Genomic DNA, 72,089 nt, shown 5'->3' on the forward strand with positions numbered 1-72,089 from the left:
TTCCCTCTAAAATAAATAAATAAGTATTTAAAAACATTAAATAAGTGAAATAATTCAAAGAACATTCTCTAAAGAAAAAAAGTAAATTAGAAATCAACAACAGAAAGAAATATGGAAATTTTTCAGTTTGGAAAGTGATATACTTCTGAAAATTTACAATTCAAAGATGAAACTTTTGAAAATACTTTGTACTGGAAGATATAAATTACCTTGTACTGGAATGATATTAATGATTATTAATGATTATTTATATCAGATATTAAACTGAGAATATATCAAAAAATTTAGGCTGGAACTAAAATAGTGTTTAGAGATAATTTCATAGCTTTATCACTTATACTCAACATAAAGAATGTTATGAAATGAATGATCTGAGGACCTCACCTCTCAGGAAGCTAGAAGAACAATTTAATTGAAGCTATAGAAGGAAAAAATGATAAACACATATTTTAGCTGGTGCTGAAATATGTATAGTAAAATATAATTCATGGTAGCCTCAAATGGGACAATACTCAAATATCCAGTGATATCATCATCAGAATGGATTTTACATTGTAGTACAATCAGATAATGGAACAAGGAGCTATGGACAATTTCATGCAACTGTATGGATGAATCACACAAGTTTAGCTTTACCTGAGAAAGCCAAAAATAAAGTATACATACTATAATATTCCATGTAATTGAAGTGCTTTTTATCAGAAAAGAACATGACAGGGACATTTTGCAATTCATGTCCTCATTCTGTGCCATGGTGATACTTGAACATTCAGTCACCTGTTGGCATGTTAGCATGTGCTTTCATCTGTATGCATATTATACTTCAGTAAAATTACCAAAATATAATATTTTGAAAATATGCAAATACCTTTAAAAATAGATATAAAAGAGAAAAAAATTCCTAAAAACTACAACTTGTAAAAATCCAAACAAAAAGAAATAAAAATACCAGAAACGTTTTATAATTTCTAACAAGATTATATATGCAAGTCAAAACCTTTCCACAAGGTTATAAAGCATTTAGATGTTTCTGTAAAAGAAATATATAATTTAAATTTTTTTAAAAAGAAAGTTTTTGTGAGGTAGGAAAAATATGTAGTTTTGAAGGGTTTTTTTAAAAAAGGAAACTACATGTCCGTGGCAATTATAGATAGATTTTAACAATATATAAAAAATAATTGACCATGACATATGTAGATTTACTGAAGCAATACCATGCTAAACATACATTTGAAATCCCATAAAATTAATCCATCACATTAGCATAGTAAAGAAGATAAAATGATATGACTTCTAGGGGGGTAGGAACTAAGGTGATGGTATAGTAAAATGACCCTAGGCTTGCCTCATCCCTTGAAGACAGCTATATGACTAGCAAAAGATCTGCATATCCAAGAAATTGTCCTGAAGACTGATCGAACAAACTGCACAGCTAGAGGGAGTGTAGAGAACACATAGAGAAAGATATCAAGTGTAGAGATGTGGTTTGGGGGAGAAACAGGTCATAGGTGCTGCAGAGAGGTGGGAGTCCTGGTCATTGAGAAATGTGATAGAGAGAGGAATGCACAGGGGAGTGAACAAGGAGAATACTTCCCTAAAGCTATTGACTGAGAAAACAAGAGGGGTTGATTTTCATGAGTTTTTGCCATCAGTGCAGCTCGAAGACTGTTATTTTAACAGTCAGTAGGCTCTGCTTGAATAGAGACCTAAGCGTAGTGCCCTACTCTTGGAGAAAAGGCAGGCAAGCAACCCTGGGACAGATGGCATGATCTGAGTATCTCCTAAGGTGCATAGGGAGAATCCGTTCTCACTTCTATTAGCATATCTGTGAGAGGTGTCATGGTACATCTGGAGACAAAAGAGATGGCAGGATCCATTTCCCTCCTCTACCCCTCAGCATAGGCACAGAGACACCTACCGAGGGCAACTAACGTGGACACTGGCTGTTTAGCCTGCTTTGCTCCAAATCCCATGCCCCTGTGCTCAGGCATGACTGCCATGATGGGTCAAACCTGCATCAGTTCCAGCATGCCAAGAACATCCCCCAGAAGACCAGCCAGGTCCCTGCTACACCAGGCCCCCCAAAATTGGAGTTTTAAAGATCAGAGGGCTTGGCTGAGGTAAAGTCCAAAGTGCATGTGGTACTCCAGGCAGGCAAACAACCTGGAGACAGACAATGTGAAAACAGCAATTGGAAAAATGCCTGAGATGTGCAAGAGGGAATTTTTCATTGTTTTGGAAGGGCTTCCATGAGAACAGGCTTAGACTCCCCTCTCTGGAGATGAAGAAGCTAGCTGGCACCATTTCCTTTCCCTCCCCTCCCCCTCAGCATAAACCAACCTCAGTAAATAGCACAGCTACAACCTAAGCTGCATGCACCAAGTCTCACCTCACTGTGCCTTGCTGGTACTCCTCTTGGGCAAGTGTGCCTAAGGACCAGGAGCCATGGGCCCTTTCCCCAGAAGATCAACACAAATCCCCACATGCACCATGTCTATTGATCGATCATCGGGTTCTGCCATCCTTCAGTTCTAGAAGAAATAGCATCAGGTCTCATTTAACAAGCAGATGAAACCACACCTAGTTAATACTTGCCGCCCTGGCCAAAGCCCAAACACTGCCCACTGCAGGCAAAAAGAAACTCTGTAGATGTCTGACCTGAGGGATAGAGCAGCCAAAACACAGCAGCAGAGCACAACCAGTACACACCACAGACACGTCCTGAAGTGCCAGGCTCTGGACATTATATGGCTTCTTCTTCAAAAGCCATTACTTTCAGGAGGAAGAAACAACAGGATTTTATAAGACAGAGAAGAACAGAGACTGAGGCAAAATGCCAAGACAGAGAAATTCAACCAAAAAGAAAGAATAAGAAATGATCAGAGCCAGATATCTAATCTACAAAGATACAAGTAACCTACTTGACACAGAATTTAAAGCAACAATCATATAGATACTCACTGGGCTTGGGAAAAGCATGGAAGACCTCAGGGAGACACCTGCCACAGAGAAATGAGAGCTAAAAAAAAAATCAGTCAGAAATTAAGAATGCAATAACTGAGTTATGAAAATCAACTAGATGTAATAACTTCAAGGATGGAAGAACCAGAGAAATGTATAAGTGATATAGAAGATAGAATTATGGAAAGTAATGAAGCTGAACAAAAGAGAGAAAAAAGAATAGTGGATCATGAGAGTAAACTTGGAGAAAATGTGACTCCATCAAATATAATAACATTAATATCACAGGACTCCCACAAGAAGAGAAAAAACTGGGAGAAGGCATGTTTGAGGAAGTAATACTGAAAACTTTCCTAATCTAAGGAAGGAGACAGACATTCAAAGCCAAAAAGCACAGAGAACTCCCAATGAAAGCAACAAAAGCAACCAAGACTTATTGTAGTTAAATTTACAAAATATAATGATAAAAAATCTAAAAGCTGCAAGACAAAAGAAGACCCGAATTTACAATGGAAGAGAAATAAAGTTAGCAGCTCTCTCCACAAAAACTTGGTAAAGCAGAACCAATTGTAATGATATATTCAACTTGCTGAATAGGAAAAATCTGCAGCCAAGAATACCGTATCCAGAAAAGCTATCATTCCAAATAGGAAAGATGAAGCATTTCCCAGGCAAATGAAGACGAATGAAGTTCATGACCTTTAAACAGACCTGCATGAACTATTTTTTTTTTGCATGAAGTATTAAAGGGGTTCTTTTGAGTAGTAAAAAAAAAGACCAAAAGTGGCAGAAACTAGAGAGGAACAGAGAAATCCCCAGAAACAATAACAAAACAAGCAATAAAGTGGCACTACATACATACCTATCAATAATTAATGCTGAATGTAAATGAACTACATGCTCCAATCAAAATATATATGATGTCAGAAAGAATTTTTAAAAATTCATCTATATACTGCCTACAAGGGACTCATTTTTACAATTAAAACCCTGAAAATTTAAAGTAAGGGGATAGAGAAATAGCTATCATACAAATCAACATCAAAAGAAAGTCACACAAATTATACCTGTATCAGACAAATTAGATTTTAAAGGAAGTACTATAATAAGAAATGAAGAGTAGTACAGAGTAACAAAGAGTGCGATCCAACAATAATATTTAAAAATTGTAAATATTTATGTCCCCAACTTGAGAGCAATGAGATATATAAAACAATTAGTAACAAACATAAATTATCTCATTAATAATGCAATAATAGTAAGGATCTTTAACATCCCACTTACACTAATGAATGATCATCTAAGCAGAAAATGAACTAAGAAACAGTGGCTTTGAATGACACACTGGACCAGATGGACTTAACAGATATATTCAGAACATTTCATCCCAAAGCAGCCGGGTACACTTTCTTTTCTATTGCACATGGGATATTCTCCAGAATACGTCACATAAACGGGCACAAAATAAGCCTCAGCAAGTAGAGGAAGATTGAGATCATTCAATGCATATTTTCTGAATACAACACTATGAAACTTGAAAAAAACTTGGAAAGAAAACAAATGCACCAAGTTTAAATGAAATGATACTAAATAATGAATTAGTCAAGCAGGAATTGAAAATCGAAAAAAAATGCATAGAAATAAATAAAAAGGAAAACATGATGGTCCAAAAGGAGGTATATGGCAATATAGGCCTAACTCAAAAAGCAAAAAATCATCTCCAGTAAAAAAAATAATCTTACACCTAAAGGAGCTAGAAAAGGAACAACAAATGGAGCATAAAGTCAGCAGAAGAAGGGAAGCAATAAAAATTAGGGAAGGCAAAAGAAACAAAAGTAAAAATGAACTATTGGGACTTCATCAAGATAAGAAGCTTTTGCACAGCAAAGGATACAGTCAACAAAACTCAGAGACAACCTACAGAATGGGAGAAGATTTTTGCAAATGACGTATCAGATAAAGGGCTAGTTTCGAGGATCCATAAAGAACTTCTTAAACTCAACAGCAAAGAAACAAATAATCCAATCATGAAATGGGCAAAAGACATGAACAGAAATCTCACAGAGGAAGACATAGACATGGCCAAGAAGCACATGAGAAAATGCTCCGCATCACTTGCCATCAGGGAAATACAAATCAAAACCACAATGAGATACCACCTCACACCAGTGAGAATGGGGAAAATTAACAAGGCAGGAAACAACAAATGTTGGAGAGGATGCGGAGAAAAGGGAACCCTCTTACACTGTTGGTGGGAATGTGAACTGGTGCAGCCACTCTGGAATACTGTGTGGAGGTTCCTCAAAGAGTTAAAAATAGACCTGCCCTATGACCCAGCAATTGCACTGTTGGGGATTTACCCCAAAGATACAGATGCAATGAAACGCCGGGACACCTGTACCCCAATGTTTATAGCAACAATGGCCTCAATAGCCAAACTGTGGAAGGAGCCTTGGTGTCCACCGAAAGATGAATGGATAAAGAAGATGTGGTTTATGTATACAATGGAATATTGCTCAGCCATTAGAAACGACAAATACCCACCATTTGCTTCAACGTGGATGGAACTGGAGGGTATTATGCTGAGTGAAGTAAGTCAATCGGAGAAGGACAAACACTGTATGTTCTCATTCATTTGGGGAATATGAATAATAGTGAAAGGGAATATAAGGGAAGGGAGAAGAAATGTGTGGGAAATATCAGAAATGGAGACAGAACATAAAGACTCCTAACTCTGGGAAACAATCTAGGGGTGGTGGAAGGGGAGGAGGGCGGGGGTTGGGGATGATGGGTGACAGGCACTGAGGGGGGCACTTGATGGGATGAGCACTGGGTGTTATTCTTTATGTTGGTAAATTGAACACCAATAAAAAATAAATTTATTAAAAAAATTAGAGTAGACATAAATGATAGAGAAAAAATAACAATAAAACAGGGCAAAGAAACTAGGATATAGTTCTCTAAAAAAAGTCATAAAATTGATAAATCCCTAGTCAGGCTTATCAAAAAGAGAAAAGACCTGAATAAATAAAATCACCTTGAGAGAGGGGAAATTAAAAGCAATATCACAGACACACAATCAGTTATAAGAGAATATTACAAAAAAGTATATGCCGACAAATTGGACAATCTGGAAGAAAGGGTTAAATCCCTAGAAGCATACTCACTACTAAAACTGAAATTGAAAATCCAAACAGAACGGGTAACCAGCAAAGAAATTGAATCAATTATCAAAAATCTCCCAAGAAACAAAAGTCCTGGGTGAGTTGGCTTCCCAGGGGAATTCTACCACACATACAAGGAAGAAGAAGTAATATCTGTTCTTTTTAAAATACACCCAAAAATAGAAATGGAAGGAAAACTTTCGAGCTTATTCTATGAAACCAGCATTATCCTGATTCCAAAACCAGACAAAGGCTTCACTGCAAAAGAGAACTACAAACCAATATCTCTAATGAACATGAATACAAAAATTCTCAACAAAATTCGAACCTATCTAATCCAACAGTACATTAAAAGAATCATTCGCTTTGATCAAATGAAGTTTATTCCTGGGCTACAAGGGTGGTTCAATATTTGCAAATCAGTCAAATTGGTAAATGACATTAGTAAAAGAAATGAGAACCATATGATCTCAACAGATGCAGGAAAGGCTTTGACAAAGGAAAACATCCAGTCATGGTAAAAACCATCAAAAGTCCTGATATAAGGAACATACTCTACTCTTGAAGGCCATAAGTAAAAACTCTACAGCTAATATCATCCTCAATGGGGGGAAAACTGAGAGCTCTTCCTCTATGGTCAGGAACAAGATAGAGATGTCCACTTCACCTGAACATAGTCCTGAAAGGCCTAGTTACAGTAATCAGAAAACCAAAAGAGATAAAAGGCATCCAAATTGACAAGGAAGAAGTGAAACTTTCATTATTTGTAGATGACATGATACTCTATAGATAAAACCCAAAAGACTCCACCAAAAAACTGCTGGAACTGAAAAACAAATTCAGTAAAGTCACAGGATACAAAACCAATGTACAGAAATCTGTCACATTTCTACACACTAATAATAAAGCAGCAGAAAGAGAAATCAAGGAATCAATACCGATTACAATTACACCAAAACCCAGACACGTAGGAATAAATCTAAACAAAGAGGTTAAGGATCTGTACTCTGAAAACTATGTAATACTGATAAAAGAATTTGAAGATGAAAGAAAGAAATGAAATAACCATAACACCAGGGTTCCTCAATTGGTTAAGCATTTGACTTGATTCTGGCTCAGGTCATAATCCCAGGTTGTAAGATCAAGCCCCACATCAGGCTTCACACTCAGAACGGAGTCTGCTTGGGATTCTCTCTCTCCCCTCTGTCCCCACCCCCCCATCCACCGCTCACATTCTATAAAAATAAATAAATAAATATCTTTTTTTTAAAAAAAGGAAACAACAAAAAATATTCCATGGTCATGAGTTGGAAGAACAAATATTTTTAAAATGTCCATACTACCCAAGGCAATCTATACATTCAATGCAATCCCTATCAAGGTGCCAATAGCATTTTTCACTGAGCTAGAACAAATATTCTTAAAATTTGTATGGAACTGCAAACGACCCTGAATAGTCAAAGTAAACTTGAAAAAGAAAAGCAAAGCTGGAGGCATCACAATTTCAAACTTTAAGATATATTATAAAGAACCTGTGATTAAGACACAATGGTACCAGCACAAAATAGACACAGATCAGTGGAACAGAATAGAAAACCCAGAAATGGACCCACATTTAACTGTATGTCAACCAATATTTGATGAAGCAGGAAAAGAGAAGACAGGCAGTAACCTCTTTGACATTGAATATTGCAATTTCTTACTTGATATGTGTCCTGAGGCAAGGAAAATAAAAGAAAAGATAAACTATTAGAACTTCATCAAGATAAAAAAAAAACAAAAGAAACATTCAAAACTAAAATGTAACCTTTGGAATGAGAGAAATATTCACAAATGACGTAACTGAAAAATGCTTAGTATCCAAAATCTATAGAGAACATATAAAACTGAACACCCAAAAAATAAACAATCCAGTTAAAAATGGGTGTAAGATGTGAAGACATATTTTCAAAGACGTGCAAATGGCTAACAGACACATGAAAAGATGCTCAACATCACTCATCAGGGAAATATAAATCAAAACTATAATGAGATATCACCTCACACCAGACAAAATGGCTAAAATGAACAAAACAGGAAGCAACAGGTTCTCGTGTAGATGTGGAGAAACAGAACTAGGAATCCTCTTCACTGTTGGTGGGAATGACAACTGGTGCAGCCACGGTATAAAACAATTTGGAGGCTCATTGGAAAGTTAAAAATAGTGCTGCCTTATGATCCAGCAATTACACTACTAGATATTTACCCAAAGGACACAAAAATACTGATTCAAAAGGATACATGCTCCCCAATATATATAGCAGCCTTATCAATAATAGCCAAATTATGGAAAGTGCCCAAATGTCCCTGATGAATGGATAAGAATATATATATATATAATATAATATATATTTTATATATATAATATAATATATAATATATATATCCTATATATAATGAATATAGAATTATATGTATAATGAAATATGACCCCAAAATTGAAATTTTGCCATTTGCAATGACAGAGAGCTAGAGAGAATTATGCAAAGTGAAAAAAGTCAGTCAGATAAAGACAAAGACCATATGATTTCACTCCTATGTGGAAATTAAGAAATAAAACAGATGACAATAGGGGAAAAAAATAAGAGAGGCAAACCAGAAAACATACTCTTACCTATAGAGAACAAACTAGACTGCCTGGAGGGGAGGAGGGCAGCGGGATGTGTTAAATTGGTGATGAGTATTAAGGAACTGGGGGTTGTATGTAAGTGATTAGTCACTAAATTCTACACTTGAAACTAATATTAATGGTAAGTAAAATAACTGGTTTTAAATAAAAACTTGAAAAAATAAATTATATGATTTCTCTGATGCAGAATGCATTTGATAAAACTATATTCTTATTTTGAAAAATATCTTTGAGAAAGAAAATAGAGGAAATGTTCATGAAAAGATCTAGAAAACACAAGATGACTGTGAAATAGAATAAATACATATATATGTATTGTAACAAAAGGATATTTTTTAAAAAGGAAAAGGAAATAAAATACATAACTAGATTAATGAAACAATTTAGAAGGTGCAAAATTTTTACTCACGTGCATTTAGTGAATAAATTTCAACAATGATGCAAAGTCATTCAGTGGAAAAAGTATAGACTCTCAACAAATGTTGTGTAATAACTGGCTATCTATCGTATAATATTAATAATTACATACCCTACATTACATGCAAAAATGCTCTGAATTGATCATAAACCTAAGTGTAAACTATAAAATTCCAAGTGAGTGCAGGAAAAGATGCTCAACACTATTACTCTTGGAAAAATCCAAATTAAAACCATTACAATTCAGACTTCCCCCTCTGGAAAGATAGAGAGGATATACTTATCCCTAGTCCTCCCACCAAATAGAGCGGAAACAACTATATATATATATATATATACATATATATATATATATATATATAATCAACATAAGAGGATTTAGACAGATGATGAGAAACTTGACAGAACCAGGCACTCCAGATCTCCAGATCCAGGGAATGACATGGCAGCAAATGCCATGGAATTTCTCTTTACCTCACATATCCCAGACTGAGCAAATGACAGACACTAACATATACAGACAAAAGTCTCAAAAATATTTTTTCTCTCCAATCAAAATAATGACAAATAAAAAGTCATGCTAGAAAGACAAAGATATTTTAGACACTGTCCATTATTCCATTGAAATCCTTTGACTATGAAGTAAAATTATACAATAATCTAGAAAATGTTGGAATAATGTAATAAATTGAAATATGCACATATCTATGACCATGTAATTTCATTCTCATGCTTGGAAGAAATTGTATTATAATTATATATAATTACAATTATGATGTTATATTTCTAGATCATTATTCTATTATGATAAATATAATATTTATATGCCTAAATATACATATACTATGTAGTTACGCATCATATATATATAAATATTTATATAAATATATCATTATAAATATAATATGTGAAAAAAGACATAGAAAATGCTTTTCATAAAATAATTCTTTGTAATACCCACATACTAAAAAGGAACTAAATTTCTAACAATAGATTTAAAATATCATAATCATATCAGATAGCAGTAAAAATTCACAAACTATAGACAAATGTCATAATATAGATGGATTACAAATATCATATGAAAGTGAAAGGAGATACACATAAAAATATGTACTGAATGATTCCATTCATATAAAGTCTGAAATTACGTGAAGATATTTCATAATATTGAAGTTGACAGGACTGATAGAGGCTCTAAACTTTTATTTCAGGATTCAATTTGTAGTTACATGATTCTAACTATTTTGTGATCAATTTGCACAATCATATGTTTAGTTTCCTTGTTGTATGGTAAAATTAATTAGTAAATTTTATTTCAGGCAAAAGAGCATTTATAGAAGGATGGTATTCTATGAAAAGCAATACTGAAAATTATCAAATGTACATTAAAGGAATAAAAATATAAATAAAATATAGAGTCAAGCTATGGAATATTAACAGACTTTAAAATAAACTACAAATACATATAAAAATATTGATGAGCTCGAGAAAGACATTAATTGATAAGCTTTAATAAAATCTGGGAACATTGAAATCTTACCAGTTCTTCTTCATCATCTATGTAGAGCAGATTAGAGTTGTTAGAAGCGCAGGATGCCAAACTCTCATTCCATGGTTTTTTTTCAGTGCTAATGTAATAGCAATGGTTGGAATATGTAAACCACTCTTTTGGACAATGACCACAGTGATAAGCTAAAGAGAGATTATGAGATATTATACAAAATATATTTGAATATTAACAAATTCAAATTAATGTACATGCTTGCATAGGTATATACATAGGTATACATATCTAGGAACACTCACAGGATGATATAAATAAAATATGCTCAGAGAATAGTTAGCTTGTCATTCCCTAATTTATGTCCCTATATAAAGTAAACATGTAAAAATATCAATCTCTACATGTCCTAAGAACACTGAATAAAACGACTTCTGTAGAATAGTAAAATGATTTCTTATCATGTTTTAGCAGGAGGAAATTTGAGGCAAATAGAAACAACAATAATATCAGAATTTTGAAAATCATTTTATACCTTTCTGATTGTTCGTTTTCAGGGATGAATTGTTCTGCTCCAGTATTTCAGTAACTGAAAAAACTAAATAAATCATCATAAAAACTTAAACTGAAATAAATATATTATGATTTCAGTTTCGTAACTTAGAACTTGGGATATTGTTTAGAATTACAAAATTCTGTAATAAAATGTATTTAACCAAGCAATATTGACAAAGAAATGAAGATTTGGGAGAAAATATTTCAAAAGCCTATTAAAAACCAAACCTCTCCATTTCTTACACTATTGGGTTTAACCAGTCTTAAGAATTAGTTTGTATTTATTTCTCATTGTGTCTCCTAGAACACCTCTTTGAGTAATGAAACTGAATATATGTGTAATACTCTCTACAACTATTCTGTTATTTATACTTTTGACAAGTTGAGAATAATTGTTCCATTTTTATAGCATTCACGCATTAAAATGAAAGATCTATTCCATAACAGTATGAGATACTTTGAGGCAGTGACAATCATTAAAGTGAAATTTCCCAGATAGTCATTCAAACACTTACTTACAGGGAATAAGAACTATTGTTATCACAGTGGACATCAAGACAAAGCAGATGATTCCCAGCATCCTAGCAAGGATCTTTCCTGGAAATAGTAGTAAATATTAGGAACAGAAATGAAAACACTGACAAAGGATGGATGGAAATTATCATTTAGGAAATTTATGTACAAGAGAACCAACGATGCACACGAAGTCCACATATAGAAATTTGGACCCCAAACTGTATCTACCATTGAAATCTTTTCTCAGAATATACCATCACATTTCCAGTAAAGGTACTATTCCATGAGTTATCAAAGACTATGAATTACAACAGTGCTTGAGTAAAATTAGTCTATTAGTCTACAATACTATTTACCAACTCCAAGCTCTGATCCTTACAAATGAAAAATATAGGACATCATTCCCTACTCATTCTCTCCACCAATGTGCCCCAGAGCACATTCTAGAACAGTTACACTGTGTGTGTATTAAATGTTTTACCTTTGCAGTGGTAGTTCTTGCGTTCCCCTGGATGATCCTGAGTAGTATTTTGAAGATTTAATTCTGCATAGGTTATTTCTTGCTCAGTTACTGAAATGGAATTTTTAGTGCCCTTAGCTTTCATCTGGTGTCTATTTGAGTTATTCACCCGATTAAGTTCTGCATAGGTAACCCCTTGGTTATTCATCTCTGTAGCTGTGTAGTGGCAAGCACAGTGTCAAGTGGAACTGAACTGAAGGACTTGACAAAGACTGTATGTAATGACAAAACTGCCAGGACAGTCACACTGGGTGGAGCGTGAGGTGGGTGATAGTGCTCATTTGCAGTTGATAATGTAAAATCTGGTACTAATTCCCTTAGAGCTTTAAATCTTGTCATGGTTAAACATTGAGAAGTCTGATTGGGAAATGGTTTTAGTACATAGAAGAAATTCCTGTAATAAACTCCTTTAATTTGGTGACATTTATTTATTGGAAGGTGATGTGTTCTTATCAATGATCTTTTATTTTGAATAATTGTAGTTCTGTGAAATTAAATTTTAAAAGAAAAATTATATATGTTCAAATGTCATGCGATACACTAAACTTATCCCAAACCTTAACAATATTGAAACAAACTAACAAAAACCATGTTTTGAAAACTACTCACTTAACACCAGAAATTGGTATTAATGGCAAAATATGAAACTATAAAATGATAAATAAAAATGTAGATCATTTATGGAAGAACACTGTTGTTACAAACTTTCAGAAAGATCCTATGACTGTCCCTGGTTGTGAGGGTAGCTTTGGTTGTGTAAGCAATTTTAACAAATCAAATAAGTGTAAGTTAATAATTCCACCAATGAGTTTTGAAGTCAGTGAGATCTAGAATTACTTCTGGCTCTCAAATTTACAAAATGTGATCTTTAAAAACTTACTTTATGTCTAGCAATTTAGTTTATTAATCTAAAATTGGAGTAAAAAGGTGTAATTTATAATCTATATACATCACTTACTATTCAATCTGGCTTTCATAAACTCAACTATATATAGGTTATTTTAATTTTAACATAATAGCCACATTATAATTACTGATTCATATTCGTTAGACGAGGCAACATAACTCATTATACAGTAGTACCTTTCAGTATGGACTTTTGTTGGCCAAGTTTTCCTCAGTTTTTAAAAAAGTTTTTGACCATTTATAGTTAAATTTAAAGTAGCATTTTACAGAAGGAACTTCTTCCTGCTTTTTATAGAAAACCAAACTGCTTTCATTTACATAAGTAAGTGTATGAAGAATAATGTTTTACCTCACTCTTTGATGAATTCATTTTAAGAGTTCATTTTTAAAGCCTGGGCTAAATATCAAATCTTACATGTAATTATATCTAGACTGATGACAAATCCAAAGTTAACTGTTTCTTATCATGATGCTTATGCGATTTCACTTGACATTATATTGATTTATGACCCAACTATGTGTGTTTGTATACACTTGATTACTTCACCATAGGTAATATTTTAAATACTTTAATAAATTTTCTAAGATATTTCATATTTATTCTTATTTTTCACCCTGAATTGTTGGAATAAAAATACCAACGTTCTTTGTGATTTGATTGTATATTAACTATACCTCGAGTACATCCCATCTAGCATTTGAAATCTCCCACTAAAAGCTGGCTATTAGAGAGACAGGGCAGTAGAGCTACTTACTTACCTTCTGTTGGCCAGGAAGTCATGCATCTTCCAGTAGGAGACCTTGTTACTCTTGTAAACAGGTAATATCTGTGGTCTTCACAGACTGCTGACCCTGTGAGAGCTCAGAGTGAGGTAATAGTGGAAAAAGTTGATTTCTTATCAATGTGTCACTTAAAATTTGAACAGGAAATTCTTACACTTGGGCTATTTTGAAGACACTTTATCTCATCACACACCTCCAGAATGTAGCACTTTTCAGCTTGTATTGTGTCTTTTAATTGGCATGTGTCTCTGAGAAATTTATATATTCCAGATGATATTGGGATCAGAGACTTGACCACCCAGGCTTTTCACTTACTTTCATCTGTATCACAAACACTGAGAATCTAGACCGTGTGAGAAATGTCTTTGATGTTTAAGTTTTAATTTGAGGTAGGATTGCTAAATTATCATCACATACTTCTTTCTTGTGCCCTTGCTATGTCACTTCTATTATACTGAAAATACTCTAAAATCATTGTCCCGGTAACAAGTATGTACTGGTATTTGGCACTAATTCCGAAGACTTACATTTTCAACTTTATTGTCACTGTCGCAATGACATCAGTTTCCAAACTTCTCTATTTTTCTGCCTTAGTTTTTAATACGCCTGCGTTCAATTATATTACCTGTAAATAAGTTATTTAGATTTCTGCTGAATAGAATACATTTCTGCGAAGGAAATAAAAAAATATTGAACAATAAATCATGGCAGAGATTTAAATATTGTCATTACTCAAATATTCATTGATTCATCCTCCCATGATAACTAGTTGTATAGTAATAGAAATATTTCTTCTAAATGACAAAAGCCTAACGACATAAGGGAAGAGGAAGGCAATTTTTTAAAATGTTATTTTATTTAAATTCAGTTAATTAACATTTAGTGTACCATTAGTTTCAGAAGTAGAGTTCAGTTATAAAGATGAAGGAATTGTTAGATTTTTAGAAAAATTGAGGAGCAGAAAAAGTACTTTTAAAATGCAATTATTTTTTTTGCATCTATGTTTCTAATGATCTGTATGTTTCTCTTTTCTTTGCAACACTGGGTGACGATTTTATTTTTTAATGATGCATAATTCACATACAATATTATATTAGTTCCAGCGTACAACATACTGAGTCAAACTTTATATACATTATGAAATATTCACCACTGTATAGCTTGCTACCATTTGTCACCATGCAAAGTTATAACAATATTATTGACTATGTTTCTGATGCTATAATTAATATCCCTTATTTATTTTTAAGTGTTCATTTAAATTCTGGTTAGTAAACATACAATATAATATTAATTTCAGGTGTAAAGTATAGTGATTCAACACTTCCATACAACACTACTGTAAGAAGTCCACTCCTAATTCCATCATGTATTTAACCCAGCCTCACACCATCAGTTTGTTCTCCACAGTTAAGACTCTGTTTCTTGCTTTCCCTCCCTCTTTTTTACCCTTTGCTCCTTTATTTTGCTTCTTAAATTCCACATAAGAGTGAAATCATACAGTATTTGTCTTTCTCTAGCTGACTTATTTTGCTTAGAATCATAATACTCTTTAGCTCCGTCCATAGTATTGCAAGTGGCAATATTTTCTTTACTGGCTGAGTAATATTCACGTATATCATATGAATATATATTATATGAATCTATATTCTAAGAATATATGTTACATATATATAATCTCACAGCCTTTTTATCCATTCATCAGTCAATCAATCAGTGGACATGGGCTGCTCCATAGTTTGGCTATCGTAGAAAATGTTGCTATAACATCGGGACATATATCCCTTTGAATCAGTGTTTTTGTTTCCTTTGTGTAAATACCTAGTAGTGCAATTACAGGGTCATAGGGTAGTTCTATTTTTAATTTTTTGAGGAACCCCCATACTGTTTTCCAGAGTGGCTGCACTAATTATCATTCCCACCAACAATTCAAGAAGGTTCCCCTTAGTCTACACCCATGCGAACATCTGCTGTTACCTGCGTTGTTCATTTTAGCCATTCTGATGGTGTGAGGTGATATCTCATTGTAGTTTTAATTTGTATTTCCCTGATAATGAGTGAGGTTGAGCCTCTTTTCACGTGTCTGTTAGCTTTGTAATATAACTTGAAGTCCAGAATTATGATGCTTCCAGCTTCACTTTCCTTTTTCAAGATTACTTTGGCTATTCAGAGTCTTTTGTGGTTCATACAAATTTAGGATTATTTGTTCTGGCTCTGTGAGAAGTGCTATTATTATTTTGTATTTTGATTGGGGTTGCATTAAATCTGTATATTGGTTCAGGTAGTATAGATATTTTGACAATATTTGTACCTCGAATCCATGAGTATGTAATATCTTTCCATTTCTTTGTGTCATTCTATTTCTTTCATCAGTATTTTATAATTGTCAGAGTATAAGTCTTTCTCCTTTTTGACTAGGTTTGTTCTCAGGTATTTTATCATTTTTGGTGTAATTATAAATAGGATTGATTCCTTAATTTCTTTTCTGCTGCTTCATAATTGGTGTATAGAAATACAACACACTTTTGTATATTGGCTTTGTATCCCAAGACTACAAAATTTGTTAATGGGTTTCTAGCCATTTTTTGGTATAGTCTTTTTGGTTTTCTATAGGGAGTATCATGTCATCTGAAAATAGTGAAAGTTTTCTTTTTTTTTTTTTTGCTGATTTGAATGCCTTTTATTTCCTTTTGTTGTATAATTTTGCTAATTGCTATAAGACTTCTAGTAATACGTTAAATAACAGTTGTAAGAGTAAACATCCCTGTCTTGTTCCTGATGATAGAGGAAAAGCTCTCAGTTTTTCCCCATTGATGATGATATTAGCTGTGGGTTTTTCACATATGGCCTTTATGATATTGAGATATGTTTCCTCTATCCTTATGTTACTGAGGATTTTTATGAATGGATGTTGTAGTTTGTCAAATGCTTTTTCTGCATGTATTGAAAGGATTGCATGATTCTTATCCCTTCTTTTATTATGTGATGTCACCTTGATTCCTTGGCAAATATTGAACCACCCTTCCAACTGAGGATATTTACCATGGCGAATGATTCCTTTAATGTATTGATGGATATGGTTTGCTAGCACTGTATTGAGAAAATCTGTATCCATGTTCATCAGGAATACTGGAGTATAGTCCTCTTTCTTTAGTGGAATCTTTAGCAGGTTTGGAGTATCAGGGTAATACTGGCCTCATAGAATGAATTTGGTCATTTTTCTTTCTTTTCTATTTTTTGATGCCTGGCTGGGTCAATCTGCAGAGCATGTGACCCTTGATCTTGGTATTGTGAGTTCAAACTCCACATTGGAGGAATGGTAAGAAAGAAGAAGGAAAAGAAAGAAAGAAAGAAAGAAAGAAAGAAAGAAAGAAAGAAAGAAAGAAAGAGAAAGAGAAAGAAAGAAAGAAAGAAAGAAAGAAAGAAAGAAAGAAGAAAGGAAAGAAAGAAAGAAAGAAAGAAGAAAGAGAGAGAGAAAGAGAGAGAGAGAGAAAGAGAGAGAGAGAGAGAAAGAAGGAGGAAATGCCTTACAGTTTGAGAAGTATATGGATTAATTATTTTTAGTGGTTTTGTAGAATTCACCTATAAACCTGTTTGTTTTGATTACTGATGAAATTTCATTACTGATTATTGGTCTATTCAAGTTTTCTATTTCTTCCTGTTTCAGTTTTAGTAGTTAATATGTTTCTAGGAATTTTTCTATTTCTTACGTATTGTCCAGTTTGTTGTCTTATATTTTTTCATGATATTCTCATAATTGTTTGTATTTCTGTGATGTTGATTGTGATCTCTCCTCTCTCATTTGTGATTTTATTTATTTAGGTCCTTCTCTTTCCTTTCTGGTGAGTTTGGCTAGAGATTTATCAAGTTTATTAATCTTTCATAGAACCAGCTCCTGATTTCGTTGATCTGTTCTATCGTTTTTTAGTTTTTATATCATTTATTTCTGCTGTGATTTTTACTATCTCCTTCTTTCTGCTGGCTTTACACTCTGTTTGTTGTTCTTTTCTAGCTCCTTTGGGTGTAAGATTAGGTTGTCTATTTGAGACTATTCTTGCTTCTTAAAGTAGACCTGTATTACTATATAATTCCCTCTTATGACTGGTTTTGGTGCATCCCAAAGTTTAGAAGCATGTGTTTTCATTTTTGCTTCTTTCCATTTTTTTTATTATTATTTCGTCTTTGATTTCCTGGTTAACCCATTTTATTCTTTGGTAGCATGTTGTTTAATCTCCATATATTTGTGGCCTTTCCAAATTTTTTCCTCCAGTTGACTTCTAGTTTCATAGAATTGTGATCAGAAAAGGTACATGGTAGGATTTAATCTTTCTGTATATGTTGAGGCCTGTTTTGTGACCTACTATGTGATCTATTCTAGAAAATGTTTCACGTGCGCTTGAAGAAATGTGTATTCTTCTGTTTTACAATAAAAAGTTCTGCATATATTTGCTAAGTCCATCTGTTCCACTGTGTCATTCAATGCCATTATTTCCTTATTTTTCCTCTGTTCAGATGATCTGTTCATTGATGTAAGTGGGGTGTTAAAGTCCCCTACTCTTATTGTGCTATCAATTATTTCCTTTATGTTAGTTATGAATAGTTTTACATATTTGAGTGCCCCCATGTTGGGTGTATAGCTATTTACAATTGTTCTATCTTCTTGTTGGATTATCCCCTTTATGGTTATATAATGCCCTTCTTTATAACTTGTTACAGTCTTAAAGTCTAGTTTATCCAATAAAAGTATAACTACTCTGGCCTTCTTTTGACATCCATGGGCATGATAAGAGAGTGCCTCTCTATCCCTTCACCTTCAATCTGCAGGTGTCTTTAGGTCTAAAATGAGCTCTTGTAGGGAGTATATAAATGAGTCTTGCAATTTTTTTATCCATTCTGACAACCTATGTCTTTTGATTGGAGCATTTTTCCATTTATGTTCAACATAATCATCAATAGATACATATTTATTGTCTTTTTCTTACTTTTTAAATCATTGTTTCCTGCTATTTTCTCTGATCCCTTCTTGTCTTTGTTACTCTTGGTCTCTCCTTTCTACTCAAAGAGTCCACTTTAATATTTCTTGCAGGGCTAGTTTAGGGGACATGAACTCCTTTAGCTCTTGTTTGTCTGAGAAACTGAATATATATCATTCTATATTCTGAATGATAGCCTTGCTGGATAGAGTATTCTTGGCTGCAGATTTTTCCCATTCAGCAGTCTGAATATATCATGACACTCTCTTCCAACTTGCCAAGTTTATGTTGTGAAATCTCCAGCCAGCCTTAAAGGTCTTCCCTTTTAAGTGAATGACTTATTTTGTCTTGCTTCTTTTTTTTTTTTTTCAAATTCCAAAAATGCTGACATTTATTCATTTTAAGGGGTAGGTACATAGGAGTTTAACAATATAATTTATATTAATTGCACACATATATAAAAATATATATTTATAATAACCCCAAATACTTTTAAAATTAATTAGTGATTTCTCACCATGCTATTTATTAGCGTCCTGTATGAGACATAGTCATCTCTTTGTGAGTAGATTCTTCTTTTTTTAATTATTTTTTATTGGAGTCCAATTTGCCAACATATAGCATAACACCCAGTGCTCAATCTGCCAGCCAAGTGCCCCCCTCAGTGGCCATCACGCAGTCATCCCAACCCCCCATCCACCTCCTGTTCCAATATCCCTTGTTCATTTCCCAGAGTTAGGTGTCTCTCATGTTTTGTCACCCTCACTGAAATTTTCACTCATTTTCTCTCCTTACCCTTTATTCTCTTTCACTAATGTTTATATTCCCCAAAAGAATGAGTCCATATAATGTTTGCCCTTTTCTGATTAACTTATTTCACTCAGCACAATACCCTCCAGGTCCCTCCACGTTGAAGCAAATAGTGGGTATTTGTCATTTCCAAAGGCTGAGTAATATTCCATTGTATACATAGACACAGCTTCTTTATCCATTCATCTTTCATAGGACACTGAGGCTCCTTCCACAGTTTGGCTCTTGTAGACATTGCTGCTATAAACATTGGGGTGCAGGTGTCCCCGTGTTTCACTGCATCTGTATCTTCGGGGTAAATCCCCAACAGTGCAATTGCTGGGTCGTAGGGCAGATCTTTTTTAACTCTTAGAGGAACCTCCATACAGTTTTCCAGAGTGGCTGTACCAATTCACATTCCCACCAACAGTGCAAGAGGGTTCCCCTTTCTCCACAGCCTCTCCAACATTTGTTGTTTCCTGTCTTGTTAATTTTCACTATTCTCACTGGTGTGTGGTTTTATCTGATGGTGGTTTTGATTTGTATTTTCCTGATGGCCAGTGATGCAGAGCAGTTTCTCATGTGCTTGTTAGCCATGTCAGTATCTTCCTCTGAGAAATTTCTGTTCATGTCTTTTGCCCATTTCATGATTGGATTGTTTGTTTCTTTGCTGTTGAGTTTAATAAGTTCTTTATAGATCTTGGATACTAGTCCTTTATCTGATAGGTCATTTGCTAATATCTTGTCCCATTCTGTAGGTTGTCTTTTAGTTTTGTTGACTGTTTCTTTGGTTGTGCAGAATATTTTTATCATGATGAAGTCCCAATAATTCATTTTTGCTTTTGTTTCCCTTGCCTTCATAGATGTGTCTTGCAAGAAGTTGCTGTGGCCTAGTTCAAAAAGGGTGTTGCCTGTGTTCTCCTCTAGGATTTTGATGGAATCTTGTCTCACATTTAAATCTTTCATCCATTTTGAGTTTATCTTTCTGTATGGTGTAAGAGAATGGTCTAGTTTCATTCTTCTGCATGTGGTTGTCCAATTTCCCAGCATCTTTATTGAAGAGACTGTCTTTTTTCCAGTGGATAGTCTTTCCTCCTTTATCGAATATTAGTTGACCATAAAGTTGAGAGTCCACTACTGGATTCTCTATTCTGTTCCATTGATCTGTGTGTCTGTTTTTGTGCCAGTACCACACTGTCTTGATGACCACAGCTTTGTAGTACAACCTGAAATCTGGCATTGTGATGCCCCCAGCTATGGTTTTCTTTTTTAAAATTCCCTTGGCTATTTGGGGTCTTTTCTGATTCCACACAAATTTTAAGATGATTTGATCCAATTCACTGAAGAAAGTCCATGGTATTTTAATAGGGATTGCATTGAAAGTGTAAATTGCCCTGGGTAACATTGACATTTTCACAATATTAATTCTTCCAATCCATGAGCATGGAATATTTTTCCAACTCTTTGTGTCTTCCTCAATTTCATTCAGAAGTGTTCTGTAAAAAAAAAAAGAAAAGAAAAAAAAAAGAAGTGTTCTGTAGTTTCTAGGGTATAGATCCTTTACCTCTTTGGTTAGGTTTATTCCTTGGTATCTTATGCTTTTGGGTGTAATTGTAAATGGGATTGACTCTTTCATGTTACTTTCTTCAGTCTCATTGTTAGTGTATAGAAATGCCACAGATACCTGGGCATTGATTTTGTATCCTGCCACACTGCCAAATTGCTGTATAAGTCCTAGCAATCTTGGGGTGGAGTCTTTTGGGTTTTCTAGGTAGAGTATCATTTCATCTGCCAAGAGGGAGAGTTTGACTTTGCCATTTTGGATGCCATTTATTTCTTGTTGTTGCCTGATTGCTGAGGCTAAGACTTCTAGTACTATGTTGAATAGCAGTGATGAGAGTGGACATCCCTGTCTTGTTCCTGATCTTAGGGGAAAGTCTCCCAGTGTTTCCCCATTGAGAATGATATTTGCTGTGGGCTTTTCGTAGATGGCTTTAAGATACTGAGCAATATTCCCTGTATCCCTACACTCTGAAGAGTTTTGATCAGGAATGGATGCTGTATTTTGTCAAATGCTTTCTCTGCATCTATTGAGAGGATCATAGGGTTCTTGTTCTTTTCTCTTGTTGATATGATGAATCACATTGATTGTTTTATGAGTGTTGAACCAGCCTTGTGTCCCGGAGATAAATACCACTTGGTCATGCTGAGTAATCTTCTTAATGTACTGTTGGATACTATTGGCTAGTATCTTGTTGAGAATTTTTGCATCCATGTTCATCAGGGATATTGGTCTATAATTCTCCTTTTTGGTGGGGTCTTTGTCTGGTTTTGGAATTAGGGTGATGCCAGCCAAATAGAACGAGTTTGGAAGTATTCCATCTCTTTCTATCTTTCCGAACAGCTTTAGTAGAATAGGTATGGTTTCTTCTTTAAACGTTTGATAGAATTCCCCTGGGAATTTTTGTGTCTTGGGAGGTTTTTGATGACTGCTTCAATTTCCTCCCTAGTTATCAGCCTGTTCAGGTTTTCTATTTCTTCCTGTTCCAGTTTTGGTAGTTTGTCTTTTTCCAGAGATGCGTCCATTTCTTCTAGATTGCTTAATTTAATCGCGTATAGCTGCTCATAATAAGTTTTTAAAATCGTTTGTATTTCCTTGGTATTGGTGGTGATCTCTCCTTTCTCATTCAGGATTTTATTAATTTGAGTCTTTTCTCTCTTCTTTGTAATAAGGCTGGTAATGGTTTATCTATCTTATTAATTCTTTCAAAGAACCAACTTCTGGTTTTGTTAATCTGTTCCACAGTTCTTCTGGTCTCTATTTCATTGAGTTATGTTCAAATCTTTATGAATTCTCTTCTTCTGCTGGGTGTAGGATCCATTTCATGTTTTTATCCAGCTCCTTTGGGTGCAAGGTTAGCTTTTGTATTTGAGTTCTTTCCAGTTTTTGGATGGATGCTTGTTTTGCGATGTATTTCCCCCTCAGGACTGCTTTTGCTGTATCCCAAGTTTTTGAATAGTTGTATCTTGATTCTCATTAGTTTCCATGAATCTTTTTAATTCTTCCCTAATTTCCTGGTTGACCCTTTCATCTTTTAGCAGGATGGTTCTTAACCTCCATGTGTTTGAATTTCTTCCAAAATTCTTCTAGTGGTTTAGTTCTAGTTTCAAAGCATTATGGTCTGAAAATATGCAGGGGACTATCCCAATCATTTGTTATCGGATAAGACCTGATTTGTGACCCAGTATGTGGTCTATTCTGGAGAAAGTTCCATGTACACTTGAGAAGAATGTGTATTCAGTTGCATTTGGATCTAAAGTTCTGTAAATATCTGTGAAATCCGTCTGGTCCAGTGTATCGTTAAAAGCTCTTGTTTCTTTGGAGATGTTTGGCACCCTCTGAAACCCCAATTAAACGTAGATTTTTTCTTCCGAGGCTGTCATTTATTTCCTTTAACCTATCCTCATGATCTCTTAATTGTTTTTTTTTTTTTTTCATTTTTCCTCAGCTCCTTCCTTGCCATCAACTTATCTTCTGTGTCACTCACTTATTCTTCTACCTCATTAACCCTCATCATTAGGACCTCCAGTTTGGATTGCATCTCATTTAATTGACTTTTAATTTCAGCCTGATTAGATCAAAATTCTACAGTCATGAAGTCTCTTGAATCCTTTATGGTTTTTTCCAGAGCCACCAGTAGCTTTATAATTGTGCTTCTGAATTGGCTTTATGACATCGAATTGTAATCCAAATTCTGTAACTCTGTGGGAGAGAGTACTATTTCTGATTCTTTCTTTTGTGGTGAGTTCTTTCTAGTCATTTTTCTCAGTGCAGAGTTTCTAAAAACAAGTTATACTAGAAAAAGGAAGGAAAAATAAAGAGGAATAAAAAGGGAAAACAAACAACAGAAGTTAAAAACAAAAGAAAACAAGAAAAAAACAAGGAGGGGTATCCTCTGATTCTATATACTGTAAGTCCCTCTACTTCCCCTGGAGTTTTCCAGCGCTGCTTGGTCAAGAACCTGCTCTTCCCCTGTCCTTCCAGCTGGTCTTCTGGGGGAGGGGTCTGCTGTACTGATTCTCAGGTGTGTGCACCTGGCGGAGCTGCCCCACGCCCTTCCAGGTGCACAGCTCAGTGGGAGCTGTTTATCCTGTGAGGCTCCTGCTCACTGGCAGCCTGCTCTGTCTCAGGCACAAAGTGACACAGGGAGGAACAACAGAGGCAGCGGCCAGCCTTCCAGCCCTGGAATCAGCTCCCGCAGTAACTACTGCAGCTCTCAGTCCGCAGAGGCCTGGATGATCCGGGGGCCGGGCTGCCGACCTGCACAGCTCGGGGTCACCCGGCGAAGGAGCGCCCTCCCTATCCTGTGTCCTCCTGGCCTCTGCCTGTCCCAAGGGGAGCACCAGATCCTGGGCTGTGTCCCTCAGGGCCCTGGGCTCCTGGGTCTGCGCTGCGGGAATCCCGTTCCCGGGGCCGTGCAGCCCCCTCCCCACGGAGCCGCCACCCAATCCGCCATCGGAACTGCTCCCGGGTCCTGCCGCCCTGGGCTCCAGCCCTTTAGGGAGCTTGGCCTGCGGTGTGCGGCATGCTCTCCCCTGGGCGCACCCCCTGTTAGTGCCCCTGGGACCCTGGGGGCTCCACTGCCCCTCCTGGGCCCTGCCCGAGCTCCCCGGGAGCGCCTTTCCCTCTGGGAAGGTTGGCAAAGTTCCTGCTTCTCCGGGCCTGGGCTTTCCTGTCCTGGAGGCTCTCGTCCGCGGCCTTAGCCCGGCTCCTCGCGCCTCCGCCTCCCCCCACCCCTTGGATGCTTTTTTATTTATTTATTTTTCCGTCTTCCTACCTTGATATAAGCGGAACTCTTCTCACTGTAGCATTCCAGCTGTTGTCTCTTTAAGTCTCAGGCCGAATTCGTAGGTTTCAGGATGATTTGAAAGTCATCTAGGTAAGTTGGTGGGGACAGGTGATTTGGGGACCCTGCTCTTCTGCCATCTTGCTCCTCCCTCCCCAACTGAAAAAAATCCGTGTGGAGTCATTTATTTCCAACCCACATTGCTCAAGGGTCAAGTAGAAGCCCCTGAAACTGTAGACTTTTAAAACACAAGTTAGTGACATGCCACAGATCTAACATACTCGAAGGCGATGATATGAAGAAAGACCTGGAGTTTCGCTGAATTTAATCTGGGGGACAGGGGGACCAAGACTTGGACTCCAATCAGACTCGGACTTGGACCCCAAGGCTTTGTCCTCTCCAGTTTTTATTAAGAGAGCTAACAGGTTGGCTATAGGAATTATTAACTTTTGGAAGCAGAGAAAAACACGTTTACTTCAAAAGGTAAAAGAGTAGGCTATGGACTCCAGGAGGGGGGAGCAGAGGAGCTGTATCTGGAGAACAATGTGGTAAAGAGTTAGTGTGCAGACTCATGACCTCCCATTCCCCAGTGTGGCCAGCACTGTGAGATTCAGTTCTCGGATAGGCTCTACAGCCTGTTCCCCACAGTGACATTAGTTCACTACAGTGACATATGAACACCAAAGAAATAGGGGATGCTTGGGTGGCTCAGTACACTTGAGTATCTTTTATAGTCTCTACCTCCTTTTCTCTTGTCTCTAGTTGTTCTTTCAATTCAGATACTTTCTTCCTAATTCTTTTTAATCTGTTCTTTATCATTCCATCGATTATTCATTTAAATGCTTTTTTTTTTCATTTCTAGAATTCCTCTTTTTTACTTTTTCGAATTTCTCTGGGTTTTTTCCCACCACCCAACCCTCAGACACTAACTTCTTATTAGGTGTCTGTATCCCTTATACTTTGATTCATTCTAAATATTAGAATTTTATAATCCATATTCAAGAATTCCATCATTTGGATTTTTTGTATTCTTTTTCTTTTCTTCTTCTTACTTTTTTTTTTTTTTTTTTTTTTTTTGGCTTGGTTTTCAATTTTGATCTTAGTTTCCAAATCCTATATGGCCTGGGTTGAGAACAACTGTAGAAGTTCTTCTTCAGCAACACAATCGCTAAAGTCTAGGAAATAATTTTGCTTGTGATAAATGGTACATGTAGGGAATTTTTTTGTTTGTTTTCTATGAAGAAGATAATGGAAATAGTTATGTGGATGAAACTCTGGAGCTTTATTTTTTATGTACTAATATATATCTGGAAATTTAAAAATGAGAAAGATTTTTTTAAAAACTTTTTTTCATAGTCTGGAAAATACTACATCTATTTCAAGGGAAGGCAGCCTAAATTTAATCTGCCAAAGGAATACTACCTTAAGTTAGTTAGCAAATACTATGGTGAAGAATTGGAAAAGTAAGAATTGGGATAGAATTCTTAGTTATGTCATCATATAGATAATATTCCTTTTATATAATTGTTAATTCCAAAATTACATCCTTGTGGATTTATAATTTATTTTGTCCTTGTGCATTCTGTGCTGCCTTCTCTGTGATTATCTGAGTGTTTTTTAGAACTCCATTTCAATTAGTTTATTGGCTTCTAGGCTATCCATGTTTACATTACAGTTTTAGGGGTTGTTCGGACATTACACTACACACTCTTAACTTTTCACAAGTCCAAGTGGAATTAATTGTGCAGCTTAAGAAATCTTGTACAGAGCAGGTTTATTGATCACCTCTTCTTTCCATTATGGTGTAAAGTTGTCATATATATCACATCTTACATACATGGTAATCACTGGAAGAAACTTGCAAACTTTGCTTTCAATGGTCAAGCACAATGCAGAGAAATTAGCAGAAGATTCTCTTCCATATGTACCTCAATATTTATAACTTTACATGTCCTCATGCCTTCCCAAAGACCCAGTTTCCAAATGAAACTATTACATGTGAACCTGGGAAATTTCCTTCCTTTAGCACTTCTTGCACTGCAGGCCTGCTGGTGATGGATGATCTGAGTAGCTGTTTGAAAATATCTTAATTTACACTCATTCTGGAAGACCATTAATGATATGGAATTCTGGGTTGGCAGGGTTTTTTACTTGAGATGAATCTTCTATTATCTCCTAAATTTTGTTATATGTAATGAGTGTGTAGGCATAGAAAGTGTTGTTATTCTCCTATTGCTTTCAATATCTGTTTATCGGCTTCAGAAATATGTCTACAATGTGCCCACTTGTGATTTAGTTTTTATTTTTATTTTTTTATTAAGATTTTGCTTGGTTTCCTGAATTTAACTTGGTGTTTTTTTTTTTTTTTAACAAATTTGAAGTCACTTCAGCCATTAATTCTTCAAATACTCTGTGCTCATCATTTCCCTCTCCTTGTAAGATACTAATTATGCATATCATAACTTTTGGTATTATCATGTTGATCTTTCTTGTAAAAATTATTTTTGAATACCTTCAGATCGCATCATTATTTTTCTTCAATCCAGAGCATTTGAGGGGGCAAAAGCTAGATGTTTACATGTTGCCCTAGGAGGGAGCACAAAGAAACACTGGCTGTAATCAAGGGCAGAGCAACATTTTTAAAATGCTACAATCTTATTTTATCTATCACTTACACTCCTTAATGACCAGAAAATAAAATTTTCAGATTAATAAATTTAGTACCCAAGATTGGACAAACAACTTTGTCCTTTTCACATTTTCTTTGGAACTGAGGGCCTGCATAGAATATACTTTCTACTCGTCTGCAAAAAAGTAAAAGGGTCCTAACTTCCTCTGGATTTAGTACTGAAATGAGTACTGTTTATCTGGGATTGAGAACAAACCCATTCTATTCAATACCTAATACAGATTCTCAGAAAGTTAGACACAGAGAAAAGTATCATATTGATCTTTGTATCCTGCCTTCTCTGTGATTTTTCCCCTTTCTTCTTTCTTTTTCTTTCTTTTTTTGTTTCTTTCCTTTTTATTAGTTTCAGAGACAGACTTTAGTGATTCATCAGGTGCATATAACATCCAGTGCTCATGATATCACCTGCCCTCCTTAATAACCATCACCTAATTACCCCATCCAACAACCTTTCTCTACAGGAGCCCTCAATTTGTTCTGCATTATTTAGCATCTGTTATGGTTTACCTCTCTCTCAATTTTCATCTTATTTAATTTTTTCTTCTCATTTCTTACTTTCATCTGTTTTGTGTCTTAGATTCCACACATGAGTGAAATCATACGGTATTTGTCTTTCTCTGAGTGACTTATTTCCCTTAGCGTAACACCCAGTCCTATCCACATCATTGCACATGGCAAGATTCATTCTTATTAATGGCTGAGTGATATTCCAATTTATATAGACCACATCTTCTTTATCCATTCATCTGTTGATGGACATCAAGGGTTTTTCCATATTTTGGCTATTTTGGGTCAATGTTTGCTGCTCTAAACATTGGGGTGCACTTGCCCCTTCGAATCACAATGTTAGTATCCTTTGAATAAATATCATGTAGTGCATTTGCTTGGTCATAGAGTAACTTTATTTGTAACTTTTTGTGGAACCTCCATACTGTTTTCCAGAATGACTGTACCAGTTTGCATTCCCACAAACAATGTAAGAGAGTCAGGCACAACAATGCTGTCCACTCTCAGCACTTCCCCAAAAGAAGCCAAAGTAATGTTGAACAAGTAAATCAAAGCAGGATGAATCACACTTCTGGACTTCATGCTGTATTATAAAGCTATCATCATCAAGACAGTGTGGTCTTTTTTTTCTTAAGATTGATTTAATTGAAAGAGAGAAGGGGGAGGAGAAGAGGGCAAGGGAGAGTGAGTCTTCCACAGACTCCACCCTGAGCCCAGAGCCTGACGCCAGGCTAGATCTCATGACCCTGAAGCCATCAACTGAGTCAAAAAGAGTCACCTAACTGACAGCAAGTTCCAGAAATATATCTGTGACACTCTATTTGAGCTTCACACTTGATTACCTCCATGAAAACATTTTTCCATATTTATATGCCTCCAGTGGTTTTGGTGGATCATCTAACTTAAGCTCACTCTACCAAAGATTTTCCATGGCTTCTTATGGGTACATGTAAGACATTAGGCACCTTCTTCAGAAGTATGTAGATATGTCAAAAAACAGGGAAAAAATTGGGAGGTGTTCTACATCACAATATTATTTTAAAGTAACTTCCCTCTTACTTTTCTTGCTTCTCAATGGTAAGAAATACATAGATGTGGGTGGGATACACAACACTGGTTGAGAAAGGGCATTTCAGTGTCTTCTTTCCCCAGGACCCAGTAGGTTCCCCAAAACTAGGATCCACACTGGCTATCTTGCCAAACCTTGACAATTCCTGTCAAAAGTTCTTTATTTCCAGAAGAGACAACATGTATAGAGGTCCAGAGTGAAACATTGGGTGGAGACTAGAGTTCTTGACCAATAAAGAAAGAACAGAAATTGCAACTTGATTGCAAATATGGAAATACATGTCCAAAAAAACTTACCCTTGTATAGTGTCCATACAGGAGATGTACTGAATTTTTAAAACTCTGTTTTAAAATGAAAAAAATATTCAATATATTTGATGGGATTCGTTAAGTCATATTATAGTTCTGATGCCCAGTGAAAGTAATATATCATAAAAAATCGAGATTCAGATGGATGAGGGGAAGAAGATAGTATCAGAGCCTGAGTTTTCTTGGAAATCAGTTTTTGTTGAATATTTGGAAAAGCAAAATAGGAAAATATTATCACATATACCAAGAATATCATGTGGTGATATTTTCAGGATAATTAGACATTTTATTACTGATCCTCAGATCAGCCATGTGGGGTGTCTACAATTATAGTCATCATGTCACAGGAGATGGAAATGAAGCATCAAGCTCTTAAGTCAAAATGCCTGATCTAGAGAATACTTGTGTGCCAAGAAGTACTGCCCAAATAATCTTCAAGTAACTCTGTGAATAAAATCTGTATCTATCATATTTTCCAGGACAGGAAATTGAGCTACAACAGTTATATAAACTGACTCACAGGCCTAAAGTGCTCATTTAGAAGTAACATTGAAGAGGCATGGTTTCACTGCCAAAATCCTTAAACTTTACCCCCCTACTTGCTTATTCCCATTTGTAAATTGATCAGTGACCTTCTGCAAGCATCTATATGATGATGTTCACCATTCTATGAAACTACAACATATTTGGCACTGAGGAGACAAAAACTAGATGAGAAGTGAAGAAAGTACTAAATTGTCCATCTATTTCCCAATATTTTTCTTTTACAAACCACCTTCTCTATCTCATGAAATATAATGAGAAACATATTCCTAAGGCCATTATGATAGATTAGGTTACTGTTCAATAAAACTATATTATTACCTGGCCACTTTGAAAGGACTGCATCTTGCAGAAAATCCATGTTGAGTTCAGCTATGTGACTTATTTTTACAATATAATGTGAGTGGAATTGTGATTGATATGGGTTCAGAGTACAGGCGATAAGAATCACATTTCTCTAGCCACTAATTTCTGCTATATAATGTCATATACCAGCTAGCCTGCTTTTCCAAGAATCAAATAAATAAAAAAATGTCTGAGTTTAATGTGTACTCTTGTGCCACTCCCATGCATGCCAAGCCTCTATCACTAAAGCCAGTCAAAGAACAAACTGGTAAATTAGAAATAAATGCTTATTTTCCAATGTCAGTGCAATTTGGCTTGTTTGTAGCCTAACTTTGGTAACTTGGTTATAGCTACCATTTACAATTATATGAATTTGATTTTGAATATTCATATAATTTATCTTTTGAAGTATATAGAATCAGTATGGAATATGAAGAATGTCTATATTCAAAGAAATAGTTGTATATGCAATATGAATTTGTTTTGCAAATAATTATCCTGTTTAATTTCTCTCCACTGCTGCTTATAACTGTACTAGGATAAAAATATCTGAACCATTATCAAATTACTAAAGTTTGTCATGAAATGTGGCTATACCAAAATCTTCATACTTTTACTCGTTTATTCACGTTAACATTTTTTTTCACATCAAATATTTTCTAGCATGAGTAGAGAGTGACAGAAGTGAGTTCCTAGAGACTTTAATAAAACCAGACATCTTCCAAAATATCTGAAATCCAGGTAAGGAAAACAACACACAAGAGGAAATATCAAAGGACATGGGTTATTTTTGATTGAAGAAAACCTAATCTCTATCATAAAATGAATCTAGTTTGGGTTGTTCTTTACTGAAAGTGATTCTGAAGATAATGTTGGTTCCATGATCTGAGGAAGTGGGGCAGGTGTGAAAGGCTCTTATATAGCCACCCTGTGCTGGCTGCATGATAACCCTGAGTGCCTGTTAACAACTGAGTACTCCCAGCCCCACATCAATCCCTTATTGCCCTTACTGTTCTCAGATAATGGAGCTAGGTGCTATAAACTTCTCTCCTTTGTCAACTCACATGAGATTGAGTTATGTTGCTAAAGGCAATTGAGAGACAGTGCAGCAGAAAGGGCTCTTCTTTCTGGTTTCCTGGTGTTTTCAGGGCCTTTTGCCAGTATGGCTTGGTAGCCAGCTGCATGCATACAGTCCTGTGAAATCTTCCTGCCTTCTGCTCTGTGCCTTCTAACACTCTTGCAGAGATTCATCCTTCTTGCCAATCACAGCCTGAGATTTATTCTCATCTAGTTCAGCCTGTGGACTGTGCAGCTGCTCTGTCCCAAGCCAATCTTGTGAGCGTACCTGCCTTGCACCTGTGTGTAGGCACATTGTCTTCAATGACATCTAAATCCCATCTTCAGAGAGTTGACCTGGCTTCCCAGTGATCTCTCTTTTGGGTCGTCCTCCTCAACCCTAAGAAATTCTTTATGATGTTCTTTATTTTAGCTGCCTTTCCTCTCAGCAGGCTTTCCCTTATAAATGGATAATAATTGTTTATCTAGCATCCCCTGGTTTCTGTCTCCTGACTAGTTTTTATTCTGACTGATAACATTACCACTCTATGTGTTCAACCTTTATCTGCAGCCCCTGTGAGGGTTATGACAAATCAATTAATTTGGAAATATAAGTGGATTGATCATCTTATTGAAGACTTTACAATAATACTCCTTGTCAAAATAATTTGTAATTTATGTATATGTTATATATATATATATATACATATATATAATTTAAATAGCTAAAGGTAAGAAATGCATATGTACCTTGAGTATATTTTGTTTACAATAATATAAATAAACATTGAAAAATAATTCTGCAACATCATAAAGAAACCTCAAGCATACTTTGGACTTTGGGCGATTATGATGAATCCACAGTGATTGGTAACAAGTGAACCATTCTAGTGAGTGATGCTGATAATGAGAGAGGCCATGTATGTGTGTATACAGTGACAATATAGGATAGCTGTGTACTTTCATCTTAATTTTGTTGTGAATCTTGTTCTAAAAATGATTTTGGAGAAAATGTTTGTACAGCTATTGAAGAAATGAGAATTATGCTCTATACAGATGGGGAGATAGCATTACACTAAAATAGGTAGCTAAGTTCTAGATTTTATACATGGGGAGACAGTGTTATACTAAAATAGGTAGCTAAATTATCTGATGTTTACAAACATATGTTTTTTGATCTAAGCAAGATTCAAAATAACCTTTGCTTGAGTCAAAGTTGAAATATGGACAATTCTTGTTGCTCTCTGAAGAAACTGGCAATCTGAAAGCGAGAGATTATATCTCATTACTCTAAAAATATATAATACAATATTTTGAACAATAAACAATTTAATTAGAGTAATATATGCCTAAATCAGAATATTCCCCATGTAATTTTCCAATGGAAACACTTCAACAATTGGGTTTATATAATTGTTCACATTTGTACTTATTTGTAAGATTAATCCTTATCAGGCATAAAATACAAAAGTTGTCAAGACACTTACGCTTTAGAGAAGAAAGTGGAGACCTTTGTGTACACAGGTGAATTAATACTGATTCTTTGGTAGTCTATAATCCATGAAGAACGAATGAGGTGACTGAACAAAGACTATGAGAAAACAGTTTTTTTAGAAGTTAAATAAAAGTTCTTATACTCATTTGAATTTTATACCAAAATATAAAGTTAATTCTTTATAGAATCTTTCAGATTATAATATAATGTTATACACTGGACACATTATAAAAATATCTTAGTTGGACTCAGTGAAGAAGACTAAGAAAAGTAACAATTTCAGGGTTCTGATAATTGATCAAAAGTCAATAATAATTTGTGAAATATCTATCTTTGAAAAACTCCTAGAGACTCAAGTAAGAAGAAGCACATCTGTAATCTTGTTACTTCGCACTGCTCTCATGTCTCCCTACCTGCTCATCCTAGCTCAGTGATCCAGATGCATGTAGTTGTATAATTTGGAGCAACTGCAAAAAGCAATAGTGCTGGTGCCATTGGAGAGAATTGATTAGCACTGGGGAAAGGAGAGAAAAATAGCTCATTGGTTTTTCAGCTCAAAGTGCTGATTTTGCTTGTTAACGAATGAGGAAAACTCGTATATTTACTAGTCAGAGGCTTTGGTCTTGGGTTAAGCACTGCAATCCCCATAAATATAATGGGGAGATATGTAAGAGTATAATGGAGGAGTTGACATGAGATCTCTATACACTATTGGTCGATGGGAAAAAATATGGACACAGGAGAGGAGATCAAGATGAAGCCAGGATACAGTAAAAGCAAAAGCATCCTTAAGACCTGATTTTAAAGCTGTGAGCACTCCTCTCCCACATTCACACACACACACACACACACACACACACACACACACACCCCACATCACATCACATGGCATTGCAGAAGTAGAAATCCAACTGACTTGCATTGTTTGAACAGAGTTAAAAAAAAAAAACTGTGGATGATGTCGAAGCTACAAAATCACAAGGGCAATCCCTAGGAATGAGATAAAAACTTAAAAAAAAGGAATTTGGAAACACTGAAGAAAAATATCAGTTGGGCTGACACCTGGGTGGCTCTGTTGGTTCAACTTTTGCCTTAGGCTCAGGTCATGATCAAAGGGTCCTGGGATGAAGCTCTATGTTGTGCTCTGTGCTTGGCAGGTAGTCTGCTTCTCCTTCTACCTCTGCCATGCTGCTTCCTGTTTTCTCTGTCTCTCAAATAATAAATAAAATATTTAAAAATATATATCAGCAAGCCCACTTCAGGAAAAAAAATTATGCTGTAAAGTTTATGTAACCTCCAGAAATAATACATCTAAAAAATGAAATAAAAAGAATAATTGCTATAGTTTCAAAAATATCTAAAAGTTTTTAAAACCATGCAATGAACCTAGAAGATGTATTCTAAATTAGGGGAAAACATAGGTCAGCATAAACCTCTACTGGGTTATTATGTTACATTTATTAGAAAAAAATGTTTTAAACTCATATTTAACAATATATGTATATTACAAAGAAAACTTAGTTCAGATAATTAAATGAACATAAGATGGCCGCAACATAGCAAGTAGAGTATATCGAGAAATAAAATATATGAATAAACCACAGAGAGATTTTGCATTTATAAATGCATACCTAAATGAAATTCATTAATAAACTCTATGGAAAATTTGAGATGCAATAGAAAAAAACTGATGAATCTGAAGAAGTAGTAAAAAAATTATTCACTCATAGAACGAGAGAAAAAGGAGAGCAAAATTAGCAGATCTCAGAAATCATTCAAATAGGAAAACTAGCATAGGTCTAAATACAGTCTGAGAAGGAGAAGAGAAGCAGGAGTTAAAAACATAAATCACAAACAGAAGCACCATCGAAAGTTACAGTGAATGAACAAATTCTTAAATGTATTCTAAAAATATTTTTTAACTTTAGAGGCTCAAGAAAGTAAAAATAAAAAGAACACATAGAAATACACAAAAACAATGAAATGACTCTAGAACACATGCAAATACAGACAAAGTAATACTCCTGAGGGAACAGGATAGATTATGAGGTGACTCAAGTCAGTGTGAAAATCATGGAATGAGTTATAGATCTTCCACCTCCAGCAGCCTTAGACCATATACCTATCACAGAATCCATATCTGCACAAGACACTAGTTCACATTGGACGGCAATGACAAGAGCAAGATGAAGGAATAGGATGGCCTAGGCCCTAAATCGCCAATGGAAAAAATAACTGAAAAGTGTATCTGAACATAAAGTGTATTCACTCTAATCATTTTTACTGAGGACGCCAAGACCATTCAATAGGAAAGGGACTGTATCTTTCACAAACAGGATTGGGAAACAGACTATCCACATGCAAAAAATGACTGGACACTAGTACTTACACCATATATTCAAACTAACTCAAAATGGACCAAAGACTTAAACATATCATGTAAAACTTTAAAATTCCATAAATGGAACATGGGGGAAATGTAGCCAACATTGTGTGTAGCAATGATTTCTTGCATAAGCCAGCAAAAGCACAGACCACAAAGGAAAAGTCCATTGTAGGCAAACGGGCTACTCCGAACTAAACATTTCTGTGCATGAAAGGGCATGATCAACAGAATGAAAAGACAGAAAAGGTGGGAAAAAACAATTGCAAAATTACATCTCAAAAAGGAATTCATATCCAGAATATATGAAGAATCATGTAAGTCGATAAAAATACCAAAAAACAATCAACCCAATTACAAAATGGGGAAAGCCATTGACTCACCATTAGACCCAATCATATATGGAATGCAGCTTTCAACAAACATGCAGTCATTCCATGGATAAAATATATAGTCTTACAACAAATGCTGTGGAAACAATCCAGTGACAAGTAATATTAATTAATTATATATATATATATATATATATATATATTATATTTTACATTGTTAACAAAATGCTAAAAATTTAACATCCAAAGTGTAAATGATAAACTTACAAAACATGTATTAGAAAAAAACACCTATCCTACAATTGAGCAGAGATTTCATAGAAAGAACCACAGAAGCATGATCCATGAAAGAACAATTTGATGAAGTGTAGGCCGTCAAGATAATTTCTGCTCTTTGAAGAGAAGAGACTTGAGAGGAAATATTTACGGATATACATCTCATAAAAGACTTGCTGCCAGGATACATGCAGAATTCTCAAAGCAAAATAAGAAAAAGGAAAAATATAAACAAAATATGTCAAGATGCTGTACCAAAATCATATATGGAGGGCAAATGAGTACAGGGAAAGATGCTCAACACTATTAGAATCTGGAACATTCAAATTAAATTCCCTACAAATCAGTGCTTTCTTCAGCAGCACATATTACTTAAACCCTTACAAATCAGACTTCCTGTACCAGAAAGATAGGATGTGGTTTTCCTTATATCTCCCCCAAATTAGCTATAACCCCTGGGCATTATGTGTAAAATGTTACAGGAAGATTCAGGCAGGTGATGAGAAAGCTGACATCACCAGGTACTATAGAAATGAGAAATGAAATGCCTGTGAGTGCCCTGGAATTCCTCTCTACCTCATATATCCCAGACTGGTGCCAGAGAGGCTGGCAACCCACAGACACCCACGGTACAGACAAAAGCCCCCAAAATGTTTTCTTTCCTCTCCAGTCAAAATAACAGGAAAAAGGCATGCTAGGAAAACAGAAAAATTTAGACACTAAGTGTATTATTATTCCAATCAAAAACCATTGACTATCCAACAAAAATGTCAAACTCAGGAATGTCAGGGGAAATCGAGACATTCTCCGATAAAAGAAAACTAAGAAATGTGTCACCATCACACCTACTCTCAAAGAATTGCTAAAGGGATTTATCTAAACAGAAATTAAATGATAAAAGAAGGAAACTTGGATCATCAAGAAAAGGAACAAAAGAAAGAACAAAGCTATAATTAGGTCTAATGGACATTCCTTCACTGCTTGTGTTTTCTAAAATGTTTGATATTTGGTGTAAAATTATCAGTTGAAGCAAAATTATAACATTCAATGATTCTCACAATGTATGTACAGGAATATTTAAGACATATAAAAGGGACACATTAAAGGAACATGAAGGTAAGGCTCTACATCTTAATGAAAGTGCTATGGGTTGTGTTAGACTGTGTAGACTGTGACATATGCATATATATTTACCTATATAAAGATATCTGATATCTGTACTATTTATGTGAAGAAAAACAGAACATATATAAACATATACATAACTTTATATGTATAAAGATTTTATGAAGAAAAGATCTATTTTGCTATAAATTATAACCCATCAATTAGGTCATGATGTAGAATATTATGACCTTCATTTTTATCTCACAGCATCATAAATACTTATCTCACAGTATCAAAAAATAAATAAATAAATACTTACTCATGGTATCAAAAAATAAATAAATACTTATCTCACAGTATCAAAAAATAAATTCCAGTTTGATCATAAAACCTAATTAAAAGTTAAAAAATAAAGAGAGAAATGAAAAGATAACTACAGGAAGGTAATACAGGAAATTATATTCATGAATTTTAGTGAACCTCTGAAACAGACCCAAAATAATCACCAACACACAAATGGGATTAATTGGACCATGACAAAATTCAAATTCTGATCATTAAAAGACTCCAGTCGGGGAATAAAATGCAAGCCACAGCCATTTCCAACTAGTAAACTAAAAAGCACTCATATCTAAAATCTGACAAGAATGAAACTAGACCACTCTTTTGCACCGTACACAAAGGTAAACTCAAAATGGCTGAAAGATCTTAATGTGAGACAAGATTCCATCAAAATCCTAGAGGAGAACACAGGCAACACCCTTTTTGAACTCGGCCACAGTAACTTCTTGCAAGATTCATCCATGAAGGCGAGAGAAACAAAAGCAAAAATGAACTATTGGGACTTCATCAAGATAAGAAGCTTTTGCACAGCCAAAGATACAGTCAACAAAACTCAGAGACAACCTACAGAATGGGAGAAGATATTTGCAAATGACGTATCAGATAAAGGGATAGTATCCAAAATCTATAAAGAACTTACTAAACTCAACACCAAAGAAACAAACAATCCAATCATGAAATGGGCAAAAGACCTGAACAGAAATCTCACAGAGGAAGACATAGACATGGCCAACATGCACATGAGAAAATGCTCCACATCACTGGCCATCAGGGAAATACAAATTAAAACCACAATGAGATACCACCACACACCAGTGAGAATGGGGAAAATTAACAAAGCAGGAAACCACAAATGTTGGAGAGGATGTGGAGAAAGGGGAACCCTCCTGCACTGTTGGTGGAATGTGAACTGGTGCAGCCACTCTGGAAAACTGTGTGGAGGTTCCTCAAAGAGTTAAAAATAGACCTGCCCTACGACCCAGCAATTGCACTGCTGGGGATTTACCCCAAAGATACAGATGCAGGAAGACGCCAGGACGCCAGCACCCCGATGTTTCTAGCAGCAATGTCCACAATAACCAAACTGTGGAAGGAGCCTTGGTGTCCATGGAAAGATGAATGGATAAAGCAGATGTGGTTTATGTATACAATGGAATATTCCTCAGCCATTAGAAACGACAAATACCCATCATTGCTTCAACATGGATGGAAGTGGAGGGTATTATTTTTTTTAAATGTTTTTTTAATTTTTATTTATTTATGATAGTCACACACACACAGAGGCAGAGACATAGGCAGAGGGAGAAACAGGCTCCATGCACCGGGAGCCCGATGTGGGATTCGATCCCGGGTCTCCAGGATCGCGCCCTGGGCCAAAGGCAGGCGCCAAACCGCTGCGCCACCCAGGGATCCCAAGTGGAGGGTTTTATGCTGAGTGAAATAAGTCAATCGGAGAAGGACAAACATTATATGGTGTCATTCATTTGGGGTTATAAAAAATAGTGAAAGGGAATAAGGGGAAAGGAGAAAAAATGAGTGGGAAGTATCAGAGAGGGAGACAGAACATGAGAGACTCCTAACTCTGGGAAACGAACTAGGAGTGGTGGAAGGAGAGGTGGGCAGAGGGTGGGGATGACTGGGTGAAGGGCACTGAGGTGGGCACTTGACGGGATGAGCACTGGGTGTTATGCTAATGTTGGCAAATTGAACACCAATAAAAAATAAATTTATAAAAAAATAAATAAAATAAAATAAAATAAAATATGACAAAGGCTTGTGATGTGTGGATGTCTCACTTGGGTAAATGGTCGGCCTTAGGCTCAGGTCATGATGGCAGGGTCCTGGGAGGGAGCTCTGCCTGGAGCTCTCAGACTCCCTGCTCAGCCAGGAGCCTGCACTAATCATTCCTGCTGTTGCTGCTCCCCCTGTTTGTGTTCATGCTGTGGTTTTCTGGCAAATAAATAAATAAAATCTTTAAAAAAATATAAGGCAAGGACTTCTAAGACGTGAAAGAAGACACTATCTTGGAGAAATGAGCAAGAGAAACACTTGAGCACTTATTCTCACAAGAGAATATCCCAATGGCTCACAACCTAGAAAAATGGTACAGCTGTAGAACCATCAGAACTTATTGTAGTAATTTTTCTCAGACTACTGAGTTTATCCTCAAGGGACTATTTGTATAATGTGTGTTTACACAAAAACTAGATAAATATAGGGATAATATAATATATTGAAAAATACACATATCCAAGGTTGTGCCATTTCATGCTAATGTTAGACGAAAATGTATTGTAATCATTTATAAACACAATTACAATGTTATATTAATACATTATTGTTTTATTATGACAAATGCATATTTACATTTCATAAATATACCATATACTATGTAGCTATGTTTAATAAATTATTATCAATATGATTTGTGGAAAAGGACGTAGAAAAAGCTTTCCGTAAGTAATGATTTGTAATTCCCACATACTAAAAAGGAACTAAATTTCTGAGAATAGATTTTGAAAGGTCCTATTCAAAAAACACAGTTGAAAATTCACAAAATATAGACAGATGCTATATATAGATGGATTACAAATATCATATGAGAGCGAAAGGAGACAGACATAAAAATTCATACTCCATGATTCCATTGATATAAATTCAAAAATAAACAAAGGTGTTCCACATTATTAAAATTGGCAGGGGTAATGGAGGCTCTAAACTTCTCTTTCTTGCTCTGATTTATAATTATGTGATTCCCACTAATTTGTGAACAAGTTGCACAATCATATTTTAAATTTCTTGATGTGTTGTAAAATTAAATAGTAAAGTAATTTCAGGCAAAAGAGCTTTTGGGAAAACATGATTTTCTATGAAAATCACAAATTGGAAATTAGTAAGTGTACATTAAAGGCATAAAAATGTAAATAAAATATCATAGACTCAAACTGTGGAATAGTAACAGATTTTAAAATAAACTAAAAATATGTACAAAAATATGGATGAATTCTACAAATATAATATCAACTGATAAGCTTTTATTAAATCTAAAAACATTGAAGTCTTACCATTTCCTTTTTATCATCTATGTTCAGCAGGGTAGAGTTCTTAGAAGTACAGGATGTCAAACTCTCGTTCCATGGTTTTCTTTTAGTGCTAATGTAATAGCAATTGTTGGAATATGTAAACCATCCTTTTGGACAATGGCCACAGTAATGTCCTGGAGAAAGATTATGACATATTATCCAAAAAGTTTTGAATATTAAAACATGCAAAGGTACAACCTGCATGTGTATACACAGATGTATATAACACATCCATGCACCCTTATAAGCTTGTAAAAATAAAATGAAACACACACGTATATACTCTCAAAGGAGTTGGGCTTTCATCTCCGAATGTATTTGCCCATATAAAGTAAACCCACAAAAATGTCCATCTCTAATGTCCCTTGAGTCACTGAATATAACCACTTTTTTGGAATTGTTTAATGACTCATCTTTTATTGTATTATAAAAGGAGTAAATTTGAGGCCATTGGAAACAGTGGGTATGGTGATTATTTTATTATTTTATTTTAATGTTTATTTATTTATTTATTTATTTATTTATTTATTTGAGAAAGAGAGTGAGAGCATAAACAAGAGGCACAGAGGGAGAGTTATAGAGAATCTCAAGCAGACTCTGCTCTCAGCCTGGAGCCCACATGGGGCTCAAACTCAGGACCCTGGGATTTTGATTTGAATCAAAACCAAGAGTTGGACACTTAAAAGAGCCATCCAGGAACCGCAGGTATGATCATTATAAATGAGTATTTCCTCCTATTATAGCATAAGAAATAATATTGTTCTATACTCTTGATTTCTGAAAATTTATTATGTGATTTTCTACTTAATTTACTTCAAAAGAATCTTTGCCTAGCTTAAGATGGAGATAAAATACAAATTCTACTAGTATATGAGGTTTGAAAGTGATAGTGTACCTTTCTGGGTCGTTATTTCCAGGGAAGTGTTATTCCGCACTGGTCCTTCAGCAGCTAGAAATATTAAAGCAATGCTCATATAAACTTAATATTAAACTAAATAAATCATAATGATTTGAGTTTCTTAGTTTAAATTTGGTGTATTGTTTAAAATTAGAAAATCTGGAATAAAATTGATTTACCAGTAAAAGATTAATAAAATGATGAACACTTAGGGGAAAATGATTAACACATGGGGGAAAATAATCCAAAAGCTTTAAGAGCCAAACATCACCATTTCTTAGAGTATTTGATTTAACCAATCTCAATTTATTTATATTTCTCAATAAGGTCTCTCCTATAACTTGCATTTGAGTTATGAAGTCTGAATATATGTCTGATAATCTCTACAGTGATTCCCTTATTTCTACTTTTGACAAATTCGAATTCAGAATAACCATTCCACACGTAGGGTATATACGCATTAAAATGAGCTAATACAATTCCATAAAGTTCTGTAATATTTTAAGACACTGGTGATCATCAAAGAGAAAAAATCCCTTGTGGTCATTCAAATACTCACAGAGAATACCAGCTATTGTAATCACAGTGGACATCAAGACAAGGCAGATGATTCCCAGGATTCCAGCAATTAGCTTCCCTGGACATGATGCTAAATAGTAGGAAGAGAATTGAAAACACTGACAAAAGATGGATGTGAATAATCATTTAGGAAATTTACGTACAAGAGAGCCAATGATGCACAAGGAGTCACATATAAATGCATGGCCCCCAAACCTGCATCTACTCTTGTAATCTTCTCTCAGAATATACCGTTGCATTTGCAGTAAATATATTACCCCATGAGACGTGGTAAAGACCATGAATTACAACACTTGAACAAGGCTCATCCTCAGATTTCAACTACAATATTATATTCCTGCTCCAAACTCTGATCCTCACAAAAGAAAAATATGGGAGATCATTTCGTACTCATACCCTCCACTCCAGCACCCAAAGAACACATCCTAGAAAATTATACTGTGTGTAGTGAATGTTTTACCTTTGCAGTGGTAGTTCTTGCCATCCCCTTGAAGATCCTGAGAAGCATTTTGAAGATTTAATTCTCCATAGGTTATTTCCTGCTCAGTTACTGAAGTGGAACACTTAGTGCCCTTAGCTTTCATTTGCTGTCTTTTTGAGTCCTTAGCATGATTGAGCTCTGCATAGGTACCTCCTTGGTTATGCATGTCTGCAGCTGCAAAGTGGCAGGCACCGTGCTGAGCGGAACTGTACTGAAGGACTTGATGAAGAGTGTATGTAATGACAAGACTGCTAGGACAGTGACACTGGGTGGAGTGTGGGGTGAGTGATTTCATTTGCAGTTGAGCAATGCAAAATCTGGTACTAAATTCCTTAGAGCTTTAAAGAAGTGTTTCACGATAGAATAAGTGGTTTCTACAATGTTATTCTATGTTTGACACAATAGTATTGGTTGGAGTAATGTAAAGTGAAAATTAGTGAAGAAAGGAATTCAGGAATAATATTGTCCTTCTTAAGACAAGGTCAGAATCCACAGAAACATGTCAACATTATTAGAATAACTGGGTTAATGTTAGAAAGAAAATGCTGCACCAGTATTTCTGACAATTTTTAAATACATTATTGGTTAAAAAATTGAGTGCCCTAAATTAGGAAGTACTAGTTTTGGCATATAAGGAATTTCCTGCAGGAAATGACTTTTAGTTGAGGACTTAGATTTCTTTCCTAAAAGGTAACGTTGTACCATCATGTGACCATTTATTTTGAGTAACTGTGGAATTCTGAGAAATCATTAAATTTTAAAAGAAATATTTTATATGTTGAAGAATATTATGACACAATAAATTTATCCCAAATCTGAACAATACTGAAACAAAAGCCAAACAATATTTTTTAAAAGTATTTAACACCAGAAATTGACAGCTGATTTAATGGCAAACACCTGAAACCATAAAATGATAAATAAAATTGTAGATCATTTAGGATAGAACACTGTTGGTACAAACTTCCAGAATGATCTCTGAACGTCAAAAACATAGGGTAGTTTAGTTGTATAAGAAATTCTAATAAATGAAGTTAATGTCATTTCATAATTCAGTCCATGCGTTCTGCAGTCAGTGAAATTTGGAATTACTCATGACTCTCAAATTTACAGAGTATGACTTTTAAAAAGTCCCTTCCTGTTTATACTAATCTAAATGGGAATTAAAATATGCAAAATATAATGCATATAAAACACTACTCCATCTGGATTTTCTAAGCTCTTAATACTATATTATTTATTTTAATACTAATACTAATTAGTATTACTAACAATATTCACATTACCGTTACTGACTCATATCCTTTGGACATGTAACATAATTCATTAGATAAGAATGTCTTTCAGTATTAAATATCTTTTTTTGCCAATTTTGATCAATTTTTTAAAAAGTCTTTTGATTGTTTCATACTTAAGTTTAAGTTAAGTTAGCATTTTCAGAAGATCCTTCATCTTGCTTTTCATGAAAAATCAAACTTTTTTTTTTTAAGGTTCATGTTTGTTTGGTTTTTTTTAAGATTTATTTATTTATTCATGATAGAGAGACAGAGAGAGGCAGAGGGAGAAGCAGGCTCCATGCCGGGAGCCCGACGCCGGACTCCATCCCGGGACTCCAGGATCGCGCCCTGGGCCAAAGGCAGGCACTAAACATCTGAGCCACCCAGGGATCCCCAAACTTCTTTTATATATCAAAGCAAATGTATGCGGAATTAAGTTTTACTTTTGCAATTTGATGATTCACTTTCTTCAAGATTTTATTTATTCATGAGAGACAGAGAGGCAGAGACATGGGCAGAGGCATCTCCCTGTGGGGAGGCTGATGTAGGACTTATTCCCAGGACTCTGGAATCTCACCCTGAGCTGAAGACAGACACTCAACCATTGAGCCACCCCCGTGTCCCTGATGGATTCATCTTAAGAATCTATTTTTCTTAAGTATTTGTTTAAATTCTAGTTGGTTAACACATAGTATAATATTGGTTTCAGGAGTAGAATTTAGTGATTCATCCTTTACATATAACGCTCAGTGCTCAGCAATACAAATGTCTTTCTTAATACTCATCGTGCATTTAGCCCACCCCTGTCCACCTCCCCTCCATCAACCTCCAGTTTGTTCTCTATAGTGAAGAACATCTCATGGTTTCCTTAGTTCTCTTTTTTTTTCTCTTCACCTATGTTCATCTGTTTTAAGAATCTATTTTAAATATGAGCTAAATATCAAATAATATATGTAATTCTATCTAGATTGATGACAAATCCAAAATTAACTGTTCCTTGTCATGATGCTTATGGGATTTCACTTGAAATTCTATTGATTTGCAAACATAATTATGCATGTGTAAATGCACCTAATTACTTCTCCACAGGCAAAAATTTGAATATTTTAAGAAATTCTCCAACGTATTTCCTATTCATTCCTGTCTGTTACCCTGAAGTTTTGGAATAAAAATGCCAATGTTCTCTGCCATTTGATTATGTATTAGTTGTACCTCAGTTGCATCCCATCCAGCATTTGTATCTCCTACTAAATGAGATGGTTAGGAAGAGAGACAGGGCAGTGCAGACACATACCTTCTGTTGGCCAGAGGGTAAGGCATCTTCCAGTAGGAGACCAGGTTACTCTTAAAAACAGACACTCTCTGTAGTCTTTACAGACTGCAGGCCCTGTGAGAGCTCAGAGTGACCCAATAGTGGAAAAAAGTAGATTTCTCATCACTGTGTCACTTAAAATTGGAACAGGAAATTCTTACACTTGGGCTATTTTGAAGACACTTTATCTCATCACACACCTCCAGAATGTACACACTTTCAGTTTGTAGTGTGTCATTTATTTTGTCCATTGGCAAGTATCTCTGAGAAGTTTTTGTGTTCCAGAAGGTATTAGGATCAGAGCCTTGGCCACTCAGGCTAAGTGATTTCCATCTGATTCACAAACACTGAGAACTTAGGCCTTCTGAAAAATATCTTACATGTTTAAGTTTTACTTTTAGACAAAGTTGCTGAATTTTCCATTACATGCTTCTTGTTCTTATGTACTTGCTATGTCATTTATATGTACTGACAATACTCTAAAATCATCATCTCCTTAACAGGTATTTAATAATATCTTACACACATTCTGAAGTATCAACTTTTCAAATTTATTATCACTACATTTTCAACTTTATTTTCACTGTCAAAAAACATCCATTTCCATCCAAACTCATCTTCTCATTTTTTTTGCCTCAGTTTTTTTTTTTAAGATTTTATTTATTTATTAATGAGAGACACAGAGAGAGAGGAGGGAGGAGACACAGGCAGAGGGAGAAGCAGGCTCCATACAGGGAGCCTGTCGTGAGACTGGATCATGGGTCTCCAGGATCAGGCCCTGAGCTGAAGAGGCGCGAAACCGCTGAGCCACCCAGGCTGCCCTGCCTTAGTTTTTAATAGACCTGTAATCAATTTTATTATTTGTAAAAAAGTTATTTATATTTCTGCTGAAAAGAACAAAATGCCTGTGGGAAGGACACAACATTGAACAATACAGACCAATAGCACCATGAAGGAGGTTTGAATACTGAATAATTACTTCTACTACTTATGGAGTCATCCTCCAATGACAACAAGTTGCCTCTATTATAATAGTAATACTTGTTTTCAATGAGATAAGCCTAGGTCTAATGAAGAACTGGGAAAATGAATGTAATTTTTGAAAATTTTACTTAACTGAAAAAATTGAGCGAGGGCAGCAAAGGTACTTTTAAAACACAATTAGGTGATACATGAACATCCACAGAAATAAAGCATTAAATCTAAATTACATAGTTTGCATCAATACAATTCTCTTCCATTCTTTACATTGTTGGATTTAACTTGTGAATAATTTTGGAGGATAGTTGCATGTATATTTCTATTGGTCTATAAAGTTCTGGGATTTATTGCAAAATTAGGTAACAATTTTATTTTTATTTTTATGTATTTATTTTTAATGATGTACAGTTGACATATAATACTATAGTAGTTTTAGGTGTAGAATAGTGATTCAGTATTTATACACATGATAATATTATCATCATGATAAAGCTCATTACCATTTGTCTCCATACAGAATTAATAGTGTTATTGACTATATTCCCTATGCTGTAATGTACATCACTGTGACTTATTTGTTTTATAACTGAGAGCTTGTACCACTGATTTCCTTTCACATATTTCAGCCCTTCCTCATCCCCTCAACTCTACAGCAATCAACCACTCTTTATATATAAAGACTGCTTCTGTTTTGTTTGTTTGTTTTTAGTTCTACATCACTAGTTTATTCATAGGGATTTTGCTTTTCTCTGTCGGACTAATTTTATTTACATAAAACTTGTAGGTTCATCAATGGTGTCAAATATGACAAAAATTTCATTCTTTATCTCTGATTAATATTCCATCATATATATAATATATGTGTATATATACACACATATATATCCCATCATATATGTATACATACATATATTACATATACATGTATATGTCCTACTTATTCATTCATGTATAGATGTGTTGACCAATGGGTTGCTTCCATATCCTGACTATTGTAAGCAATGCTGCAATAAACAGAGCGTGCATACATCTCCTCAAGTTAATGCTTTCCTTTTCTTCAAATAGATACCCTGAGGTGAATTTTTGGATGTTCCACTATTTCCATTATAATTTTTTGAAGAGCCTCCATGCAATTACCCATCATGACAACATCAACTTAAATTCCCACTGCAGTGCACAAGATTACCTTTAATCCGCATCTGAGCCAATTTTGTCATTTTTTGTCTTCCATTCTGACAAGTGTGAGGTGAGATCTCATTGGGGTTTTGATTTGAATTTTCCTGATGATTAGTGATGTTGAATACCTTTTCATGTGTTGGCCATCTGTATGTCTCCTTTCAAAGAATATCTATTCAGGTCCATAACCCATTTTTTAATCATTTTTTTCATATTAATTTTGGTGTTGAGTCGTTGGAGTTCTTTGTATATTTTGAATACTAACTTCTTGTCAGATATATAATTTGAAAATATCATCTTCCATTCAGTAGGCTGCCTTTATATTTTATGGTGCTTTCTTTGGCTGCACAAAACTTTTTGAGTTTGATGTATCATTTATTTTTTTCTTTCGTTGTCCTTCCCTAAGGAGACACATCCAAAGAATAAAGTTAAGCCCTCTCTCCAAGAACTTAATGCCAATAGATTCTTTGGAAATTTTATGATTTCTGGCCTTCCATCTGGTTCTTTAACTCACTTTAGGTGTATTTTTGTGTATGGTGTGCAAAAGTAGTCTAGTTTTATTTTTTAGCACATATTTTTTGGTTTTTTTTTTAACATGTAGTGAAATCTCTCTTTTCCCCATCGTCTGTTCTTGCCTTCTTCATTGTCTATGAATTGACCATATAAACAGAAATTTGTTTCTGGGGTTTCTATTCCATTCATTTGATCTCTGTGTCTATTGTGGTGCCATGCTGCTTTGATTGCTACAACTATGTAGTATAGTTTGAAATCTAAGAGCATGTAATTTCCTATTTTACTCTACTTTATAAGGATGCTTTGGTTTTAAAGTCTAGTTTTTCTAAGTATTCTTACTCTGGCTTTCTTTTGATGTACATCTGCATGATAATTTTTTCTCCCTCTCTCAATTTTAATCAGCAGTTTCTTATTTACAGCACATACATGGGTCTTGTCCTTTTTAGCCATTCTGACACTCTATGTCTTTTGACTGGAGCATTTAGTCCACCAATATTCAAAGTTATCATTGATAGATATATATTTATTACCATTTTATTCCTTGTTTTGTCATTGTTTCTGGAAATTTTCTCTCATCCATTCTTATCTTGGTCACTTTTGGCCTCTGCTTTGCACTTGTGCCCTTTAATATTTCCTGTAAGCTGTTTTGGGTGTCACAAACACCTTTAATTTTTGGATGTGAAAAATTATTTATGTCATCTTCCATTTTGAGTGGTAGCCTCTGTGGATAGAGTATTCTTCATTGCAGATTTTTCAAATTCACCAATTTGAATATATCATACCACTCCCTTATGCCTTGCCAAGCTTATGTTGAGAAATCTCCAGCTAGCCTTATACGTCTTCTTGTTTAAGTTAAGGAATTCTTCTATTTTTTGATTTTAAGATTTTTTTATCACCATGTTTTGCAAAACTATTAATAATATGTCTTTGTGTTGGCTGGTTTTATCGATTTTGATAGGAATTCTCTGTGCCTCGTGGATCTGGACTGTAAAAAGACACAAAGCAGGGCATTATATAATTATAAAGACAATCCAACAAGAAGATCTAACCATTGTAAATTTATAGCACCCAACATGGCAGCATTTAAATATTAAAATCAATTTGTAACAAATATGAAGAACCTCATTGATAGTAACACAATTATAATAGGGAACTTTTGATGTCCACTGACATCACTGGACAGATCATCTAAATGGAAAATAAACAAGGAAACAATGGCTTCAAATGACAATCTGGATCAGATGGACTGAACAGATATATCAGAACATTTTGTCCTAAAACAGCAGAATATACATTCTTTCCAAGTGCACATGAACATTCTCCAGAATAGATCACATATCAAGTCACAAAACAGGCGACCAGAAATGCAAAAGGATTGAACTCATACCATGCACCTTTTTTAACAACAGTACTATTAAATTTGCAGTCAACTAGGAGCAAAAAATGGAAAAAGCAAATATGTGGAGGCCAAATAAAATGCTATTACATACTGAATGGGTCAACCAAGAAATCAAAGAAGAAATGAAAAATACGTGGAAACAAATGAAAATGAGAACACCACTGTAGAAAGCCTTTGAAATGCAGCAAAAGTGATTCTAAGAGGGAAGAATATACCAATACAGGCCTACTTGAAGAGGCAAGAAAAATCTCAAGTAAACAACCTAATATTATCTCTAAAGATCAATGAAGGAAGCCTAAAGCCAGCAGAAAGTAGAAAATAATAAGCAATAGAACAGAAACAAATGAGATAGAAACTAAAAATGATAGAGCAGATCAATGAAACGAGAGCTGGTTCTTTGAAACAACTGATAAAATTGGTAATCTTTTAGCCAGACTTATCAAAAAGAAAAGTAAAAGGACACAAATAAAATCACAAATGAGAGAAGAGAAACAAGAACCAGCCTTACAGAAATAAAATTATAAGAGAATATTATGAACAACTGTATGCCAACAAATCGGACAACTTGGGAGATATGCACAAATTCTGAGACACATATAAACTACCAAAACTGAAGGAGGAAGAAATAGAAAATTTGACCAAGCTGATAACCAGCAAAGAAATTGAATCAGTAATAATAATAATAAAAAAAAAACAGCCAAAAAACAAACTCCAAGGACAAATGGCTTCAGAGGTGAATTCTACCAAACATTTGAACAAGAGATAATACCTATTCTTCTCAAATCATTCCAAAAAGATCAAAAAGAAAACCTCTAAATTCATTCTATGAGGACAGCATTACCCTGATACCAAAATCAGGTAAAGACTGCATGGAAGGAAGAACTACAGGCCATATCTCTGATGGAATATGGACACAAAAATTCTCAGTAAAACACGCCAAACTAAATCTAAAAATACATTAAAAAAATCATTCATCATGATCTAGTGGGATTTATTCATGGACTGCAAGAATGGTTCAATATCTGCAAATCAATCAACATGATAAACCACATTAATAAAAGAAAGGATAAGAACCATATGATCCTTTCAATAGATGCTGACAAAGCATCTGACAAAGTATACTATCCACTCATGATAAAAACTCTCAACAGAGTAGGTTTATACAGAACATACCTCAATTTTATAAGGGCCGTATATGAAAAACTCAAATATCAATCTCCATGGGGAAAAACTGAGAACTTTTCCTCTATGGTCAAGAAAAGACAGGAATGTGTACTCCTACCCCCATTATTTAACACAATACCAGAAGTCCTACTCTCAGCAATCAGACAACAAATAGAAATCAAAGGTATCCAAATCAGTAAGGAAGAAGTCACTTTGTCTATTTGTAGATTACTTGACATGCTCTGTCGAAAATCCAGAAGACTCCATCAAAAAACTGCTATAGAGCTTCTTGGGCAGGGCAAGAAAGCAGAAGAGTAGGATGCCCAAGTCACCTGTCCCTGCCAACTTACCTAGATAACTTACAAATCATCCTGAAAACCTATGAATTCGGCCTGAGATAAAGAGAGAAGAGCTGGAATGCTACCGTGAGAAGAATTCATGCTTCTACCAAGGTAGGAAGATGAAAATAAATAAATAAATAAAAAAGAATCCAGTGGGGGAGTGGCCGGTGAGGAGCTGGGCTAAGGCCAGGTGGAGACAGCCTCCAGGGCAGGAAAGCCCAGTCATTTGCCAATGACCTATTGGATAAAGGGCTAGTATCCAAGACTATAAAGAACTTATTAAACTCAACAGCAAAGAAACAAATAATCCAATCATGAAATGGGCAAAAGACATGAACAGAAATTTCACAGAGGAAGATATAGACATGGCCAACAAGCACATGAGAAAATGCTTCACATCACTGGCCATCAGGAAAATACAAATCAAAACCACAATGAGATACCACCACAAACCAGTGAGAATGGGGAAAATTAACAAGACAGGAAACAACAAATGTTGGAGAGGATGCGGAGAAAGGGGAACACTCTGACACTGTTGGTGGGAATATGAATTGGTGCTGCCACTCTGAAAAACTGTGTGGAAGTTCCTCAAAGAGTTAAAAATAGAACTGCTCTATGACCCAGCAATTGCACTCCTGGGGATTTACCCCAAAAATACAGATGCAGTGAAATGCTGGACACCTGCACCCCAATGTTTATAGCAGCAATGTTAACAAGAGCCAAACTGTGGAAGGAACCTTGGTGTCCATCAAAAGATGAATTTATAAAGAAGCTGTCGTATATGTATACAATGGACTATTACTCAGCCATTAAAAATGACAAATACCCACCATTGCTTCGACATGGATGGAAGTGTAGGGTTTTATGCTGAGTGAAATAAGTCAATCAGAGAAGGACAAACATTATATGGTCTCATTCATTTGGGGAATATAAAAAATAGTGAAAGGGAATAAATGGGAAAAGAGAGAAAATGAGTGAAAATATCAGTGAGGGTGACAGAACATGAGAGACTCCTAACTCTGGGAAACAAACTTGGGATAGTGTTAGGGGAGGTGGGCTGGGGGTTGGGGTGACTAGGTGATGGGCACTGAAGGGGGCACTTGACGGGATGAGCACTGGGTGATATGCAATATGTTGACAAATTGAACTCCAATTAAAAAAAGAAACTGCTATACCTCGTCAGTATTTCAGTAAAGTTTCAGAATACAAAATCAACATAAGAAATATGCATTTCTGTATACAAAAGTTGCATTTGTATACACAAATAATGAAGCAGCAGAAAGAGAAATTAAGGAATCAATCCCATGTGTAATTGCACCAAAAATGAGAAGACAATTAGGAATAAGCCTAACCAAAGAAGTGAAAAAACTGTACTCTGAAAAATATAAAACACTGATGAAATAAATTGAAAATGATACAAATAAATGAAAAGACTTTTTATGTTCATGGATTGGAAGAACAAATATTGTTGAAATGTCTATATTACCCAAAGCAACCTACACATTTAATGAATATCTATTAAAATACCATCAGCAATTTTCACAGAGCTAGAACAAACAATCCTAAATTGTATATGGATCCATAAACACTCAGAATAGGCAAAGCAACCTTGAAGAAGAAAGCAAAACAAAACAAAACAAAACAAACAAACAACAACAAAAACAAAAACAAAAACGTAGACATCACAATTAATTTCAAGCTATATTACAAAGCTATAGTCATTAAAACAGTATGGCACCGGCACAAAAATAGACATATAGATCAATGGAACAGAATAGAAACCTAGACGTGACCTCACAACTATATGGTCAATTAATCTTTAACAAAGCAGGAAAGAATGTCTAATGGGAAAAAGCCTCTTCAACAAATGCTGTTGAGAAAACTGGACAACAACACACAAAAGAATGAACCTGGAACACTTTCTTACACCATACACTAAAATAAATTCTAAATGGATGAAAAACCTAAATGTGAGACAGGAAACCATGCAAATCCTAAGGAGCACACCAGCAGTAACTTCTATTATATTGGCCATAGCAACTTCTATCTAGACATATCTCCTGAGGCAAGGGGTACAAAAACAAAAATAAGCTATTGGACTTTTATCAAGATAAAATGCTTCTGCATAGTGAGAGAAAAAAATAAAACTAAAAGGCAAACCTGGGAATGTGAGAAGATATTTGGAAATGACATGTCTGATAAAGGATTCGTACCAAAAATATATAAATAAGCTTTCAAACTCAACACTCCAAAAATGAAAAATCCAATTAAAACATAAGCAGAAGCCATGACCAGACATTTTTTTCCAAAGACAACATGCAGATGGCCAACAGACACAGATGGCTCAGCATCACTGGCCATCAAGAAAATATAATTTTTTAAATTTTTATTTATTTATGATAGTCACACAGAGAGAGAGAGAGAGAGGCAGAGACACAGGCAGAGGGAGAAGCAGGCTCCATGCACCGGTAGCCCAACGTGGGATTCGATCCCGGGTCTCCAGGATCACGCCCTGGGCCAAAGGCAGGCACAAAACCGCTGCGCCACCCAGGGATCCCCATCAAGAAAATATAAATCAAAACTACAATGAGCTATCACTTCACACCTGTCAGAATGGGTAAAAATAACAATACAGGAAAGACAAGGTGCTGAGGAAGATGTGGAACAAGAGGAACCCTCTTGCACTTTTGGTGGGAATGCAAACTGGTGCAAACACTTTGGGAAACAGTGGGTGATTCCTCAGAAGGTTAAAAATAGGACTACCTTACAATCTAGCAATTGTACTACTAGGTATTTACTCAAAGGATACAAAATGCAATCTTGGGTTGTTTGTACCACAACTTTAGCAATTAGTTACAGCTACCATTTACATATTATATGAAATTTATTTTGAATATTCATATAATATCTCTATTGCATAAAAGTGAATTATTATAGAGTGTATAAAGGATAAGTATAAAAAAAGACTGCCTATGTACAAACAGATAGAAGCATATGAAATATGATTTACTTAACAGTTAATGATTGAGTTTAACCTCTTCCCTTCCTATAATTGACTAGGGTGGGGAAATATCTGAATCATTATCAAACTACTATAGTTTATCATGAATTCTGGCAATTAATAGCTGTGTGACTCACATAAACATCTTTTTAGTTTTATTCTTGTTTTCTTCAAAATTGAACATTATATGCTTTGCTTTAAGGTACTTTTTCATATGAGTAAAGAGTGACAGATGTGGGGACCTGGGGAAGTTATTAAAACCAGATCTCTTCCAAAATATCTGAAAACCACATGAGGAAAAAACACATAAGAAAAAGATCAAAGGGCACTGGTTATTACCCAATGAAAAGCCAACTTCTACCATCATTTGCACCTAATTTTGATGTGCTGCCCTAAAAGAGATTCTGAAGGTCTAATTCGGTTCAATTTTCTGAGATATGGGGCAGATGTGAATGGCTCTTAGGTAGAAACCACGTGGTGGTTGCATGATCACCCTGAGTGCCTGTTAACAATTGAGTACTCTCAGCTCCACATCACTCCCTCTGTGCTCTGTTCTCAGATAATGGAGCTGGGTGAGAAAAACTTCTCTCCCTTGTCAGCTCCCATGTGGTTGATTTGTGTTGATAAAAGGCAAGGAGATACACTGCAGCAGAAAGGACTCCTCTTCCTGGTTTCATGGTGTTTAGCCACTATGGCTTGGTTGCCAGCTGCATGCATGCAGGAAGTCCTGTGTATTCAGCCTCTAGAAAGCTTTTGTGGCCAAAACCAGTCATCCCTTCCCGCCCTCTGCTCTATGTCTTTTGACAGTTTGGCCGGGGTTCTTCCTGCTTGCCAGTCACAGTCTGAGATCCATCCTCACCAACTTCAGCCTGTTGACTGTGGAGCTGGTCTGCTCCAGGCCAAGGCTCTGAGCATGTCTGCCATGCAGCTGCATTTAGGCACGTAGTCTTCAATGAAGTCTAAATCTCATCTTCAGAGAGTAGATCTTGCATCCTAGTGATCACTCCTTTGGATACTGTCCTTCACCCCTAAGAAATTCTTTATGATGTTCTTTCTTTTAGTAGCCTTACCTCTTAGTAAGATTTCCATTACAAATAGATAATAATAATTTACAACAAACATCCCCTGGTTTCTGTCTCCTCATTCAATTATGACTGATAATCTTGCCACCCTGGGTTGTTTAACCCTTATTTGCTGCTCCTTTAAGGGCTAGAACAAGTCAATTAATTTGGAAATCTGAGTGGAATTGTTCACCTTATTGAGAACTTTACAATATCACGGCTTAATTTTATGATTTCTAATTTCTATATAATTTATTTTAGTAGATAGCAAAAGCATAAAAATATGTATTACGTACCTGAGTATGATTATTTTACATTGATATAAATGAAGATGGAAAAGTTTTCTATAACATCAAGGATGGAGCCTCAGGTACACTTTGAACTTTGGGTGATTGTGGTGCATCACTGTGTATTTATCCTTGGTAACAAATAGTCCATTCTAGTAAGTGATATTGATAACAGGGGAGGCCATGCATGTATGCAGATAGAAGCAATATAGGAAATCTCTGTACCTACCTCTTAATTTTGTTGCGAACCTAAAATTGACCTAAAACTAATATTGGAAAAATATTCTGAGAAAATATTGCATGGCTTTTGAAGAAATGAGAAACATGTTCTTTATAGATGGTGAGATAGCTTTATTCCAAAATTAGGTAAATAAAATACCTGGTGCTTACAGCCTTATGCTCTTATATCTAAGCAGGATGCAAACGAAATTTTGTTTGTGTGAAAGTTAAAAGTTAAAAAATGAACATCTTTTGTCGTTCTATGTAGAAGTTCATCAAGATAAGTCAGCTCTTTGAAGAGAAAAGAAAGACATGTCATAGATGGGAGGAAATATTTATAAATCATACATCTAATAGAAAACTTTGCCAAGATATATAAAGAATTCTCAAAATATAATAACAGAAAGTAAAAATAGAAGAAAAATATTTCAATATCTACTTTACCAAAAACATATATGGATGGCAAATGAGTACAGGTTAAGATGCTCAACACAATGTTAGGAACATTCAAGTAAAAACCACAACTAACCAGCTTTCCACTTCTGGAAAGATAGAGAGGATATACTTTTCCTTATTCCTCCCACCAAATACAGCTAAAACTCATGGACTTTATATACAAGACTACATAAGAAGATTCAGACAAGTGATGAGAAAGCTGACAGAACCAGGCACTCCAGACATAAGAAATGACATGGCAGTAAGTGCCCTAGATTTTCTTCTTACCTCACATATCCCATACTGGTGCCAGAGAGGCTGGCAACACAGACACCCATGGGTACAGACAAAAGTCCCAAAAAGGTTTTTTCCTTCCAGGCAAAATAATGGGGAAAAGGCATGCTAGAAAGACAGAAAATTTTTAGACTCTGAGTGCATTATTTCCATAAAAAAACATTGGCTATCCAACAAAAATATCACTCAGGAATGCTGAGGACAAGACATTCTCTGATAAAGGAAAAATAAGAAATGTCACCACCAGATCCACTCTAAAGAACTGCTAATGGAAATTATCTATACAAGAATCAGAAGCAAAAAGAAGGAACCTTGGATCATCAGGAAAATAACAAAAAAAAAAAAAAAGAAAGCTATGATCAGGTCTAATGGACTTTCCTTCACCTCTTGTGTTTTCTAAATCATTTGATATTTGAAGCAAAATTGTCAGTTGAAGAAAAATTAGAACATTGGTGTGATTATCAATGTAGATAGCGATATATTTAAGACATTATACTCTAAATGAGAAAAGTAAAGGGACATAAAGGAAGGTAAAGCTCCATATTTATTCAAAGTGCAATTGGTTGTAATAGACCGTGTAGACTGACATATGTATATATAATTATCTATATAAAGATATCGAATATCTCTATTATTTATATAAAGCAGATCATAGCATATAAGGACATATATATAACTGTATTTGTATGAAGATGATCTACTTGGTTATGTTATGCTCCATCAATTAGGTCTTGGTATAGAAGTGTGATCTTTACTTTTATCTCACAACATCACAAACACAGCATCACGTAAATTCTAATGAGATCATGAACCCTAATTAAAAGTTAAAAATGTAGGAAAAAAGGTAAATCCAGGAAGATAATATAGGAATTATATTCATGAACTTTGATGAACTTCTGGAATAGATCCAAAATCACTAACAACCAAAAGGATAAATTGGACCACAGTAACATTAAATTCTGATCATTAAAAGACTCCAATAGAAGAAAAAGTGCAAATCACAGCTATTTCCATCTCACAAACTCAAAAAAGTGCTCATATCTAAAATATGACAAGAACTTCTAAGAAGTGAAAGAAAACATATTTCAGGAGAAATGAACAAGGGACACATTCGAGAACTTATTCTCACAAAAGAGAATATTTTAATGATTCACAACCCAGAAAAAAATGGTACTGTTATATAACCACCAGAACTTATTGTATTAATTTTTCTCAGATTATTTAGCACTAAGGCACTATTTGTACGATGTATATTTACACAATAAACTAGAGAAATGCAGGGGATATTTAAAATATGACCATGCAATTTCATACTAATGCTTAGAGGGAATTGTTATATTATAATGTTATAAATATATGTAAATAAAATTATAATGTTATATTTATGCATTATTGTTTTATTATGAAAAATACATATATGCATTCCATAAATATATATCATATACTATGTAGTTGTGATAATAAATTATTATCAATATGATATGGGGAAAAGGATATACAAAAGGCTTTTCATAAAATAATTATTCATAATACCCACATACTGATAAGGAACTAAATTTCTGAAAATAGATTGAAAAATGTCATATTCTTATAAGACAGCAGTGAAAATTCACAAACTATAGACAAATACAATAATATAGATAGATTACAAATATCATGAGAGTGAAAGGAGACACATATACAAATACATATTGCATGATTCCATTGATATAAAGTCCAAAAATAAGCAAAGATGTTTCACATTATTAAAATAAGCAGGGCTGATAGAGGCTCTAAACTTCTCTTTCATGCTCTGATTTGTAATTACATGGTTCCCACTACTTTGTGATGAAGTTGCACAATCAGGTTTAGTTTTCTTGCTGTCTGGTAAAATTAAATAGTAAAGCTATTTCATTCAAAAGCATCTATTGAAGCATGGTTTTCTTTTTGAAGCATGGTTTTCTTTTTTTTTTAATTTTTATTTATTTATGATAGTCACACAGGGAGAGAGAGAGAGAGAGGCAGAGACACAGGCAGAGGGAGAAGCAGGCTCCATGCACCGGGAGCCCGACGCGGGATTCGATCCTGGGTCTCCAGGATCGCGCCCTGGGCCAAAGGCAGGCGCCAAACCGCTGCGCCACCCAGGGATCCCGAAGCATGGTTTTCTATGAAAATCAAGAACTAGAAATTATCAAATGTATATTGAAGGTATAAAATATTTAAAAAATCGTTGAGTCTAAATTATTGAATATTAACAGACTTTAAAATAAACTAGAAATATGTACAAAACTATAGATAAACTCTACAAACGTAACATTAACTGATAAGCTTTTATTAAATCTAGAAACATTATAAATCTTACTGTTTCCTCTTTATCATCTATGTAGAGTAGGTTAGAATTCTTTGAAGCACAGGACAACAAACTGTTTTCCATGGTTTTCTTTCTATGCTCATGTAATAGCAATTATTGGACTACGTCATCCACTCCTTTGGACAACAGTCACCATGATAAATTAAAGAAAGATTATGAAATATTACCCAAAAAAGCTTTGAACATTGACATGCAAATTTACAACTTGCTTATTTATACACAGGTGTATAGAACATCCGTACACCTTCACAAGTGAGCAAAAATAAAACAAAATACACACACATTCCTGGAAGAGCCAGGCTTTCATACCCCAATTTATTTGCTCATATAAAGTAAATACACAAGACTGTCCACCTCTACAGGTCCTTTGAGTCACTGACAAAACCACTTTTTGGGAATTGTATAATGATTTATCTCTTATTATGTTGTAGCAGGAGGGATTTTTGTGGCAATTGGTAACAATGGGTATGATGATTTTTAAATGAGGATTTCTTCATATTGTTGCATAAAAAGGAATACTCTCCTAATCATTACTTATTAACATCTATTATCTGATTTCTATAATTCATATCCCTCTACTATACGTTTGTACATAGTAGGTAGAAACAAAATATAAACTGTACTAATATCAGAACTATGAAAATCATTATATATCTCTTTGGATTCTTGTAATTGGGTAACAATTGCTCTCCTGTGGTGTTCTAGTACCTAACAAAATGAATTAATCCTTGTAATAATTTTTTTCTCTTTGAAACTTGGTGTATTTTTTTAAGATTAGAATACTCTGGGATCAAATTGATTTTCCAGTATCAATTAATAATATCATGAGGATTTGAGGGAAAATCAGTTCCAAAGCTTAAAGCACCAAACTTCACCATCTCTTAACCATATTTCATTTAGCCAATCTCAAGAAGTAGTGTGTATTTCTCAATAAAATATATGCATATTCTCTACAATTAATATGTTATTTATACTTTGAGAAACACAGAATAGGCATTCTACATTCTAAATGCATACATTACAAGAAAAGTTCCAGTTCATAATATTGAAATATTTACAAGCATTGGTGATCATTAAAAAGAATAGATTTCTCAAAGTCATTCAAAGATTTGCTCACAGTGAATAGAGCCTATCATTCTTGCTACAAAGTACATCTAGACAAGGCAGATAGTTACCCAAACCCAGCAATGAGCTTCTCTAGAGATGGCAAATCTGAGAGGAGAGAAATGACACATTGAGAAAGGATGTGTGGATGGAAAACACAGTTTAGATAATTTACATCCAAGGGAATCAAAGATGCACAGGAATCATATGTATAAGCGAGAACCACAAACCCATATTTACCATTGTAATCTTTCTCACAATACACCATTGCATTTTCAGTAAACGTAATGCTCCATGAGTTGTTGGTCAAGGACTATGAATTACACAATGCATAGTAAAGTAAATCCTCACATTCCAATTACAATACCATTTTCCAACTTTGGGCTCTGATCCTCACAAATGAAAAATCTGTGAGATCGTTCGCTACTATTTCCCCACATTTCTGCACCCCAAGTGCATGCACATTCTAGAACAATTACACTTTTGTGCCTATTCAACGTTTTATTTTTGCAGTGGTTGTTCTTGTCATGCCCTTGAAGATTTGGGGAAGCATTTTCACGTTTTAATACTACTTCTATTGTTCCTGCTTGTAACAAAAAAAAAAAAAAGATTTCTAAAAATCCTTATTTGACACAGAAAATGGTAATTGATAATGACCAAGATATTCAGCTGTAAAATGATAAATAAGTGTGTAGATCAGTTATGGAAGAACAGGGTTGGCTTAGAACTCAGAAGAGCTTATGGCTGTCAAAGGCAGTTACCATGGCTTTATTGTGTAAGCAATTATAATAAATCAAATAAATGTCACTTAAGTATTCACACAACACTGTAGTAGGTAAGCTTTAGAATTATTTTTGGCTCTCAAATTTACAATGTATGACCTTTTATTTTTTATTTATTTTTATTTTTTAAAAGATTTTATTTATTTATTCATGAGAGACACACACACAGAGAGAGAGAGAGAGGCAGAAACACAAGTAGAGGGAGAAGCAGGCTCCATGCAGGGAACCTGATGTGGGATTCAATCCCGAGTCTCCAGGATCACACACCGGGCTGAAGGTGGCGCTAAACAGCTGGGCCACCGGGGCTGTCCAACATATGACCTTTTAAAAGATACTTCTCATATAACTATCTAGCTTACTAATCTAAAATGGGAATAAAAATATGTAAGATATAATGCATATAAAACACGTAAGACTCAATCAGGCTATTGTAAACTCTCAATAATATTTTAGTGATTTTAATTCTATTTTTAACAGAATTACCATATTATTGTTTCTGATTCATATCAGTTAGATCATGTAACATGATGCATAAGAATGTCTTCATTAGTGTGGTAAAACATTTTGCAAATTTTTATCAATTTAAAAACATCTTATCAGTGTTTATAATAGTTTAAATGAGCATATTATGGAAGTTGCCTCTTCCTGATCTAGTAAGAAAATCAGACTGTTTTTACTTAACTAAGTATAGAAAGAGTTACATTTGATCTCGTGTTTTCACGATTTTAAGAATCTATTTTTAAAGTCTGGGCTAGGGCAGCCCAAGTGGCTCAGCGGTTTAGCACCGCCTTCTGCCCAGGGCGTGATCCTGGAGACCCTGGATCGAGTCCCACGTCGGGCTCCCTGCATGGCGCCTGCTTCCCTCTGCCTGTGCGCCTCTCTCTCTCTCTCTCTGCCTCTCATGAATAAATAAATAAAATCTTAAAAAAAAGTCTGGGTTAAATATCAACAATATATGTAATCATAGCTATGTTGATAACAAACCCAAATTAACAGTTCCTTGTCCTGCATGATGCTTATGAGATTTCACTTGAAATTATATTGATTTTCAAGCCTAATTACGCTTGTGTATGTACACACTTGATCACTGCTCCATGGCAAGAATTGGAATATTTTAAGAAATTCTCCAGCATATTTCATATTTATTCCTGATTGTTAGTAGAGAGACAGGGCAGTAGTGACACATACTTTCTGTTGGCCAGGGAGTCATGCATCCTCCAGTGGGAGACTCAGTTACTTTTGTAAATAGGAAATATCTGTGGTCTTCACAGACTGCCGGTCCTGTAAGAGCTCAATGAAACAACTGTAGGAAAGCTAGATTCCTTATCAATGTGTCACTTAAAATTTGAATAGCTAATTTAACACTCAGGCTATACTGAAGACAGTTTATCTCACTATACATTACAGAATGTCAAAGACTTACAATTTGTACTGTTTGTTTACTTTGTCTATTGGCAAGTGCCTCTGACAAATTTTTATGTTCCACAAGATACTGGGGTCAGAGACAAGACAACCCAGGCTGTTAGCTTGCTTTTTCCTCAGTCACAAATGCTAAGAACTGACAACAGAGGTCTTGTTAAGAGTATCTTAGATGTTTTAGTTCTACTTTGGACAGATTGCTAAATCTTGGGATTGCATATTTCTTTTCTTACAATTTCATTATGTCACTTCTATTACAATAGGAAGAATCTGAAGCCATAATTGCATTAACAATAGGCTTTTTCATTGATCTTTGTCTCTATTCTAAAGATTACTGCATTTTAAACTTTATCATAACTGCTGCTGCAGTAATCAATTCCTAAGCTTTTCTTCTCAATTTCTCTACTGTAGTTCTTAAACTTCCTGCATTCAATTTTATTATTTGTAAATAATATTTACATTTCACGTGGTAGAAATAAATGTCTCTGGGAAGTTTTAAAACATTAGATAATATTGAACTATATCATCATGCCATAGGTTACAATATTAAATAACTATTTATGACATTATTCATTGATTCATCCTCCAATAATAACCAATTGTCTCTATCTTAATAGGAATATTTGTCATAAATGGTAAAAATACAATTCTAACCTTGTAGGGGGAAACAAAGGTAATTTTTAAAGCATTTCTCATAACCAAAAATGGGAAAGCAGAACAGATAGACTTTTAAAACCCAAGTTAATAACATATGAACACCAAAGGAAATAAAACTTTAAATCTAAATTATCTAGTTTGCATCAAATGCAATTCTTTTTGTCATTCCTCCTCTTGTATAAAAAAATAGGGTAATGTTTACATATCATTCCTAAATAAATTAAAAACAAAAGTATCGGGATCCCTGGGTGGCGCAGTGGTTTGGCGCCTGCCTTTGGCCCAGGGCGCGATCCTGGAGACCCGGGATCGAATCCCACGTCGGGCTCCCGGTGCATGGAGCCTGCTTCTCCTTCTGCCTGTGTCTCTGCCTCTCTCTCTCTCTCTCTCTCTCTCTGTGACTATCATAAATAAATAAAAATTAAAAAAAAACAAAGTATCATTATCCAGCAATCCCACTTCTGGGGCTGGTATATCCCCTTTTATTGCCTTTTGCTTATTGCATTTAGTAGATATTATGTTTCTTACACATTGAAGTTTTGTGTGGAGCAAGTGTATCACCACCATTTTTCCATCATTTACTCACTTCACCTGTCTGGGTCACATCTTGGTAATTCTCACAATATTTCAAATTTTTCCATTAGTACTATATGTTTTTATTGTGATCTGTGACCAAGATTATAAGCTGCCCAAAGTCAGGTGATGGTTAGCATTTATTAGCAATAATTTCTTAAAAATTAAACCATATACTTTATTTTCTCAGATGTAATGCTACTGCACACTTCATAAGCTGTTGTATAGTGTAAACATGACTTTCCTAAGCACTGGGAAACCAAAAAATTCATATGAATGGTTTGTTGGGACATTTGCTTTATTGCACTGGTCTGGAACTGAACCCACAATATCTCTAAGGTATGCAATATATATCTAAAAAAGACAACATTATCTCAGAGAAGTATCTCTACCCCCTTGTTCATTGCACCATTATTCATAATAGCTAAAGTAGAGACACCCTAAGTGTCTACAACAAAAGAATGGATATAGACATTGTGATATATCTACAGTAGATGACTATTCAGATATGAAAAAGAAGTCTTGTCATTTGGATTTTTTGCTTGTTTTTTTTTTCTTTTTTTCTTTCATTTTCTTTTCTTTCTTTTCTTTTCTTCTTCTCTTCTTCTTCTTCTTCTTCTTCTTCTTCTTCTTCTTCTTCTTCTTCTTCTTCTTCTTCTTCTTCTTCTTCTTCTTCTTCTTCTTTCAGATATAGATTTAGTGATTTATGGCTGTCAAAGGCAGTTACTTGGCAGCCCCGGTGGCTCAGCGGTTTAGCGCCGACTTCAGCCCAGGGCCTGATCCTGGAGACCAGGGATCAAGTCCCATGTCGCGCTCCCTGCATAGAGCCTGCTTCTCCCTTTGCCTGTGTCTCTGCCTCTCTCTCTGTCTCTCATGAATAAATACATAAAATCTTTAAAAAAAAGAAAGAATTTAGTGATTCACCATTTATATAAAATATCCAGTGCTCCTCACAAGTGTCCTCCTTAATATCAATCACCTTTTTAACCCACTCTCTTGCTCCTGTCTCCTTCAGTAACCCTCAGTTTGTTCTCTATGGTTGAGAGTCTGTTTCTCAGTTTGTCTCTCTTTTTCCCCCTCTGTTAAATTGTTTTGGTTCTTCAATCCCACATATGAGTGAAATCATATAATGTTTATCTTTCTCTGACTGATTTTCCTTAGCATAAACCCTCTATCTCCATCCACATCATTGCAAATGGCAAGATTTAATTCTTTTTGATGGCTAAGTAATATTCCATTATACATATATACCACCTCTTCTTTGTGCATTCATCAGTTGATGGGCCTTTGGACTTTTTCCATAATTTGTCTATCATTGATAATTCTGCTATAAATATTGGGGTGCATATATACCTTTGAATAATAATCTTTATGTTCTTGGGTAAATACCTAGTAGTGCAATTGCTGAGTCATAGGGTATTTCTATTTTTTAACTTTTTGAGGAACCTCCATACTATTTTCATAGTGGCTGTACCAGTTTGCATTCTCACCAGGAGTTCAAGAGGGCTCCCCTTTCTTCATCCTCCTCAGCACCCTGTTGTTTCCTATATTGTTGATTTTACCCATTCTGACAGGTGTGAGGTGATATCTCACTGTAGTTTTGATTTATATTTTCTTGATGATGAGTGATGATGAACATGTTCCATTTTGTCTGCTGGCCATCTGGATGTATTCTTTGGAAAAATGTCTATCCTTGTCTTCTGCCCATTTCCTAACTGGATTATTTGTTTTTTTAGGGATGTTCAGTTTGATAAGTTCTTTGTATATTTTGGATAGTAGCCTTTTATCAGATATGCCATTTGCAATTATCTGTCTTCTCCCATTCTGTAGGTTGCCTTTTAGTTTTTTGTTTCCTTCTCTGTGCAGAAACTTTATTTTGATGAAGTCCAAATAGTTCATTTTGCTTTTGTTTCCCTTGTCTCAGGTGACATATTTAGTAAGAAGTTGCTATGATCAATATCAAAGAGGTTAATCTCTTTGTGTTTCCTCTAGGGTTTTCATGGTTTCTAGTCTCACAATTAGACATTTCAACCACTTAGAACTTATTTCTGTGTATGGTGTAAAAAAGTGGTCCAATGTCTTTATTTTGCATGTTGCTATTCAGTAGTCCCAACACCATTTGTTGAAAAGATTATCTTTTTCTGTTGGATATTCTCTCCTGATCTTTGTTGAAGCTCAGTTGACCATATAGTTGCAGTTAATTTCTGGGATTTCTGTTCTGTTCTATTGAACGTGATGTCTGTTTTTGTGCCAGTACCATACTGTCTTGATGATTAGAGCTTTGTAATATAGCTTGAAGTCTGAAACTGTGATGCCACCAGATTTGCTTTTCCTTTTAAAGATTGCTTTGACTGATCAATGTCTTTTTTAGTTCTATACAAAATATGGTATTGTTTACTCTATTTTAATTCTGTGAAAAATGTTTTTGGTATATTGATAGGGGTTGCTTTAAACCTGTAGATTACTTTGCGTAATATAGAAATTTTAACAATATTTTTGCTTTCAATCCATGAGCATATAATGTTTTTCCATTTATTTGTGGCAATTCAATTCTGTCATTAGTGTTTTATAATTTTCAGAGTACAGATCCTTCATCTTTTAGTTAGATTTACTAATAAATTATTAGTTTATTTCTAATCATAATTTCTTGTGGTTTTTGGTTCAATTGTAAATGGAATTGACTTGGTTGTATAAAAATGCAACAGATGTCTGTACATTGATTTTGTATCCTATGAGTTTACTGAATGCATCAGTTCTAGCAATTTTCTAGTGAAATCTTTTGGGTTTTCTCTACAGAGTACCATGTAATCTACAAATAGTGAAAGTTTGACTTCTTCTTGCTGATTTGGATGCCTTTTATTTCTTTTTGTTGTCTTGATTGCTGAGGCTAGGACTTCTAGTGCTTTGTTGAATAACAGAGGTGAGAGTGGACATCCCTACTTGTTCCTAACCACAGAGAAAAGCTCTCAAGTTTTCCCCATTGAGGATGATATTAACTGTGGGTTTTTCGTATATGAAAAGAATGTTAAGGTATTTTTATGTTATTATGTTAGGTATATTAAGATATGTTCCCTCTTTCCCACTTTTTTGAGGGTTTTTATCATGATTGTATGTTTTACTTTGTCAATGACTATTCTCCATCTATTGAGAGGATCATAAGTTTTCATTCTTTATTTATTAATGTGGTTTATCATGTTGATCAATTTGCAAATATTGAACCATTCTTGCAGACCTGGAATAAATCCCACTTGATCAGGGTGAATGATTTGTTTAATGTACTGTTTGATGCGATTAACTAGTATTTTGATGAGAATTTTGGCCTCCATGTTCATCAGGGATATTGGCCTGTAGCCCTTTTTTAGTGGAGTCTTTGTCTGGTTTTGGTATTAAGGCAATTCTGGCTTCGTTGAATGAGTTTGGAAGTTTTCCTTCCATTTCTGTTTTAGAATAGTTTGAGAAGTATAAGTTTTAACACTTATTTAAATGTTTCATAGAATTTCCCCTGGGAAGCCATTTTACCCCAACTTGTTTGTCAGAAGATTTTTGATGACTGCTTCTATTTCTTTCCTGGTTATCCATCTGCTCAAGTTTTCCATTTCTTCCTTCTTAATTTTTTGGAGCTTATGCTTCTAGGAATTTGTCCATTTCTTCCAGGTTGTCCCATTTTTTGGCATAATTTTTCATAATATTATCTTATAATTTTTTGTATTTCTGTGGTGTTAATAGTGAAAAAATCTTGCTTATTTTATGTGAAGATATGGATACACATACAGTACATACAGAGAGATATAACATATTTTTGGTTTCAATTTCCTGGGAATGGATTTCATGTATTTGTAAAAATTCCTTGGTGGATTAGGTTGGGGAAGATAATTAAGACAAAATTGAGAAATTCTATATTAAAGAATAACATGCATGATGTAAGAATGCTCAAATCAGTCAGGTTTTTGGAAAAGGCTGTACCTTCTTTATCAAGAAGTATGAACAGACGAGTAACATGCTCTGACTCTAATAGTCTCAGTTTGGCAGCTGAAATGAAATACAGAAATTATGATTAAAAACAGAGAGACTCGGGGAGGGGCAAGATGGCGGAAGAGCAGGGTCCCCAAATCGCCTGTCCCCACCAAATTACCTAGATAACCTTCAAACCATCATGAAAATCTACGAATTCGGCCTGAGATATAAAGAGAGACCAGCTGGAATGCTACAGTGAGAAGAGTCCGCGCTTCTATCAAGGTAGGAAGACGGGGAAAAAGAAATAAAGGAACAAAAGGCCTCCGAGGGGGAGGGGCCCCGCGAGGAGCCGGGCTGAGGCCGGGGCGAGTGTCCCCAGGACAGGAAAGCCCCGTCCCGGAGGAGCAGGAGCTGCACCAACCTTCCCGGGCGGGCGGAAAGGGGCTCGCAGGGAGTTGGAGCAGGACCCAGGAGGGCGGGGATGCCCTCGGGCTCCCGGGGACACTAACAGACACCTGCGCCCCCGGAGAGTGCTCCGAGCTCCCTAAGGGCTGCAGCGCGCACGGCGGGACCGACTGGAGCAGCTCGGAGGGGCTCGGGCGGCGGCTCCGCGGAGGGGGCTGCGGGGCGGGAGCGCGAATCCACCAGCGCAGGCCCCGGAGCACAGGGCGCCGGGACACAGCCCAGGATCCGGCCTCCCCCGGGACAGGCAGAGGCCGGGAGGGCCCAGGACAGCGAGGACGCTCCTGCCCCGAGCTGAGCAGATCAGCGGCCCCGCCCCGGAGCCTCCAGGCCCTGCAGACGGAGAGCCGAGAGCCCCGTAGTTCCTGCGGAGGCTGAATCCAGGCTTCCAGAGCTGCCATAGCCACTGGGGCTGTTCCTCCTGGGTCCCACGGGGTAAACAACCCCCGCTGAGCCCTGCAGCAGGCAGGGCAGAGCAGCTCCCCCAAGTGCTAACACCTGAAAATCAGCACAGCAGGCCCCTCCCCCAGAAGACCAGCTAGAGGGACCAGTGATACTCCCCCGTGTTCCAATACAGCTTGTTTTTGGCCACTCTGCACTGAGCAAAATGACTAGAAGGAAAACCTCACCTCAAAAGAAAGAATCAGAAACAGCCCTCTTTCCCACAGAGTTACAAAATCTGGATTACACTTCAATGTCAGAAAGCCAATTCAGAAGCACCATTATACAGCTACTGGTGGCTCTAGAAAAAAGCATTAAGGCCTCACGAGACTTCATGACTGCAGAATTTAGATCCAATCAGGCAGAAATTAAAAATCAATTGAATGAGATGCAATCCAAACTAGAAGTCCTAACGACGAGGGTTAACGAGGTGGAAGAACGAGTGAGTGACATAGAAGACAAGTTAATGGCAAAGAGGGAAACTGAGGAAAAAAGAGACAATCAATTAAGGGACCATGAAGACAGATTAAGGCAAATAAATGACACTCTAAGGAAGAAAAACCTACGTTTAATTGGGGTTCCCGAGGGCGCCGAAAGGGACAGAGGGCCAGAATATGTATTTGAACAAATCCTAGCTGAAAACTTTCCCAATCTGGGAAGGGAAACAGGCATTCAGATCCAGGAAATAGAGAGATCCCCCCCTAAAATCAATAAAAACCGTTCAACACCTCGACATCTAATAGTGAAGCTTGCAAATTCCAAAGATAAAGAGAAGATCCTTAAAGCAGCAAGAGACAAGAAGTCCCTGACTTTCATGGGGAGGAATATTAGGGTAACAGCAGACCTCTCCACAGAGACGTGGCAGGCCAGAAAGGGCTGGCAGGATATATTCAGGGTCCTAAATGAGAAGAACATGCAACCAAGAATACTTTATCCAGCAAGGCTCTCATTCAAAATGGAAGGAGAGATAAAGAGCTTCCAAGACAGGCAGGAACTGAAAGAATATGTGACCTCCAAACCAGCTCTGCAAGAAATTTTAAGGGGGACTCTTAAAACTCCCCTTTAAGAAGAAGTTCAAGTAACTCTGAACGTGAATGGGCTTAATGACCCCATCAAAAGGCGCAGAGTTTCAGACTGGATAAAAAAACAGGACCCATCTATTTGCTGTCTACAAGAGACTCATTTTAGACAGAAGGACACCTACAACCTGAAAATAAAAGGTTGGAGAACCATTTACCATTCAAATGGTTCTCAAAATATACCCTAAAAACTACAGAACACTTCTGAAAGAAATTGAGGAAGACACAAAGAGATGGAAAAATATTCCATGCTCATGGATTGGCAGAATTAATATTGTGAAAATGTCAATGTTACCCAGGGCAATTTACACGTATAATGCAATCCCTATCAAAATACCATGGACTTTCTTCAGAGACTTAGAACAAATTATTTTAAGATTTGTGTGGAATCAGAAAAGACCCCAAACAGCCAGGGGAATTTTAAAAAAAGAAAACCATATCTGGGGGCATCACAATGCCAGATTTCAGGTTGTACTACAAAGCTGTGTTCATCAAGACAGTGTGGTACTGGCACAAAAACAGACATATAGATCAATGGAACAGAACAGAGAACCCAGAAGTGGACCCTGAACTTTATGCTCAACTAATATACGATAAAGGAGGAAAGACGATCCACTAGAAGAAAGACAGTCTCTTCAATAAATGGTGCTGGGAAAATTGGACATCCACATGCAGAAGAATGAAACTGGACCACTCTCTTGCACCATACACAAAGATAAACTCAAAATGGATGAAAGATCTAAATGTGAGACAAGATTCCATCAAAATCCCAGAGAAGAACTCAGGCAACACCCTTTTTGAACTTGGCCACAGTAACCGGAGAAGGACAAACAGTGTATGTTCTCATTCATTTGGGGAATATGAATAATAGCGAAAGGGAATATAAGGGAAGGGAGAAGAAATGTGTGAGAAATATCAGAAAGGGAGACAGAACATAAAGACTTCTAACTCTGGGAAATGAACTAGGGGTGGTGGAGGGGGAGGAGGGTGGGGGGTGGGGGTGAATGGGTGACGGGCACTGAGGGGTACACTTGATGGGATGAGCACTGGGTGTTATTCTGTATGTTGGTAAATTGAACACCAATAAAAATTAATCTATAAAAAAAAAAAAAAAAAAAAAACAGAGAGACTCGGGGATCCCTGGGTGGCGCAGCGGTTTAACGCCTGCCTTTGGCCCAGGGCGCGATCCTGGGGACCCGGGATCAAATCCCACGTTGGGCTCCCGGTGCATGGAGCCTGCTTCTCCCTCTGCCTGTGTCTCTGCCTCTCTCTCTCTCTCTGTGTGTGACTATCATAAATAAATAAATAAATAAATAAATAAATAAATAAATAAATAAATAAATAAATAAAAAACAGAGAGACTCAAAATAACTCAGGCAAGAGATGTGGTGCGGTTTTTGGACCAAAGTAAACAGTGGCAATGGCAGGAAGAGATTGGATTCTGGTATACTTTGAAGTCAGTGTTAACAAGACTCTAATGTGAGAATGTGGTCTGAGAAAGGAAAGAAGTCAAGGATGAAACAGGTGTTTTACTTTGGGTATCTGAACACAGATTTAATGTGTTCCCATTTAATGAGCTGGAAAAAATGATATATGAAGTAGATGTGGAATAGAGTGATCGGATGTCTGTTTCTGGATTGTATATATCAAGTATGAATTATCTGTAAAATACACAAGTGAAGCAATGTATTGAATAAGAACTCAAATACCAAAGTCCAAAGGCAAATGGCGAGATTTGGGCCAGAAAGAATAAAATTGGGCTTTTCTATCTGTGGTATTTAAAATTAAGTGACTATAATATCACCCAGGAATTTAAAGTAGGTATAAAGAAGAGGAAGTCCAAGGATGGGGCTCTGTGACTCTCAAAGGTAAATAGGCAAAGAGGAACAGGTGAAATGAACAAACAGGACTGGAAGAATAGTCATGAACTAAGAGTCAAACCCATGAAAATGTGTTCCTCTGGATGCCAAATGAAAAAAAAAATGTGTTTGCAGCAGGAATGAATGAATGACCCATTCTGTCTAATGCTGCTCCTAATTCAAGATGACAGTTTATTATTGGATCTACAAAATTGGGAATAGTTCTTGTGTACTATTGGGGCAAAAATCTGACTTATGATAGTTTAAAAGAAAACGGAAGGACAGGAATTAGAAACAGTTATACTATGTTGCAGCCAGTTGTTCATTAAAGTTATCTTCAAATAGTGATGAATTGTGCTTCTTGAATGGGAGGATATCTTGTGCTTTCAATCTTATTTTGTTATTAAGATTTTTATTTATTTATTTATTCATGAGAGATGTAGAGAGAGAGGCAGAAACATAAGCAGAAGGAGAAACAGGCTCCCTGAAGGAAGTCCCACTGGGAACTCAATCCCATGACCCCAGGATCACATCCTGAGCCAAAGGCAGATACTCAACCTCTGAGCCACCCAGGCGTCCCACATGCGCTCTCTTCTGATATGGCTTATCTGCATTTTCCCTATCATTCTGATGCACTCTGCAAATGTTATCCTTCATGCCTGAGTAGCTTTTATAGTTTCTATCTCCTTTTCTCTTGTTTTCACTTGATCTTTCAATTCACTTTCTTCCTAATTATTTCTAATGTTTTTGGTTTTATTTCTAGAATTCTTTTTTTTTTTTTTTTTTTTTTTTTTTACTTTTTCAAATTCCTCTGGGTTTTCCCATCACTTACCCTCAGACACTAACTTCCTTTTTTGGTGTGTCCATATTTATCCCTCATTTTTTTATTCACTGTAAATATTTATACTTTATAATCCATATATAAGAATTCCATTATTTGGTGCCTACCCCCCCCCTTTTTTTTGCGTGATTTTCAATTTTCGATCATGGCTACCAAATCCTAAATGGCCAGGTTGAGAATATCTGCAGAAATTTATCTTTGGCAATAATGATCCCTGAGTTCTGGTAAATGATTTTGCCTATGATATACTGTACAGGTGGGGAATTTTTTCTTATTATGAGGAAGATAATGGTGTTGATTATGTGGAGAAAGACTGGAGTTTTTAATTTTTATGTTCTAATATATAATATATATTTGGAGATATAAAAATAAGAAACACAAGATTTAAAAAAACATTTTTTAAATCCATTTTCTTATAAAAATAAGAAACACAAGATTTTTTAAAATCCACTTTTTTTTTATTGTCTGGAAAATACTATATCGATTTCAAGGAAAGACAGCCTAAAGTTAATTTGCCAAAGGAATACTAACTTAATCTGTACGACACATACTTATGGTGAAGAATAAACAGAATAAGAATTTGAAGTAGAAAAACTCTTTTCTTAATTATATTTAGTCTTTCATATTCTATAACTGTTAATTTGTTTTGTCTTTGTACCCTCTGCGCCTGCCTTTTTGGGAGATATTTGAATATTTATTAGAATTCCATTTCAATTAATATTTAGCTTCTAGGCTATTTCTGTTTACATTATATTTTTAGTGGTCGTTCTAAATACTACAGTCCACAATTAACTGTTCATAGGCTACTTAGAATTAATTTTATAAAATTTAAGAAAACTTGTATGAAATAGATTTATTGACCACCTCCCCTAGGCATTATGGTAAGGTTGTCATTTGTATTACATCCTACATGTACATTGTAAACACCGGAAGACACAAATGCAAACTTTGCTTTGAATAGTCATGCATACTGCAAAGATGTTAACAGATGATTGTTTTTCCTATTTACCCAGAT

The 72,089-nt window shown here is 35.5% G+C and overlaps 1 protein-coding gene and 1 pseudogene across 1 annotated transcript; both read right to left on the reverse strand.

Annotated features, from left to right (window-relative positions):
- Window positions 1-9,588: 9,588 nt before the first annotated feature.
- Window positions 9,589-12,453, reverse strand: LOC129517104 (NKG2-A/NKG2-B type II integral membrane protein-like). The gene is made up of 5 exons (XM_055336733.1): window positions 12,267-12,453; window positions 11,789-11,866; window positions 11,250-11,303; window positions 10,754-10,905; window positions 9,589-9,717 (listed from the first exon to the last, which is right to left on the reverse strand). Exons 1-5 carry the CDS (start codon window positions 12,451-12,453, stop codon window positions 9,589-9,591), a joined length of 600 nt encoding a protein of 199 aa, XP_055192708.1.
- Window positions 12,454-24,875: 12,422 nt separating this feature from the next.
- LOC129517105 (NKG2-F type II integral membrane protein-like) lies at window positions 24,876-42,262 on the reverse strand (annotated as a pseudogene).
- Between the last annotated feature and the right edge of the window lie 29,827 nt (window positions 42,263-72,089).

This window comes from Nyctereutes procyonoides, unplaced genomic scaffold, assembly GCF_905146905.1.
Source record: "Nyctereutes procyonoides isolate TBG_1078 unplaced genomic scaffold, NYPRO_anot_genome, whole genome shotgun sequence".
NCBI lineage: Eukaryota > Metazoa > Chordata > Mammalia > Carnivora > Canidae > Nyctereutes > Nyctereutes procyonoides.

Excerpts from the sequence above, each read along its gene's own strand:
- LOC129517104 (XM_055336733.1), bottom strand. The coding sequence starts at position 12,453 with ATGAATAACCAAGGGGTTACCTATGCAGAACTTAATCGGGTGAATAAC. Across the intron at positions 10,906-11,249 it reads GAAAACGAACAATCAGAAAG|CTTATCACTGTGGTCATTGT; the intron begins GTATAAAATGAT and ends ATCTCTCTTTAG. Across the intron at positions 9,718-10,753 it reads TAGATGATGAAGAAGAACTG|TGTCTGTCATTTGCTCAGTC; the intron begins GTAAGATTTCAA and ends TGTATATGTTAG.